Consider the following 72,089-nt stretch of genomic DNA (forward strand, 5'->3'; position numbering starts at 1 on the left):
ATACTCCGAGCTATGGTGGCTAAAACGGGGACCACCCTGCCTCCTGAGTGGCAAAGAGAGCCTCAGCTCTGTCGTCTTTGTCTCTTTTCTACCCTGTTCCCAATACTCCCGCCTAGTCTCTTAAAGCAAGTGTTCGCCCCTTGGCAACAGTGGAACAGCACAAAGCGAAACACCCAATCTGGGTCTGTCAGTATTAACAGTGCACTTGCAGAAAATGCCAATAAACCCAATCTAGAGCATTTCTCAGTTAATTCTGTGGGACTCAGGCAATAAATATATGTTTTTATGGGTGTTCCTTCTATTCTACACATTATCCCTCATTCAGTAAATTAAATATGGTAAAAGAGTGTGAAAGAATCATCCTGAAAGGAAGACATCTCCCAGCTCCCCACTCACTCTGATGGAGGGTTTTTTTTGCCCTATCCAACCAAATCATACCAAAAAGCAGTGTGTTTCTGGAGGATCAATGCTAACAAAACCAAAATGCTTGTAAGAAAGATCCAAGGGCAGGCCAGGAAGGTACTCGGCAATTAATAAACATTGCCTTCCCTTTATCCTCTCCTGCTCCTTTGTCCTTCTTTTCTTTTGCACAGGGAAAAAAATCCTGCTGAAAACACAAATGGTACATACATTTTTGCAGAGAAACCAGTGTGACATACCATCAGGCCAAATTAAAGCCATACTATCTGGTAATAAGACTGAGTGGTTTCTTGTAGAAACATCCCAGGATACTCATGACATAGCTGGAGACTGCTATGGAGGCAAGGCCAAGAGTCACATGGAGATGAGTCCATGCAAAGAGCAATCTCTAATATAATCAAAGTCAAAGTACAATGCAAAGTGAGATTGCTGTAAATAAAGGGAATTTTTATGAGTTCCAGATGGCATCAAACACGATAATTCAAAGAAATCAAAGCCAAAATGCTCAAGAAAAGAAAACATTCCTTTTGGCCCATCTTGCAGAATGAGCTGTTGCCATAATACAGCCTCCCTGGATATGGAGATGGACCTTCACACACACGCTCCTTGCAAAAAAAAAAAAAAAAAAAAAAAAAAAAAAGAAGAAGAGAGAGAGAGAGAAGAAGAAGAAGAAGAAAAGGATGGACTTCTCCTCATTTCTGCTACAGCCTTGTCTCTGCAAATTTCACTGCATGAGATCATGTGATTGTTTCAAATCTGCGTAAGTCACAAATCTCAGCCTGAAAGTGAGCGGTACTGAGCACTGCTCCTGGCAGAGAACATAAGTCGGGGTTATCTGTGCCCTGATTATCTTTGAAGCAAGAGTGGCAAGTTGATGAGAAAATCAAGGGTGGCTCCACGGAGCCCAGTGGCATAACTTCTGTCAGCTCCAGCGGGGTCAAGACTTCACCCCAAGCATTCCCAAGCATTTCCCTTGCAGTCTATAATCTAAACCTGAATCTAAAAGCCAGGTTTGGCTCTTTCTCGCTTTCCCGTCACCAATAATCTGTGTTTAGAGTTTAGTAAACAATTGTATTTAGAGTCCATAAACCAGAAATCTACTTTAATGCTGTGAGCTGTGTTGTCTCGGCAGTGCTCACAAGGCGAAAAAGCACTGCAAGGCTTTTTTAGGCAATCAAGTCCTGTGTATACAAAGGAATTCACTTCGCTGCATAAGCAAGGGCCAGACATGTTTACATGTTTCCATAGTCACCTAGTAGCCCCCAAATACAAACCCCCAAAGTTTTGCATGCTTCTGGTAATTCAGAATTTCACCATTGGACTGCTCCTGCGAAGACTTTCCTGGCCTTGGCTGACATTTCAACAGAACAGTGGGTACACTTAATTTGCCCAGATTTGCTCAATTCTGGCTGAAAAGTTTCTATTTTAACCCCTAGTTCTCCTAGTAAGATAGTCCATTCATATTTCCAAAGAAGTGGTGGGTTGCTGTTTGCCTTGCCTTGATCTGTATGTGGCAAATTTCTTTTTATGCTCCACCACGTGGTTTTTTTCTGATTTTTTTTTTCTCTCTGTGGCTGAGACTACTCTGCCTCTTCCAGGACCAGAAAAAAAAAATCTTTTAAAACAAACATCTTCAAAAATGTAGTGGTAGATATAGTTTCTAGTATTATGGATTCTTTTGTTATATGTGGCAGTTGTTTACTTCTCCGCAGAGAACACTATTGGTAAAACTAACTGAAAACATGTAGTGCTTCACCAACACTGCAGGAAGCCAATACTCATCTCAGAAGGTCTCTTTCCAGGCTCCACCTCAGCTTCTAATTTCTTAGATCTTAAACCCCTGAAATCGCTAAACTCCGAAATGATGCCAGGTCTCCACAAGCACCTTCGCTGCGCGAGGAGCGCAGGGACACTGCTTTTCACCTCGAGTGTCATTCATGCTCCTTCCCCGTCTCTTTTACATCGGAGTGATTGTAAATCGTTGCTGCCTCCAGCATCACTGCGAGGCACCTCGCGGGCGATGAGGGCTCAGATGACCTCAGACAGGACTGCAGTGATGCTGGGGAGAAAGCAAAAAGCTGTAAAGCACTAGCTCAGGCACTGACCTCCCGTCGCTCCATAGCACGCATCTCCCCGCTATCCACGTGCCAGAGAAGTGCGGAGCCTTTTTCAGACCTCATTAAGTTTGGATTGGCCACAGGACAGCACTGTCTAAAAACATCTTCTTTCATCTCTGTCCAGCTAAGAAATGCCCTTATTTCCTTCTGAATGAGGCCTCTGTGACCCATGCCTTCGTTACCTCCCGTCTGAACTGCTGTGATTCTCCGCTTGAATCTGAGCGTGAAGATGACACGAGTCCAGCTCTTACAAACTGAAGCAGCTTGCTTTCTCCATGCTTTAGGTTTCCATGAATACAGGTCTCTCCACTGGCTCCCAGATGGTACCAGTGGGGAAGCCCATGTTGGTTTAGGAACCATCGCACTGTCTCGGGAATAATGAAAAGCTAAGATGAAACTCAAAGCACAAAAGATTTGTTTTTATCACTTGAGTTTGGCTACTAGAGATCAGACAAATTCAGTCCCTGAGCATCTCTAGGAAACTAGATAAACGCTTCCTGCCAGGATCAGCTCTGTCAAAGTGTGACTCAGCCTCCGTCACTGCAAGCAACTGTTGTTTTTGTCTCAGCTGCAAGGTCGTCTCTGGATTAAAATATTTGCAGTTTACTTTTGATGAATATTCACTGTCTGAAGGCAAATGACAAAGGCATTTTATTTTCCTTCAAAACATTTCATATTTATACAGATCTAGCCAGCCCTTCCTCTGGGACAATGTGACTTACATAAAACTGAACTTCCTAAATAAAGCTAAAAGCAGCTACTAGGAACAAATTGAATTTCCATAACCACTGGGAGACTAGGGAACTGCCATTAAACATGGGCATGAAGGACATTTAAGCTGTTATTTTTTCCAAAGCTTTGTATTGTAATTGTCACTGTTATGATAGCACCTATATAGAGCAGTTCAGGTGCAAACCCCACTGTGATAAGCATTGTGCAAAGTACTTTCAGTACGAGGCAATTGCCATAATAGCGAGGAGATTAGTATTTAAGAAATTGCAGTATTTCATAACTGAATGTCCTGTCTGTAAAGTAGTATAACAGGCCTTCTTTTCATACACCTCTTACCTTCAGCGAAGGAGGATGAATTAATCTGCACTGATGACTTTCAGTATTTCAGCTAGATCATCAGATGGGAGACGACAGGCAGACGTGAACTCACCTCCTGGCGTTCAGAGCAGGTGGATGTGCTGGGAGCAGCCAGCTTTGACCCAAAGGCTGTGTGACCATGTTCGCACGGTGCTGAGGTTGCCTCCCTCTACCTTCTAGTGTAATCAAGGGAAGAAAGCAGAGAGTAAGGGGGAAAGGATTTTTCTATAGGTTGACCGAATTGAAAATGAGAGTGTTTAAGAGACTTTCGTAAGGTCACCTGAGACTGTGAGGCAGTAGCTAGGATTACAACAGAGCAAACTACTGCACAGCAATGAGGCAAACCTCTCTGAACCATGAGCAATATGGCATTGTCCTACCTGGGTTTGGAAAATATTTTGTGCAAAGTATTAATCTCCTTACCTTAACTTTATCAGGCTCATATTTTTCTCTGTGAATTTCTTTATGCTTTTCTGTATTTTAACACTGGAGCCTGGTGTGAAGTGTTAGATACCGATGGGGAAGTTGAGTGCACATAGAAGGAATGCAAGTGTTGGAGGAAGCAGGGCTGCCAAACAGAGCCTGTGACTGCTTCTGAAGCCTGTGTTGGTTGACACACTCAGTTATTTCTGCTGTGATATTACCCGGGTGTCTAATTAAAGACAAGGTTAAAGGACACAGCCTGAGATTTAAAGACAGGAATACTCATGAGTGGAGATTTCAGATTTTGCTCTAGAGGGTAAAGGCTCAGTAGCTTTCTTGCTCCTGTTAATCTCCACTGAGATGCATCGCAAACCACCCCCTCAGGTAGCAAACAAAGCTAGCTTAAGGACTCTGGGATAGCAGTATTCCTCTGCCGAGGCTAATGCAAGGCCCTTCAAAATCAGAAAAGGTTGCGCTAAAGAGAAAGTTGCTCTGATATGTTTGACACAAAAATGTGGCTAAATCATTGTTGGTTTTTTAGTATAGGGAGGTAAGTTTTTATCATAACAGTCAGTGTAATACATAGAGCTAGTAGATAAATAATATTTTTCCATTGGACTTTATTTGGAAATCAAAAGAAGTACAAAACCATATTTTAAATCTAGCTACTAATCCATGCCAAGGAGCATGAGTCATGTGTGATGCAGGGAGAAGCCAGTAGAGCTTGGAGAAATAGTTTGGTGTTAGATTTCTGTTCCATATCCAAAACGAGACAAACTGAAATGTCTAGAGGGTGAAATCTGAGAATAACAACAGTGGTCAAAATTTTCAAGCTCAGGTGCCTAAATGTAACTTAATAAAGCCATTTTTGGCAGTTTAATAAAACATCATTTAATTGCTTGAGATTCCTCCTGCCTCCATTATCCAAAAAGTTAACAGGAACTAAAGGTGTATACCCCAAAGGTGCAGTGGGATTCAGGTGCCTACTTGTAGGCATCTGCATACAAACGAGGGTCTAAGCTCCTATTACAGTAAATAGGATATAGCCTCCAATAAAATTTTGGTCATGGGATTCTGGAAACAACTCATTGACTAACTACCAGGAGACTCCTTCAGGGTGAGCCAAATTATGCGAAAGGCTCCATGGTCTATATCGGCTAGATCTCCATTGACTGTAAAGGGAGCATTGGCACTTAGTCCACATGTAGACACCAGCACTAATGTGTTTTAATGTCTAACTGAGTCTCATACCAGATGTCTTAGTAGATGTTAAAATAAGGGTATTTGTGAAATTGTAGTCAGGCTGTCTCAAGCTATGTTTAAACTGGCTGCATGTCCCAGATGTATCCATATAGAGTCCTCTAGTCCTTCGCATGCATAATTCTCTTACTGATGTACATCTTGTTTTTCATGGCAAGGAAACTGAGGTTCATAGGTTAAAGGACAGCTCGGGAATATAAAGTATCATAAGCCAAACCCTACAGGTGAACATTATAGTTCACCTAGTATAGCAAAATGCTAGAATACTTTCTAGCTGTCTCCTCATGGACAGCACAACCCACTCTCAGACTCAAAGAATTAACTTATCATGCCTTGCATCTACAGATACAAAGTCTCTCCTTGCTTAAAACCTAAGACTGAAGTTTGGGTCCTGGACATGGGGAAGAAGAGTCAGCACTAACACTGGAAACCCTGGCTATCTACTTTGCATTGCATCAGTACAAATGATGTTGAGGTTCCTGACCAAAACCATATTCTATCACGCTGTTTCTATGAAAACTAATCTTGCAAACCAAACATACACAAACCCACTTTGCTACTAGCCCTTGTAACCTACTTGAGAAAATCTTAGAACTGTCACAAGCTTCCAAACATTTTTAAGAGTTCTTCAGGTTTGTTTAGGCTTTTTTTTTTTTTTTTTTTTTTTTTTTTTGGTTTATCCATTTTTAAACCTTCTTTCCATAGACAAATTATAAAAGAAGCCTGATTACAGGCTCTTGTTATACTGAGCAACAAAACTCTGGGAAGTGACACTAGAAATCAAGGGTTTGTCACCTTCATAAAGCTCCCTGCAGCATCTAATCTATATAACCAAGGGAGGGGAAATCAGCCTCAAATTCCTGAGAGTTAAATGCCCAAAAGGATGAGGAATGCTGATGGTGGGGAAGGTGTGTGTACACAGTCCAATGGGCAGAGATGCGGTGGCTGCGTAGAGCCAAGTTGTTCTGCCCACCAAGAACATCCAAGCACAGGACCTTACTCTCACTGTAAAAAAAAATCAAAGAGAAGTGTGTAAAAATGACAAGTGGGTTCAACAGAGCAAGTGATCAAAAGGGACAGAAAGAAGATGCTGGGTAGACAACTGGCAGTCAGAGCCTCTTGGCTCTCTTTTTGGCTCTGCCATTGCTAGGAGCCTGTTGAAGAGCCAGAGCTGGAGAAGTGTTGAGCACCAGCGAAAGGGGACTCGTGGTACAAACTCAGCTCATGCCCAGCGAGCCCCTGCTGCAGCGATAGTAAATCTGTGTTGTTCTACTGGCTTCATGGGATTAAGTGCATTTCCTACATGATATGTGCCCCATTATACAGCCACACAATGCTTATATGATCCCCCAGAGATGACACGCGAATGCACCGATTGAAGCTTGCCAATGTTTCCTCGGGAAGGATAGGCTTCCACAAACGTACCATCCATTTTTATAACTCTGCCCCCAGACTGAGATTAAGAAAACAAACAAACCAGTCACCAAGGGTCACATTGCCAAGTAAGGCAATTGAAGCTAATGATATAAATACATTTTGAACAAGCCATCTTTATCAAGAGAGGAAGTATTAAGAGCTACAGTGACCAAGCAACACAGGAGCAAGGAGGATAAAGAGGGACTGAGATAAGGCTAATGAAGAATGACAAATAGAGCCAAGTGGCTTTTTCCTGTTAAAAAAATTCCTCCTGTTCTTATCTAACTTGAGGACAGAGAGGGGAGTTTCCTCAGTCAAAGAAACTGCACTAAAAGTGGGCTCCAGCAACGAGAAAGGATAGCATGGAGGAAGAAAGTAAACTGGTGACGCAGAAACCCAAACCTGCTCTCATGGAAAGGTCTGGCCTGGCCGTGGAGCCGCACGCTTTGCACACACTGCAGAGGACAACCCCATCCTGGTCACTTTGAGACGGGCGCTGCCCTTGCTGCATGCTCGGCCCAGGGTGCAGTCAGTGCACCGAGGGTGCTGCTCCTTTGGCTCTCTTGAGGCCAGTAAAAACCAGACACCATCAGATGTAGGTTCAGCCCCAAGAAAACACATTTCATGGGCCAGAGTTGTTATTTTGTTGTTCTGGGGAAGTTCCAAGGAGGATAATAAACCGAAAAGATTAATCAAAGAGCAAGAATTAATCAAAACCAGGACGGTACCTTCCGGCTAACATCCCCTATTACACTTGCAGCAAGAACTGTATTTTTACTTCTCCATGGTGTGTTTGAAATTTCTAATAATTAAACTCACTACAGCCATTTGCTAGCAATATATCCCTGGCTGTCACCCAACTTGAACCTCTTCACAGATGACTGCCTTTCTCATGGCTAGAAAACACCGAACACTTAGCAGTGGTGCTGGGATACCTGGAAGAGCTTGGCCTCCTAACTAGCTTGCTCAAACAGAGCTGAAGCCAATGGAAAGAATCCAAATTGCTGAAATTGCTTTTGAGGACACTGGCTTAGGACTGTTGGGATTTCAGGCCATGAGGACAGGGCTAGAAGGCATAAGGATAGAGCAGGTGAGGGTAAGTGAAGGATTTGTGTGACTGCACCCACTGCCTATTGTAAATTCATCCTGCACACTGGCACCTGCTTACCTCCCCGCTGGCTTCAAAACAAGTGAGCTTTTGCAAAGTGACATCACTAATAGTCCACATTTTCCCTCGTCAGTCTCACCACCCTGGACCCATGTTGGAAGTGGCTTTGTCTCCAGTCCTGTCCCAGCCCCATCTCCTGTTTGGGCTCCCTGGATGGACCTTGCTTTGTGTGGTGGCCAGTTACTACCTGGGTGCTGTGGGACTGCACCTTGCCAGGATGGCACTGCCTCCTGCCTCATCCTCCCTCATGGAGCTCCTGATGCTCCTGGACAGGGAGTTAAATATCATATTTTCCACCACATTTTCCATTAGTCCACATGCAGGGACCTCTGAGTGGCTATGGACACTCTCGCAAGCCTCCCAAGCGCCTTCCACGTGTCACTGCACCGAGCTGCCCAGTTCCAGAGAGTGCTTCAGTCCTATGAGCAAAGAGGCCAGGGCACAGCTCCTCCTGCTGTCACTCGAATCAAGACACTTGGCCTTCATGGGGACATCAAAAGTACACAATGTTCTCTAGATGAAGAGAGATTAAGTTCCTAGGCCAGCCAACTCAATATTTTGTGCAATGTGAAATTTAAAAAAAAGGGGTTAAGTGAAAGTTTGACTTTGCATTTAGATAAGATTAGTTTAAAGATTTAGTGTTATGTCAGGGAAACATATGTAGTAGGCAAATTTAAAAAAGACCCAAACAGCTACAAAAGCACACATCTGTACACTTTCACAACTTCCTCTAGCTCAGCTCTGAGGCAAAAGGACCTGAGCATTCTTATCATTCAGCCTTAAAATCAAATTTGGGAACTTTGGATATGCCAATTTTAGCCTAATTTATCCAGCAATAAGTTAGAGTGTATAAACCCTTACTATTTCTCAGAATTGCTGTCAATCTTAACAAATTAACATTTATAAAGTATGTGAACAGCACAGATTGATGTTCTCCTCATATGACACATAGGAAGATCACCATCTGGAAAGCAGAGCAAAGCATTAATAATGATAACTACTGTGTTTTGATAAGGCTGAAAATGTTGTGAGAAAGAGCTAGCGGCAATAAAAAATAGGTGAGAAACTCCTAGTAGCTGTTCTTCATAACTGAAAGATTTATAACCCTTCATAGAAAATGGAGAGGAGTTTCCTAGCTCTTACCTTCAGGCAATGAAATATATTGCACTGAAAAGTGATACTTGCTGAGAACTTCATCACTGGGGATAACTGCTGATATTTTGTTCCAACAACTTCTTAAGTATTATTTTTAACAGTAATTTAATTTTGTGTTTTAATAAAAAAGGTAGATGTAGGCTGCTGTGGAACAATTCCCTGCATGAAATGCACTCTGAACTCCAGACAAACATGTTTTAATAGACTTCTCTCACTTATTTAAGAAGAAGATTTTCAGATGCACAGATGCTATCCAGCTACCACCACTCTGGCAGCTGTTTCACAGACCCTTTCTGCACTGAAAATAACCTATAAAAAATGACAGCACAAGAAAAATATGGCCACAGTGATAGCATTTGGTAAAAGTACCATCTGCTTATTTAAAAGCCACGACCCGTTAATAACCTGTAGTAACTCGTTTTTCAAGCTTTTTACTATTCTGAAAAGTTTACAGGACAAAGGTCCCAGAAGTCCCAGGCAAGATAAGCAAGCCAGTGCTGCCAAGGAGACCAAGAACTAAACGATGGACATGATCAGCAAAGAAACGCCCCTCAGTCCATCATGTCACCTCATTCGGAGCTGCCCTCTTGCTCAGGACAGCCTTCCTACCACCCTCCATGGAGAGAAGAAGGGGAAGTAGCTTTAGTCATAGACTTTAGTCCATGCAAAGAATTTGGAAAATACTAACTTGCCTCACTCCACGCTATGCGAAGGCTTCAACATAAAGACAGTGTAGGGACCCAACAGATCTGAACATGTGGAAGTGCTTCTTTGTACATGTGAAGGTTTTATGGAAGCTAAACCAAGCTTATTATTGAATTTCTTTTTCTATGCTGTAAATTACTAAAGAGAGGTCCCAGATTTCAAATTCTGGCCCGGATTTCAGCCTCCCAGAGTGCTAGGCTGATTGATTTCATGGTTACAGTTCAACTGCTGTCAAGGAGCCAGTTGCAAAACTGGCATGTGGTTCCAGCTTCAGATTTTGATTATTTTTGGACCAAGATCTGGGTGTGCCTGGAGCTGGGATTTTACATTATGTCTCTGTTTAAGTAACAGTTTGCAAAAACTCAGCCCAGAAGGAGTGAGCACATTCCAAGGGACACAGACTATTTTCAAATAAAATTGTTTTTTTACATCTCAGGTTCCCATCTCCTGCATTGCCAGGTCCTGTGCAATGCCGAGAGCTGCTTGCAGCAGGGCAGGAGGTGATGTTGCACACAGCAGTGTGTTTACAGGCCTGTTTACAACCTGAAAACCAAACCCAACTCTTGCACGGGCAGTACAGCAAAGGATAGTACCGTCTGGATCCAGTACGAGAGCCCTGGAGCCTGGGTATGGATGCTTGAGTCTGACTTGTAGCGGAGCAGTCACTGTGTTTGTAAGGAGGTGATGGTTCCTGTTCCCATCTTTCCCAGTCTCCCTCCTGCCAGCAGCAAACCCAAACTGCATCCTATTCCCAATCCTTTCCTTACACACCCCAAATGGAAAGAAACATCCGCAGCGTGGAGGAGAATTACCGTGTGCTGGGTGACAGGAGCAGGGTGAGCAGGGATGTGCAGTGTCTGCAGAGAAACTAGAGGACAGGAGACAGCCAATGAACACAGATCCCCCCACAAGCTTTCCCAGCCCCTTAAAGCCCCATTGGTTTTTCCCAGTCCCTTGAGACTCTCTGAGCTCTCTTCTTCCCTGGCTATCTGCAAAACCTGAGCCATCACCAGCAGTTTCACCCTGGGCACCCCATGAATGGGCTTCCCATCTGGCCACTTCACACATCTCTATTGGCAAAAGGGACTGTGGGATCATGACCCTCTCCATATCATTCTGCATAGCCTGGCAGGGGATGCGAAAGAAGACTCATTACCTAATTATTCCTGTCTTGGTACGAATGTCCAAACACTAAAGTGCAAATGCTATCCCAGAGCCGGTAGGGATATCTGCCCAGATGCCCCAAGATGGCAGCGATGCTCAGAGATCCACAGCAGCACCAGAGTAGCAGCTCAAACAGAGAGGGAGAATTCAGAAAGGAAAGCAAAGCCCCCTTTCCACTGTGTTGGAGAAGTCACCCTCCAACCTGCCTCTGAAAGCCGCTGCCCCTTGCCTGAGCACAGGACTTCCCACCTTAACACCTTCTCAGCCAAACAGATCCCATAGCTACAAGCTCTGAGTGTAAGTGATGGAAATTGGAACAGGGGACGTGGGAAAACTGGTGGCCTTCCAGACTCGGTGCCTCTTCAGCTGAGTGGCAGGCGGATGAGGGGAATAACAGACCCATGGGCCTCAGCTGAGCAAGAAAGCTGTTCTGTGATCAAAGCGATGAGAAATCGCTTGATGCCTCCACATGGCATTTATTTATCTCTAGGTTTATCTGTCTTAAGGTTCTGCTAAAAGTGTTGTGTCTGTGACCATTCTTCTTGACTGGCCATGTGAGTCTCTGCCACTTCACATGTCCAGAGTTCTTGAAACTACATTCGCTAAATGTGGACTAAACCTCACGCTAGCCCAGTGAGTGAGTGTGGATGAGTATACCATAAAATGGCTCATGATCATTTTGAGGGTAACTGATAGACACTACTCCAAGCACAGCACAAGTGGCTGTTTTGTGCGTTCCCTAAAAATTTGATAAAATGAATATTTGGTGTTTGTCTATGTCCCTGCGGCTTCTTCATATCATATGTGCCATTTAAAGAGAAAAGACACCAATCAGTACATGGAGTTCCCCAGAGAAGGATCACAGAGGCACAGACTAGACAGCAACTTCTCCCATCTTAACTGAAGAGAAGAAATCTGAAACTCCTGGCTTACAAATCTCTGTGTTAATCACCTGTCCCTGCACCCTCTTAGCATTAATGCAGTCAGTGTGTCTACTCAAGCTCGATTTGAAAGAATCATGATGCATTTCTTTCCCCAAGTGACTGTCAGAACTAAGTAGCCTTTTAAAAATGGAGTTCCGTGAAATACTAATATCAAATTTTACTCAATAAAGAGCACTCTTTTAAAATCATTAACTCTACTAATTACAATATGATTTTCTTATCTTCTCCTCCTGGGTCCCAACAGAACTATAGGAAAATGAATTGCTTTTTAAGTCTGGATTGCAAACCATCAACACAGCTGCAAATTCATTTCCAGTTGCAGATTCTTTCTGGTTAATGAAGTTAGAGCCAGGAGAAATCTAGTTTGGCTTTAATGTTTTAAACAGTTTACACGCTTCACTGTTGGAAGGGGAAAAAATGATCTTTTATTTGTACTTTGGGCAAATTAATTTTTGAAATGGCTGAAAGGCAAACAATGAGCCTTGCACTATCATGCTTGCAGAGCTGCTTTTGAGATTGAAGCTAAACATAAAAACTTCTTGGATGGAAGCCTGAAGTGCTCCCCAGGGAATAATTGTGCAACAGCAGAGGGATGAACTAGATGATGAAATAAATCTTTTTCGCCAGTACTATCTGTGATTCTAAAGTTATTAGAGTGCTACTAAGGGCATGATAGCAGAAGAGACTCATAAGAAAAGAAAAGCAAAAAGCAGCCTAAATACCCAAATGAACTTCCAGGCCTGCTGATAAACTGTGCAATTCAAGCAATATAATAATTCTATGAATTTTTAGAATTCCCCCAAACCACAGGAAAAAGGATAGAACAGCCAAAGGACAGACCACAAAGAGAGAAAGGCCTTATGCACTGCCAAGTGAATGTCAAGGTAGGAGCAACAGTGATGATGGAAACCAAATCTTCTGCCTAGAGGACAAAATCACGTTTGTGAAGGACAGGACGTGTCTAGTTTGCTTGTTCCAGTTCATGTGGTATTTCAGTGACTACACCAGATGGACCCCTGCTCCAAGGGATGGAAGTTACCCAGTCCCAGGAAGGAACTGAGTATTTCCAAATAGCAAGAGAGAGTGTCACAACTTAGCGCTGGAGTCCTGCAGCTCCCACTGAGAAAGTTGAGATAACTGAGAGGAGCAGGAGTAAAGTGCCAGGCCTCAGAAAGGAGGAAAGGAAAACACCGACCACAGGAGTCTGTGAAGTTTCTGACAGCTCAGAAAGTCCTTGGGTTAGTCAAAACCTTTCTTCCAGACCTGCCATTGGGACTCAGCGGAGATGAAATGGCTTTTTTTAACTGATGTTCATGCTCTAATAAAACTTGTATTCAAAGGACCTTTTGGCCCTTTTGGTGAACTTATTATAGGGAAACTGTTTTGGCTGACTCTGAAGCCCAACACACTGGCTCTGGCTGCTTCAAGATCTGCCCTTGCCTCAGCATTCTACAGTTGCTGGTGATCATCTTCCTTCTTTATAATAGGCAAGGTAATCAGCAAGACTGGTGATGTCTCAGGGGTTCAGAGGTAAGAAGAGGTGAATTCCAGGCGATAGTGGAGAATGAATGAGAAGGAAATTCTCAGGGATGAAAGTTGTGGCAAAGGCAGATGTGGAGACTAGTGGAGAAAACTGGTGCAAGAGAGGGAGTGACCAAGAGAACATGTGGAAGCTGTGCTCAGAACTCAAGAGGAGAAAACCCATAGAAAGTAATGAAAAATAGGTAAGTGACCTTTGAGGGTCTTGAATGGGGAGGTGGCAACTGTGGAATTGAGTAGTCATACTGCACCAGTTCCTGGAAGAAGAGTTATCCAGATCTTGTAGGCTTTCTCATGCTGAGAGCTGAAAAAAATTTGTTCCGTATTTTCCCCAACCCTATGGAGAACAACCATGAGCAACCTTGCACATGATTTGGACTTTTTTGAAGCTGTGTGGGGAAATTCTCCACTCACAATGCCGTATCAAATCTTGCTTAGCTGCTGTTCTACCCTGCAACACGTCCTCAATGTGGGATCTTCAGAGTATTTTAAAACAGTATAGTTAGCATAGTTTCAGGTCTGGAGGATCTGTATGGCAGTCTGACTTACGCACAAACTTTGTAAGGAGGAGAAAATGAGACAAAACAGAGGGAAAATAGATGCTATGAGGTCCCCAGTCAAAGCAGAATACACTATAGCTTTGAGATTTGTGTTATGATGTTTTACATGGGTTTGGAAAGATCACATATAAAGGAAGAAAATAGTTAGCAGCTAAACGCTGAAAAATGCAGCTGAGAGGAAGCAATCAGACAGAGTGACGGAGGTCTTTACTGCAAAGTTCCTGGGTATCTGGGATAGAGGCACGCACCTAAAAATCACGTCAGAAAAACAGGAAATCCTCTTTAAAGGTCATAGCCGTTTTCCTGTTCCTGAACCAATATAAAGAGATTTGCTGGAAGTAGGCATGACTTCTGGTGAATATGGACATTTCTGTTTGATGTGGTCGGAACATCAGAGCAACACAAAATATGGAATTAGATATGAAACAGTTTTCTTAACTCCAACGTGTTTTTCAGAGAGGAGGCAGAGGCACATGCCCTAGCACAAAGCAAACAGTCCTTGCACAGAGAAGAAGGGAAGGTTTTGAAAGGGAATGAAAAGTGAACTTATAAAATATAATGGAAAGACACAAAGCCCTGTAGATATCAGTTAGGGACAATTTCAATTTCAATTTTTTTTCAATGCTGCATTTAGCTATAGCTTTCTTAATATATTGTGCCTGTGGCACATAAGTGGGATAAGAAAGAGGAGTGACTATCCTAGGGCCCATCCAAGGGCTGGCTGGTGATTAGAGGAGTGCCATGAGGGAAAGACTGGTTTGCATTTTCCTTTGAGGACTTCCCAATCAAATGTCAATGGCTTTCATTGGATCTCAGGAACTAAGAATTCACCAAGATGGACAGAATCACTCAAGATGTGCTACAGAGCACATATCTGGCTCAAATCCCTTTGAATTTTGAAAGGAAAGGACGTACATTTCAGGCTGACCTTGTTAATCTTGCTATAGTACTTTGACGTCACTGTAACAATGTCTGAGTATTTTCCAGATTTAACAGTTTTAGCTGTTGGCTACATTTTCAAAACAGGAAAGTTCTGTTCTCCTTTATTTCCACAGTGTGACTGGGCTCAGCTCCTTTTAGATGCAGTAGAGAGAAACAAATATTATTGAGTGATTCATCTGACCTGTTTTAAACATCAGCTAGCTTGAATCATGACCTACAACATGGCTTCTTCTCTCCCTTGACTGTAAAGAAGTGTTTATCACATCCTAGACATCTGCATTTACTCACTCAGAGAAACTAAAGCCCAGAGTCAAAAGGCCTTCATTTTGTTAGGGTCTGACATTTAAACATCTTTGAAATCTGTGCATGGTTACATGGACTGGGGAAGTAAACCCAGGCATGGCTTCCAGGCTAACCTCTGGCTGCTAGATAACTCTTCCTTATGGATCTAGTACAAAATCAGTAATGGTTTATTTTCAGCTTCTCCTTCAGTTACAACAAAATTCTTGGAAGAAGCTGATATTGTTTGAGTTCTCCTATTCAGTAGAGCATAAATATCACCAGAAATTCAAATCTCAGTATTTTTTCCATGTTAAAATTCTTGCTCAGCATCAAATTGCTTCTTTCATCTTTCGTAACTTAACCCTAACTCTAATTTGTCTCCAATTTACACACCACACCAAGTTTATCTAAACTGACGTCTTCCTGGATAAATTTTCTTCATAGTATTTACATCTGAATTGTGGCAGCTCTTCTCATCATTGCTTTCACTTTGAGCTGTTCTAGGGCTGTTGCTCTCTTCTGTTTGAGGTCCTCTGTTCCCTAATTCCCATCAGCCCTCAACTACTAGTCTTATAACTCACTGATTTTTCCAATTATTGAGTTTACTTGAGACTTTGTTTTATTAAATTCTGCCTGAAGGTCCTGAGCCTTTGCAAATTCAAGTTGCACAGCCTGACATTCAGATGTCAGCTGATTTGCTAGGAGAAACTTCACTCACAATTGCCTAACTGCAATGAACCAAGGAGAGGAAAGAAATTATTTCTCTCCCTCTCGCTCTTCTTCTTTTTCTTCTTTTTCTTTTTTTAAAGAAAAAGAAGGGGTGAAAAGTTGCTGCTCTAGTCCTGTCATATTTGGAAGAGAAGCTTATCTTTTATCTTTTATCAGGACAGGTGTTTTTTCAGCAGCTGTATTTCTGTTCTTGTTTTCTGCCCATATTTGACCAATCTCTAAGATCTCCAAAAAATGCACAAATACTCTACAGAGACTTCTTCAGTGCAAACAGCTGCAGTCTTTGAAGAGTCCATCCTTACTGCACATGCTCAAATCTTTCACTTTTTTCTTATCTGTGCTCAAACCATTCACACTCACGAGAGTGTGGCACTAACTAGGGCCTGGTGTTAACCAGACTGCAAAGACATTGAACCCACCAGACAGCTACAGCTGCTCCAGTTGAAGATAACAGGACAAACATGAACTTTCCCATGAGGAGTTGTGGCTAGTGCTGGGACCAAGGGTTGATACTCTGTATCTTCTCTGCTCTGGGTGACTGCTTCTTGCAGGTGCTCCCAGGAGCACCAAGAAAGAAGAATTTTGATTTCAACATGGAAATGATTAAATAGGAGTAGGCAGAGAGGAAAGGTTAGGGGGCAACTAGAAATCTGGAATTAGGAAAGAGTAGAAGAAAAGACAGGGAAGTTGAGGAAGATGTAAAATTTTCTGTGACTTTGTAACTCGTGGGGTTTGGTTTGGGACAGGTAGTCAAAAATATTGACCTCGAATCAGTGTGGTGGTGGCATAGGCTGAAGACAGGAATCCATAGCTAGAATAAAGCCTCTTCTCCTCTTCTTCCAACTTTGTGAGATGAGAAGCTAGCTCAGACTCTTGGTGATAGGAACCAGCCAGGGGTGGTGGGGTGAGGTTGAAAGGTGAGGAGAAAGCCAGAAAGAGATGATTAGCTGTAGAAGGAGTTGGGGACTGGTTCGAGAAGCCTGGTGGCTGAAACTGTGAGCAAAAAGGTTTTGTATTCATTGTGCTTTCAAAGGAACTTGGAGCTTGAATTAATTGCTTCACAATGGCAGGGGAGGAATATCTACCACTGAAATAGAGCAGGCGTAGAAAAGGGTTCCAGGGTAGCTTGGCTCATTCACAGAAACTCTGTGTACCGTGACCTCATGATTTGCAGCTTTAATGCTGTCTTTTTCTCTCTGAATAGGCTTTTCACTAACTTACAGGTCAGCCACCACTATGGAAGCCAAGTTGTATCCAGACAGAGGTCCACTCTTCCCAGTCTCCTGGTCCAGGACTTTTATAGACACCTCTCGATTTTGACCTTCCTGGAAAAAACTCTTGACAGTTGGGCAGTCATCAGTCAAGGGAAAGGGCTGAATCTCACACATCACTCTGCGGGTAGACATGGTCTTGCAGCTGGACCTCACAAGACATAAATCCCATACAGTTTAAGACATGATTCGTGTTTTCAGCCTTCTGGTACCCAGTAATATCACAGCAGCTGATGGATATTGCCATTTTTGGTATAAAAGACAGTCATTGGGCTTGACACTGTGTTTGACACAAAATTATGATTTTGTTTATGAAAAGATGGCTTCCTCATCATTTCCTTCTTCATGAGAATGGATTGAATCCAAACATATTTTTATCTTCTTTCCCTTCTTAGGCTGGGCTGGCTCACGCCCATCAGTATTTGAAGAGTTGTTCAACACTCCAAAAGAAGTGGAGTCAGCCTTGTTTCCAAGCTCCCATTACTTATCTTCTTTATCGCTTAGCTAAAAGCTTTAACAAATCTGTTTTGTTAGACCGGTTGAGGTTGGAGGCTATGAAGAACTTCAAAGGTTTTTAATAGCAGCTTTGTCACTGATCTTTTAAAGGACCATCTAGTTTGATTGAAAGTAAACCTCACTCACAACACTTCATGAAACTTTACTGATCTATTTTTACTGCATTGTAATTAGACCTGTGGAGAGGGGGGAAATTCCGCTGACTAAACAGGACATGAAGGAAGGATGGAGCATGTCTCTATCCCATATTACCTAGGTACTCATTAACTCTCTGATAGCTGGTTTAGACAACACAAGGTGAAATGTCTCCAGCACCAGGTGGTACTGATGAGGAAGAAAGAGGAGTGGAGCAGACAAAAAACTTGGCAGGAAAATATACAGAGGAATTTCTGCTTACTAGGGCAGAGATCGGAATCTGAGAGCCCTAAGTTTAACCACTCCTTCGTTGTCAGAAATGTCTGAGAAACATAAGGACAAAGATAACTTATCCCTGGTTAGAGTGCTGGCCTGCCCTAAAAAACCCAGCTAACTATTGATAACAATTGCTGATGTAGCTTAAATGATGGAGTATGTTGTGTAAAGCCATAATCCAGCGTGCCGCTGACTTACGCGGGTACCAGCTGGATCACTGTAGAAGAATTTAGAGTTGCAAAATCTCAACCATTCTGAAGTTCAGAAATGTAGGTATTCTCTTTGCTCATACAGTTTTGTTTCAAGATTGACGTATGGAGTATAAAACTTCTTAATCACACAGTTACATATGTTTTCTTGAATGTGTCCCAGAGCATTACAATATGGTCTCATCCTTTGGCAAAATGAATATTCTTCTTACAATATTTCTAACAAAGAAGAGGCAAAATAAGGCAGTGGTAGTGTGAAAGGTTTTCTTTAGAAATATTCAGTTATCTTCAGTGATATCTTTCCAACTGCATAAAAGGTGCCATCATAATGAAGACAGTATTTTTGCAAACTTAATGAAAAGTCTCTCTACGAATAATAGGGAAGAATTTAATTGATGAAGATCCTATATAGACTTTCATATACTCATTGTGTAGACAGATAGATTATGTATCTGATAGACAGATATTTTTGGAATGTATCTTTGATGAGATATGAAGGCTTTTATTAATCCTATCTGTCATTTTTATTGAAAGCCAAAGAAATTGCATATAGTATAAAAACATCTCCAGTGACAAGTAGCACAAGAATCCCAAAGATCAAAGCAAGTCATACTTTCCCTTTAAAATGCACTTTAATTTAATGTGTTCTGCCTTGGTAGGAACACTTAGCAGACACATATGCAGTATCCAGACTGGCATCAAAAATACTTGTGGTGCCTGGGTTTGGTAGCCCTTCTCAGTGGCAGTTTGCCATTGCATTGCATAGGGATTGTTAATTATGCATGTGCAGGGGACATGCTCGACCCTGCATGGGACACAGAACTTGCAGTCAGAGAAGGAAAGTGTATGGACTGCAGTATGGGGAACTTGCTGAACCCCTTGAGGGCACAACAGGATGAGCTGTGAAGGGGACGTTTCCTATCTGATCACTGGCAACAGAGAGATGTTGCTCTCTCTACTACCAAGCAGCTTAGCTAGAATTTTGTACTGCTAAAATGTTGCTCATCTCTAGGGAACCTGCTTATAACCACTCCAAAAAAAAAAAAAAAAAAAAATATTGTTATGTCAACCACATTTGGTTGGCACCAGGCAGTGCCACAGCGTCTCCCCTTCTCTCTGCAGACAATGTCAGTCTGTCTGTCCCATGCCCACCACATCATCCTCTCAGAGTACTTCTGGATCTTCATCTTCACTGCAGCTACAGCAAGGTAATGTTAATGGTATATTTTCCTTAGGATAGCATTAATAGGACGTGATAGCTTAAAAATGCCCAGACAGCACAAGCACACATAAATTAAATGAACAGCACTAGGTTGAAGAAATACAGAAGTTTCAGGCTTTAATTTAAAGGATAGAGTGGCAGTGGTACTTGTCTCCTGTGAAGTGCTGAGAGACCTGCAGCCCTCACATGTATTAAATTCAGAGAGATGGTAAGAGCTTTTTATAAGAGTTCATTAATTTTGCAGCCTGTTCCCATTGCACCATCAGCCTACAGATCTGTCACAAAAACAAGTCCACATTGCTGGGCATGCAGGTCCCTGTGGCTGCTTCCTTCAGAGCCAGCATCAGCCTTTTGGGGAAAACAACACAGCAGCAAATCACTACAGTGGTTTAGTGGCAGCAAACCACTACAGTGGTGCTGTAGTGGCAGCAAACCACTACAGTGACAGGACCAGTGTTTGGTACAAAGATGAAGTCTCGCTGTGCCTTGCTGTGTGCATTTGCAGCAGCCAAACAGGTCCCAGGCGCTAAGGTGGTTGTGCCGTGGCCCCAGCAACACCAAGGCCACAGCAGAGAAAGCAATTTGGAGAGCGGCACAGGTCACATCAGTGGCACATCAGAAAAATCTGGGGAAGTGGGATGGTGTGACTCAGTGCTGGCATTTGCCACTTTGATGAGTGATTTCATTCTTGCGTTCAAATATGTGAAATATTTCATATCCCAAACAGAGGATTTCTACTAAAGCCCTCCATAAACTGACTTCATGAACTGTTACTGTAATCTTTCTAGACTGCAAGAGACAAAGCTGGGAGGAAAGAGAGGGCAACACTACTTTATATGGGGAAAAAGAAGAGATTCTTATATTCCCAGATGTCTCACAGCCCTTTTCAGTGTAGGGGAAGATGCTGTGACAGCAGATTTTATAACCCTTAGCTTCAGAATCACATCAAAATTGTGTTTTATCTGAGATCAAAAGAATAAGCTATTTTATCATCATGATGATGCCAATCTTTTATCTGCTCAGATTAATAACAATGCAAATCAGAGAGTTACAGAGCACAAAAAAATCACTGTTCTGTCTTTAGGTTTTATCTGTGGTTTATCAGTTTCTAAACTATCAACCATATGAAGGAAGAGAACCTATACTGTGTTTATGTTCTGGATTACAGCTTAATAAAAATGAATGTATATAACTTTTTGTTAAATTTGAACTCAAGATTATTTTGAGGTTTTGTCTCATACGACTCAAAATTATGTTGGTAATATTACTCTAAAAACTCTGCTGAGAAACTGAAATCTTAATTGATGTATTTATTTCTCATGAATGTTAAAATGAAGAAGGAAGTGAGAGTGAAAAAAAATCCATTTTGCACATAATTGCAAGCTGCAGATTCTTAGCATTGCTGAAGCAATGATTTCACTATTAATTGTTTTTGGTGAACCTCAACTAACTGGATTTCAGCAAAGCAATTGAGATGGTGTCATATAGGGAATTACGAGTAAAAGGGTCTGCTGAAGCAGAGACAAAAGATGCTAAAAGAGGAAGCATCAGGGTAGAAGGAATTTGTAACTACAGTCCCTCAAGCATCATTCTTAGTCTTAACCAAACACATTTACCAGTAACATTTGCACAAGAAGGAGGAGCACATTAATAAAATTTGCTGATGACACAAAGCTAGGAGGCATCTTGGCTATGAAGAGGGAACAGGAAGAATAAAGGGAGTCAACTACTGAAGAAAAACCCTAAAGACATTTCATTATACAAACCATAAGATTATGCACTTAAAAGGGGAGTGTGTTTCCTAAATGGGCTCTAGTGCAAAGGAGAGCCAGGAGATCTGTTGTTACGATGAGGATCAGTAAGAGTGAATTCCTTATGTGGGTGTCTACCCAGGCCCTCCACTGTCTCCGCAATACCTGCAAAGCTGGGTCCAACAAAGGCATTTAAGCTCATTTGGCACAACTTTTATTTCAGGTGAAAGATGTTTCAAAGCTATCCTCATATCCAACATGTTCCTGCTGGCACAAACCTTTTTTTCCCCCCCACCCACATGTTCTGGGAAAGTCTTCTCTGCCCTTTCACTGCCCACAGCGCTCCCTCCGAAGGGCTGGCTGCAGAAGTGCTCCCACGCGGCTGGTGACATTTCAGCTGCGCAGCAGAGCCCTTTGCACACCCCAAAAACAATAGTGGACTTGGTTGGGTTTAGGATTATGCCCAGCATGACATTTTCTTCCACCCCACGCCTTCTTTGCTGACTGAAGGTTTTATAACACCATTCAAGGCAGAAAGCCCCATCATTCCACCTTTCCCAAGGAGGCATGACTCTGCTGGATTTTGGTAACAGCTTTTAACAGAGAAGTCAGTATCCAGCATTTACAGAAAAACTGCAGCTAAACTTGTAAAGCCATCCTCAGGACATAAACCTCATGCCCGTGTGCCTCTCTGGAACACATGAAAAATAAAAGCATGTTGCTCACTTGCAGGAGCCATTGCAAAGGCAACCTGCACGCTCCGCTCAGAAAGAGTAAGGTCACAGTAAAGTCATTTTCCCAGCAGGTCTCTGTAACTCAGGTAAAATATGAGTTTACAAGCAAGAGAATTCTGTTCAACAGCATTCATGAGGCATGCTATCGACTTCCAGGCAGGACAAACATCGTGCTTACTATGGAGACCAGAGCAACAGTGCAATCAGTGCCACAGGAAAGTTAACTGAAGCAGGGGCTGATCACTAAGGAACAGCCTTTTATAGCAATTCCTAGAAACTGAAACATTGTCGAAACAGCCTGATTTCAAACAAGTTTTTTCAGAAAAGTTTCTTTCACCCGGGAGGAAATTTTTAGTCAAAACCAGAGCAAGTGCCACTTGCCTGCCCCAGAGGGATCAGAAGAGCCGGTCACTATTTCATGAACACACTCCTTGTATCGGAGTTGGCCAGACTTGTCAGAAGAATATTGCCTTCCCATCAAATCAGCATGAACAATGATTCCCAAAACTAAAATGAGGGAAAATAAGCGAAAATGAGCAAATGTCAGTTATCATGTATCAGATATTTTCATTGTAGGGGCTATTTAAATGGAATACCTTATATCATGGTCGTTTCCTTGGTAAAGCAATAAAAGCATCTAATTTCTTGTATATCTCTACTGATCTATATTCATCTTTTAAATAGAATTTATTGTCAAAAAACCCACTGTCCATAAAATGTTTATATTGATTGTCTCCCTTTGAGCCACAATCACTCGATTACTGTTAGAGACCAAGGTAAAGAACATTAAGACCCTGCTTCATGTCTCAGCCAGTTCCCACTTAGTTCAACAGCAAGCTACGTGGATACACAAAGCATCACCGACGATTTTATCCTGGGAATAATCAGTGTAAATAACGTTGGGGTAGGCTGTTTCTATTCTAATTCAATCATTTACCTAAACGAGCCCACACTACCTTTAAGAGCAAACTCAGAACACATGCAACCTAATAGTCACAGTGTGAGACAGCAAAAGATCATCTTCTGGATAAAACAAGCAATTCAGATGGAGTCACAGAATCAGTAAGGTTGGAGAGAAGATCAGGTCCCTAATTCTCTTCTATCGCACACATACAATTTTCCTATGTAGCTATAGATAAATCACAATCTGAACGTTTCATATGTGGGTGCCTAAAACAGGCCTTAGATTTGGCATTTAAGCCCTCACTTTAAGAGGCCTAATCTACTTCAGTTCATAACTTGTTCTTTTGTTCTCAATGGAACAGAGAATGGAAATGAGCAGTAGTATTCATTATAACACCACACATGCATATCCATAGACATGCGTACGTACAGAGAGACCAATTAGCTACTTAAAATCTTCCTGTGGCAATATATCATATTGCTCTTCCTTGTTGCTCTGCTCTGTCCACCCTTCCTTTTCACTCCAGGAAAGCAGAAAAGTTTTTACCCACCCATCATACTTTAGCCATTCTTTGAAAGCTTCTCGGCTCAAGGACTTTGCATATTGCGTTGGCACTCTACCAAAACCGGCTAACAAATGGCAGATTAAGTGGCAACATGGAAAAGAATTTCAAGCATGTATTATACTTGCTTGGAGTTCAGCGTGCAACCTTAAGATGAGAGCTGCTCTCTGAACAGCCAGGCCTGGGAATTCAGTTGCAAAGCAATTACAGATGCAAGGAAAATACCTTTCCTCTGAGAAAGAGGCTTGCTGATATTCTGCAGCCTTCAGTGAATTAAGTTCACTGTGTGTTCTGGAAGAGCTCACGATGTCCTGTGCTTTCTCGATACTTCAGCTTCCATTTCCAGTGCTGTACTCTGTAGTTATATCAGATTAGCCAGGATTTATCTTATATCAGCCTTTTAAAGATGCAGTAACAGAAGATGGTAATTATCCATTTATAACCAAAACAGCCTCTCTATACCCATTCTCTGCTCTGCAATAAGATACAAGAATAACAGTGCACTTGATCAAATTCTGCAGGTTAGTGGGAGCCTCGATCAGTTGGACAATAAAATTTCCAGCCTGTAGATAATTTAGTTACTCATGTTTTCTTGAGGAATTTGTTTTGCTGTGTGGCTCTGCCTCTCATGTTTTAGAGGCCTGCTTTTAAAAGAATCATGTTTACAGTATCAAAACAAGCGCACTCAGGAGAGTATAATTTCCAGAACTGCTCAGCAATGGCCTAACCCCATGAATACACTGGCACTATTCCCACCAACTTAGATGGACCAGGTAGAACAATGCTGAGCTTCAGCAAAAATTCTACCTAGGTTGTTTGAGATTTTCTTTTTTTTTTCTAATAATAGTCTGGGATGTTTGCATATTATAGATATATATCAATATATATATATAAATATGTAATATAAAGGAATATAGACACAATATACTATATATACTATAGTAATAAAATACTGTATATAACAGACTCTCTGAATCCATATTACTGTAAGCTTTTTGCATAATTTTTTTAACCAGCTCTCATTATGCTAGCTCATTTGCCTTCTGCTCAGCTCCACTCTGCCAGTCTTGATGGTCTGTCTCAATGTCATCTTGAGAGAAGGACAGAGCTTAGCCTACAGTCCAACTAAGTACTTAAATTTATATGTCAGCAGGTGGGAAATACATTCAGCAAACCAGGACTGATGTTCTTAAGCCCACATGAATTGTGGTGCACATCCTGAGATGAAGGAAAGTTTATGGGTAGCAATCCCCAAACAAAATGAGTGTAACATCTCTGCCCTCCAGTGTCCCTCTGAAAACTGTAGGTTTCAATGTTGGCTTCAGAGGAACTGCCTCAATTGAAAGAAAAGGAAGATGGACTGGACATATATCCTTATATTGACTGATTCAAATTCCTCCATAGTTTAGTCATCTTAAAGTTAACAAAAAAAAAAAAAAGGTTACTGAAGTCTAACAGGCTATTTTCAGCTTTAATTAATCTGAGCTCATGACTTATTTTGGAATGGCAAAAACCATACCAAAGCTAAGAGTGATACCTACTGACCAAAGATACATAGTACAGAAAAAAGACTACCTATGTAATCGATGAGGACACAAGAAAAGATGGGAAAAATAGAGAAATAGCATTGAGAATGTTGATACATCTGTGCTGTATTTGAATGTCTTTACAAATTGTGAAATGCAACTGAAAGTACAACCCAAGTATAGTAAAAATACAAGAATGTCTGCACTGGAATTCCATAATGTTTCTTTATTCACTGTGATACATTCAAACAAAAGTGCTCCAGATAACAGCCATAAGAGTAAAGGAAATCTAAAATAAAAAGGCAGAAGACAACCATCAGATACATATGGTGATTATTCATATTTCAAAGCATTAGTATCTGCTTGTATCTGAGTGCACCAAAAATCCACATGGAAACCCACATGGAATATGGAAACATGGACCCACACAGGGTCCATGTTTTTGTACGCTGCACCTATAAAAATAATAACCATAGGCAGCTCTAGCAAAAGTGGCCTTCAGAACTAGAGCCAAAGCCATCACAAAGATAAAGCACCATGAGGCATACGTTTACAAATGCCACAGTAATTAGTAGAGTGAAAGAAAGGCTTAACTGAACTAACATTTTCCTCATATAGTACAGGGCAACTCTGCCTAGCCTCATTCCTTCCCAGCTCTGCTATTTCACATGAGGGGCTTGTGTTTGCCGCATAACACCAGTGCCAGGTGGAACTTGGTGAACTTCAGGAGACAGTGAGAGATGGGGTGGAGAAGAGAATTGGAACTGGAGCCAGTGTCTATCCTATTTAAAAAAGTGCTGTCATAGCAGCATGTCCTTAACCATGTTACTGCAATACAGTGGCACAATCTATCCGAGAAGCACTGTACAGACCACACTGACTTCCCAATGCTGTTTGCTAAACTACAAATATTTGCACGGGTTGATTTTTTTACTGTGGCTCTTGTTTTAAATTACACTTCTGCTATAGTAAAATAAGTCACTCAGGTTGATAAGGGACAGCAGGGCACCACTTCAGTGCTAACTGGGATTGCATCCTATAATCTGGCTCTATTCCAGCTGCAGAATTCCTGAACTGCGTGTATGACAAGAACTACTGGTCACTCAAAAATCTGACTGAGGTGAGGGGGTGGGGGGGAAACCTGCCCCAAACAACACAAGAAACAGAAGTGAAGATTATGTAAAAATTGCCTTTGAAAGGGATATGATGGAAAGACACTCACAAATCCAGGGTTACTCTGCTGTATCTATGGGTTGAGCAGCACAGATCTTCAACAAAAAGGGAAACAATTCAATAAAACCTTTGTCCTCCCCTCCCCGTTACCTGCTTCACAAGCAGCAACTCAGATGGGCAGCAAGACCAGACAGGCCTCCCCTCCAAAGGGTCTGAGTTGCTGACAAGAGATTTTTCCTTAAAAGATCACAGGTCACTAGAGGAGACAAGCCTCTGTTCCCACATGCTTTCTATAATATATTTGTAGGGATTCTGCTAGGTGTAAGGCTATGCCTCAGCTGCTGTAAAGGATTTAGGTCAATGTATGATTTGTTTTTAGCAAAGCAGGATGCAATGGCACTGTTTGTTTATGGCCAACATCATCTTCACAGTTAAGTTCTTGCAAGATCAAGGTTTGTTTGCTCAAAAAGCATTTCTCTTAACTATGTTACTAACAAAGTCTCAAATCACACAGGTTGAAAGAAGTTTATAAATCTTATGTAGTTATTTACCCTTCACGCTATTTGTGTGGCATTTATCTCCCACGGTGCATGCTTTGCCCTTTTCACACTCCCTTTCTCATGCAGGAACACAAAGCTGTAATGTTTGGGTTGCAAACATCATTAAATGTCCCTCTGCAGCCCCCAACAGCACAGAAATATTTTCTTTTAACAGTTCAGATCAAAGCATTTCTACTAATCCTAGGATTTATTAAAACAAACATTGTAGGCATGAGATAATCAACAGCGTCCCTTTTATAAGATTCTTTGGAGACGGTTCTGATTTTGTACTGTTTACTGATCCGCCCCTAATTAATCTTCAGTTGCTCAGCTGCAAAGTCAGCAAGCCCACCTGCTCCTTCCCCACCCTGAAGACGTTCCTCTCTCCCCAGACAGTTTCTAGCTGTAATGACTGCACTACACTACCACTGTCCTGAGAACAAGGTGGCTTGCTCGCAAAGCTACAGATCACATCCTGGTGTTGCAAAAATCATATTACACACATTTGCAGCAGAAGTCTAGCCTTTCCTTAGAGGAGTAATTAAACCAGTCATTAAGTGCTTCCAAGGAGTTTCATCGTCTTTATCCTTCCCTACAGTCAAGGTAGTTGCCTTTGATCCAGTAACATATCTGTGCATATTTGAGGGGTGTGATGCGAACAGCTACATTGAAGTCCTGTGGGGTGCCATTCATGTCCACCCACTGATGGCCTGAAAATATTCCAATAATTTTACGCTCCCATTTGTGATTCTGCCTCTTCCACATCCTCACATATACCCCAGATCCACTTGCACCTGGCTGGGCATCACACTGCTGGTACAACAGGTCATACGTTTCGTCTTTGACGTCACAGAAACGGTAAACCAGGTTTCCTGGTCGATCATTGTCATAGCCAGAGAAGTGAATCCTCCCTCCAGGTAAGTGCCTCGCTGGCGGGCTCACACCTATCTTCATAAACTTTCTTTTATGAGGCTTCTTGAGCTCCAGCAGGGCATAGTCATAATCCATGCCAATATCATTGGCATTTCCTTTGATCCATCCTTTGGGAACATGTGTTCTTTTCACTCTGATCCACTGGAATTTCATTTTCTCAGGCATTGCTGAGCTGGTAATATTGGCCCCTTTGCTGCCATCTTTCAGTTTGGGCCTCAGGAACCCCACCCGCAGTTTCTGAGCTCCTTTTACATAACTCTTGCCATCGTGGATACAATGAGCAGCAGTAAGAACATGCTTTTCAGCCACTAGCGTCCCTGTGCAACCAGTAGATAGCTTCACTGACGTGGAGAATGGGTAATTCAACAAGAAGTCCTTCCCAAAGATGCTAAACCTGCTGTCATATCCATAGATCTGCCTCTTAGTTCGAGATTTGCCTTGAGATCCCTCACCACTGTTGCTCAGAATATATATGCCCACTTCAGTTTCAGTGAGGCTACCATTAGCATACAAGGTTTCATAGGACAGGTAGTTCTTTACTTCTTCATAAGTTGGCAGTGGGGAACTTTTGTGGCATGCTGGGCCACAAGGAGATACCACTTCCAATTTGGTCTCCGCATCAAATCGCGGTTTGTCCAAGTTAAGGGTAGACTGTGGTAAGATAACTGGAACCCTGTAAGATGGCCAAGTTGGCTTCCAGTGAGAACTGGAGGGCATCACATCTTTAGCAGCACACAGAAGGAGGATTAAAGTAGACAAGCCTGCCATTCTGAATGCCAGTCTGTAGAAAGCAAAAGAAAGTCCAGTTACTCATCCAAATATTTTGCAAGATTACTCTAAAATATACGCAATAGTTTGCAAACCAAGCATAGTTCTTATTACTGCTTCTAAGTTTCATACTGAAATCAGAGACCGCAAAGTTTGGTGTCCATGGAAGGAGGAAACCTGTATAATGCATCATAAATATATAAAAATATGCTGGCCCTTGGAGATACTTATGCTATAGGCCTGTTAGTAGATTACATCAAAGGGTTGGTTTATTGTTTTTAGAAGATTTTACTCTATGAACTTAAGTTGTATATTCAAGAGCTCCCATGTTATTTGGCACGTTGCGTTACAAAACCGGTCCTGCTCTGCAAATCCCATAATAAGGGTCAAGCAATTTAAACGGACCCAGATATTGTAAGTTCCTCAGGCTCCTCGATATTACACTACTGCCTTAATCTGTATTTTGAAACAAGTGTCCCAGATGCAGACTTGAAACACAGGGACTTTTAACCCTTAGTGTGTGAAGCACCAACTCTCTATTAACATAATGGGAGGTTACAGCATTTTCTTCATATAATGTAAAGAAAATCTATTCTATGTGTAAATTCCTGCATTCAAAAGCCATAATTCCTTCAAAGAATTTGTGCCTTTCATTTCAGCTAGGTTAGAGCATTCCCCAGAAAGCTCCCACTTACTCAATGGAGTCAGAGAGTAAGATCTTCAAAAAAGGTCCTTAAATTGCTGTCTTAGCCAGAGACATCAAGCTGATGATAGGCATAGGCAGGTGGGAAAAGAAGGTAACTTAAACATGAACAAGTTTCTAAAACATTACTGCATGGGAGATTTGCTTCCCCTTGCAACTCATACCAGATAAAAATTTCTGTTCCATGTAACATTCTCCCCTAGGCTTACAAGGGAAAGAGTGATATGATTACACAATAGCAGCTATGAAGTAAGCTACAGATCTTGAGGGAATTTTCAGTTAACATACTGATTTATTCCTTCATAAACTCAATTAATTAGAAATGCAAACCAACCCCCTCTGAGCGTGAGGAGGCAAACGGGACTGTAAATGTGTTTATGAACCGCAGGCAGGGTACTTCAGTCTGCAAAGAACAGCGTGCACTAGTACTGTACCAAGAAAGTGTGTAACTTTAGTTTACTTGAAAATTAGCCATACAGCTGAATCGCTGCAGGAGGCATTGTGCTGTGGGCAAGAAGGCAGGCAGGATCTCCCTCATACAAAGATTATTCAAACAAAACTTCACAATTATGTTGAGCTTACACATATTTAAAGCCTGCTGAGATTACATTGATCCCAACTGCAGGATCATTCCTGAAATACCTCAAAAGAGTAAACCAAAGCAAATCATGCAGGAGATGACCACAGCTCTCTAAGAATAAAAAGAAAAATCCATTTTGTAGGAATGCTTCATACCTAAGATGCACTGAAAAAGACTTCAGAAGCCATAGCCTGCTAAAGCCTGAAGATGTCCAATGCAAATATTAGGCCTGGATTCTTTCATAGTTGGTAGCATCATCTTTGGGAATGGATGCTATAACTAAAGCACACACAGCTCAATGTTCAAGATATCAACTGACTCACACAGGAAATCAAAACATTTTGATTCCAAAAAAACAGATGTAGATGAGAGTTGATGCTACTTATGCCCACAGAGGCAGGTACTAACTCTTCCAGAAGTCACCGTATCAGTTGATATTTTTTTCATTATCAAATAGGATATTACCCTTTAAAGGGCTGCATTTTTTTCTAGAAGGGTTTAACTCTATAGAATGTGTTATTTTATACCTAAACAGGCAAGCCATGCTGAAAACTACAGGCCGTTCTAAACACGTATCAGAACTGCATAATCTTGGATGTCACAAAACTGGAAAATAGTTGCTTATTCATTCAAGGAGAACTATCAGCTTCTCTGGCTCCTTCCTAAATAAAGGTATACTCAGAGAACTATGGCACAGATTAATCCTGGATGCTGGCTAGGTTTTGCAAGCAATCAAATTAGATATCAGTTGGTATAAGGATGGTCCAAGAAACATCTGCCGTATAAACAGTGATTAGGAAAATATAGAAAAAGAAGGTAACAGGGATAAATGTTACCATTCCAACTCCACAAAGAAAATACTAGCGTAAGTCCACTGATAACTGTCCTAATTTGTGACAGCAAGGACGGTTCATGGGAATGTTTACTGGTCTCATGGTTTGGAGCTGAGAAAAGACCAAAACAGTTATGCCATGCGTCAAATAACACATCCCATTATTAAGAGCATGCATTTACATGCACAATCTGCTCCCCTCCAGGTCACACCAAAGTTATTCCAAAAATGACATCTGAAGCTTTTTCAATAGCTGGAATCTCAGCTGAAATTGTACCACTTGTGCCACTACTCGGATGTAAAAATCATTCATGTTAACTGAGTCAATGCTGACCTTTGGCTGGTTAACTCAGCTGTCAGGGAAAAACTGAGAGCATCTTGTCAGTTGTTATTTGCATGAACAGCCAAATTGCCCTGTGCCCGTCAGCTCAACAACCTGAGGAAGGGACTGTATGCCCAACAGCTTCTCTGCTTCCTCCAAGAGCATCAGAGAGATTACCTGTCCCTGCAACCTTCCTCCCCTTTACTCCTTACCATTACTGCTACAGCAGCACCAGTGCAGGAAAAGCAGTTTTAGTCAGCAGAGGGCAGCCGCCCAATGGGGAGAACAAGACAAGAGCAAATGAAAGCTGGTCCCAAAAAAGGGCTTCAGAGAAGCAGATCACATCTCTGTTCTGTGCTCTTTTAAAGTAGTATTTACTCTGCTTCATATCTCCAAGCACCCACACCCCCTGCGTCTTCTGTGCTATCATCACATTGCAGATACAAGGGATAAAAAAGCCTTTTCATCAGCTGCAGAACTTTTCTGTTATCTCAATTGTTATTAAAACCTAACCACCATAAAATACAATTGTGAGTTTGTATCTGACCATAGATGCTAAACAGTGCTCACAGATAAGAGCATTTACTGAAGTCATCATAATTATGTCTCCAGATTATACATTATTATTATTATCTCATTTGTAATAAATTAGCTCTGGGCTGCAGTAAACAGAATAAAGATATCCTATTTATAACAGTATACCAAATTATTTCATGATATCTCTTTCCTCTTTAAAAAACATGGCTATGCAGAAAAATGAATTATTAAAATTCCATCTAAATTTGAAGAGCCCTACCAGTTAACGTCTCCTTTCCGCTTTTCTTTAAAAGAAAGAAAAAAAAGGTGAAAAATCTATGTTAAAACACTCACTATGTTCAACCACTTACATGTGGGTGACCATGAAAGCTGTCCTCCAGCAAAAGCAACTGCTAAGAAGCGAAGTGCCTTCCTGACGGGCTGCCACAAAACGCGAGCGAACGCATTACGACGCGTTGTTCCACTGCAGTACGGTTCTCCTGCTCCTATTTAAACTGTGTCATAAACTCAATCCACCCTTTGACTCAGTACAAAGCCCTGCTCTGATATCCAGCATAGGAACCCCCTAGAAAGCGGTTTGTACATAATCACACTTGCTAATGGAATTAAAATTGTTTTGAGAATGGAAACAGTGACAGCTACCCTGGGGCTCACCACACTACTAAAACACTTTGCAGACACGTTTCCCTGCCGGCTACGGGCATTCACGCCTCCGGAGAGATGCTGGCGCGAGAGAATTGCCTTGTTCAGAGCAGACATGGATCATTTTCTAATAAGCAAGTAATTTTTCTGGAAGAGTTCACCACTTCGAGGGTGGTTCTTGTAATAAGATGGTTAAACGACACTAAATCTTGGAGCGCACCGTATGAAAACCTGCGAGCGGAACGGCCTCCGTCGCGTTAGAAATGGAGAAAGTTTTTCCACAGCGCTAGAAGCCAGAATGATTAACACGGAGGGGAAAAAAAAAAAAAAAAAAAAAAAAAAAAGTGAGAGAAAGAGAGCAAGAACAGGGGGAGAGAGAGAAAAACCTGCCTCAACCCCAGCCGTAGAGGCGAACCGGGCTACCCTTACTGCCGTGCCAAAATACCTCAGCCGCTTTCCTTACTCGCGGAACTCGTTAAAAGGCAGCAGGAAGCGCGGAGCGGCGCCCGGAGAAGCGCGCAGCCCTGCCGCCACCGCCGCCAGCAACACGGGCACCCGCGCACCCCGGCCAGGCTCTGAGGCGGGCAGGCGGCACGGGGATGGAGGGGGGAACCCAACCTGAATAGGTAAATTAAAAAAAAAAAAAAAAAAAAAAAAACGGAACAAGAAAGCAGGCTGCAAGCGGCGACGGGCACGGCGGGCGCGACGCGGGGTGACGGGCGCCGCGGGCGAGGGGCGCCTCGGCGTCGGGGAGGGCGGCGGGCGGTTGCCGGGCGGTTCCCGGCCTCAGCGGCTGCTCCTAACTTCTCCCGCGCATCCTCCAGGGCGACAAGTGGCAAATGCGAACACTGCTATTATTATTATTATTATTATTATTATTATTGCTATTATCCGTTAAACCAGCTGGGACGCGGCCGCTCCGCGCCCCCCTCCTGCCCCCGAGCCCGGCCGGCGGCCGCCGCGGCGCAGCGGGTTGAACGTTAATTTCCAGCCCGCGAGAGCGCAGCCGGCCGCGGCCGCCGGCAGGTGAGGCTGCCCCGCGCCCGCCCAGTACCTACCCGCTGCCCGCGGCGGCGGCGTCTCCGCGAGCGGCTCGGGCAGGTGGCGGGGCCGGTGCCGCCGCCTGCGCGGGGCTGGGGGCGCCTCCCCCTCCCGCAGGGCGCCTTCCCCCTCGGCGGGGCGGAGCGCCGGGCCGGGCCGGGCCGGGCCGGGGCGGCGCCTCCCCGCAGGTGCCTCCCCGCCGCCGCCCGCCGGCGCAGGCGCGCTGCCCGCTTCCCCCGCCGCGCGGGCCGCTGCGGCGCTGCGCGCCCCCGGGGGCGTCAGCCCGTTTTGGGCGCTTTCTCTCTCATTTCCGTTGTTTTGCTGAGGAAAACATGCTTTTTTTCCCTCTCTTTTCCCAACTTCCCGCGCCTGTTTCCTTCGTGCCGCGGCCCCCACGTCGCGCCGGGGGCCGCGAGGCGCCTCCCCCCCCCCCCCGGGGTGACCTGGCGGCTGTGGGGGCCCTGCCTGGGAGCAGATGCCGGGGGAGCTCCGCGGCCCCCCACGTCTCTTACCGCATCAGGCAGATATTTGACTTTAACATCAGGGACGTTCTTTGTACGCGCTTTAATTACCCATCCTCTTGAACCCTCGTAATGGTATCTGGCCAGGAAAAGAGGGGACTGGAGCCAAGAAGGCAAAAATCCTTCAACATGTTTTAACTCCGAGAGAAAAACCCACAAAGGTTTTTGCCAAAATTCCCAGCTGATCACTATTACCCCAGAAGGCAAATACAAATTTTGCAGGAATCGATTCGTGTGCTGCTTTCCCCTGGCCCCTCAGCTGCTGCGAAGGACAAGCAAAGCTAGGGGCGCGCAGGGTCCGCCCTGCCCCAGGCCCTGCGCGAGGAGCTGAGGCGCTACAGGAACTTCGGTTCGTAACATGATTTTTAAACTTGCATTTATTTGGATCTAGCACCAACCCCATTTCAGTTTGCAAGAGGAGTTTCGCAGGAGGCTGGAAAAAGTGATGGGTACAAAAAAATGAGAAACACTCTGAAAAGTGTATTCAGGCAGACGACGCTTTCTCAGCTCACGTGGGCGATCAGAGAAGAGTTACAACATCAGGAGGCATTCCCCAGGGATAGGGGCCAAACATTTCAGCAGAGACCCAGCTAGAGAAGGCGACTGGTGTTAGAAGGAAGCAGGGGCTGGTAATACCAGTTCTGCTGCTGCGAAGTCACCAGAAATGGATTGTGAAGCAGTGAGGAAGATAGCTGGAAAATCAGTAATCGGCTAAGAACTGGCCCTGAGCTAACAAGTAGCACTGCATCAGAGTGATGTTAATGATATACTAAACCTTAATGATTATAATATTACTATGCTAAATGATACACTAATAATATCCCTCCCTCGTGGGGCATCTGGCCTCTGCATCTACGTCCTACTCAGAGATATGCAGCCCTGCTGCTCCGGTTGCTTGGCCCTATATGTTTTGGAAGTTTTGCATGGACAGAGGACTTGGTCTGCATCTTGGAAGGAGGGAGCTTGTTGAGATTTGATCACGTCATGTAGTGGGAGTTGGAGCTACAGCAACGGTCCAGACGGGCTCTTGGTTTCCATATGCATACAGCCTTCTGTCAATTGCCAGTTTTGCTTCTGGACCTTCCTGACTTTCCTATCATCAGTCTTCCTGGCTGTCATAGGCCGCCACACTGAATCAGACCTCTTGATCACTCTTCTGAAAATCTACAGATTGCCCAGTAGTCACTTCCAGTGACCCAAGACCTTCCCGTGAAAGCTGTCTTTATATCCCTTCTCAGTTCTAGCTCAGATGTATCCACTTTTCTTTATCACACAGTTTTTCAAGAGTCTCAGCAAGAAGAAGGAATAAATATTAGCATAACTATTTTGTATATTTTACCCCAATTCTTATTTACAGTGACTGTGAATAATTTCTGACTACAGAAGGACTTTAATCTCAAGACACAAATTCAAAGAGGCACCATGCTAGAAGATACAACAGTGATAGAAATATTCACAGTGGGCAGAGAGACAGGGAAAGAAAATACTGCTAACATGTATAGTGGGGTTCAACTCATAACTGCAAGGGACTGTGATTTCCTTGGCTATCCATGATACAGTATAAGACTACAGACCTTTCCCTTCTGGAGCAGCCGTTGAAAGTCAGGCAGGATGGCCCCTAGGCATCTTAAATGAGACTAGAGACCTGTGTTTAGGCAAGTCGCTCAAACCATACAGTTACATGTAGAGGTCTACATCAGAGGTGTTCCCTTTGTACTTACTTTGTACTGAGTGCTGTCTCCTTACTTCTGATTAGGCGGAACGGGCCATCTTCTTCTTATATTGTGTTTGTACAGTACCTACCACCATAGGGAGCTGGTCCATGACTAACACACCACAGTATTTCAGTTAACATAGATTATGAGACACGTACATCTATGTACAAAGCAGACAGATGAGTAAGAACGACAAGACTTGATTTCTGCAGGACTTCTGAGAATGAAACCTTAAAAAAGGTGTTGGGCTAAACTTCTTTCATGCTGAAAGCAGGAGGAAAAAAAAGCTGTAGTTTTAAACAAAGTTATGAGTCAATTGGTTACCATAAAAACACCTAGATTTTTAACTAGGTCTAAAACATACACTGACTCATAAGCTTAGAAAGGACAGTTCACCTGGCCTATCTTAGTGCTTTCCATAAGAAAGAGTAAACCACTGCCCAGTTCTCTCCACTAGCTATAAGGAGAATCTAATATGTCTGATAAAAAGAAGGGGGAAAAGCAATTACAAATCTTTTTAATGTATGTAATTCCTAAGAAACAAGAGACCTGGTGAAATTGGACTGTACAAGCTTTTTTAAAAAAAGAGTAAATTCCAAGATCTGTGTGTTACTGTGAGCCATTGTTAAGGCAAAGAGGAATAAGTGACAACATACGTAAGGGTGAAGAGGTATTAGCTGTATTATATTGTCAAGTGATAACACACATGCTGACTTTTCACCACCTTGCAAGTAAGCTGAAAATGAAACAGTCTACAGGTGGGAGCCCTAATGAATGGCACTGTCAGAAGACAATTTCTCATGGTTGAAGAAATCTTTTATTCTGCAGGGAAGTGAAGTAACCTGGCATTATGGGCCAGAGCCAGATTCCGCCACAGACAATGGAGTGATTTCAGAGGCCACTGAGTCTGGAAGGAAGAATGACAACCCACAGTTGGCTCAAATGAGTCCTCCCATTGCTCACTGCTGATGTAATGCAACAGAAAAGATCTGGAGCTTCCCAATGCAATGGCACCTATTCAGCAGGCTCTTTTTTCATTGCATGGCTTGGAGACCCCTGTGCACAGATACCCTGTTTCCTAAAACTCTTTCTAACTGCAAGAGGAAGAAGTTCAAGGAGAAGACACTCTCTTTATTCTTTTGAGGACAGCATATTTTGAAAGGAAGGCTGATCATTAACTAGGGCACAAGGCTGGGACGTTAGAGAAGCCAGTCCTCTTCCCATCTCTGCCCCTAATTCTTGGCATGACTTCAGCAAGGCTCTTTGCTACCTCAGTTCCTGATCTGTGCAATGAATGTGAGATTACGTTTTATCTCACTGGATTGTTATGAGGACAAATACGGTGGCAACTGTTCCATCATCAAGTGCTGCGGTGATGGGAAGAGCACAGATTTGCCTCAAGTATGTTGCAGCATTTTTCTTTTTTTTTTTTTCCATTTTTCCAAGACTCTGGAGGCAGTGTGGTGGGAGAGGCACTTACTCTTCATTCATAGAACCAGGATGCTTTTTCTGTGTTAACTCTTAAGGAAAATATACGAAAAATGAAATTCTTAGTTGTTTGGTTTATGAAAAAGGTTGTCAAATGGGAGAATTCACAGGCTGAGTGTGTACATTACATATATATATACACACACACAGAGCAGATATGTATATGTCCTTCCTTTCTTAATAAAAATCTTGTCATCAGCAAGTGTGATGCAGCGGAGCAGGGTAGAAGACTCCATAGCCACGGACAGGATTACTTTGCCCAAAGGCAACGAAAAGCGAGGCATGATCACCCTAGGCTTCCTTTGCAGACCTTCATGGGCTTCCTCACAGAAGGGTTCATTATCTCCTAAAATGACATTAAGGATATGCCAGACAATCATCCTTTAAGGTGCCTATTTCCTTCTGTTGTCTAGAAGGAGAGCTTAAATCAACTTTGCAATGCTTACAGTTAGGTAAGGTGCATCTCACCCAATCTTTCTATCTTCTTCCTAGGTGAATGAGAAAATCTGAGCATCTAAGCAGCAGTTTACACTAATAGGGTAAGGCTTAGATTGCATAATTTCATCTGCAAATGTAACTATACAAACTGTGCCAGTCAGGGCACTTAGGAATAATTTCACAGATTTTTTCCACAGCCATCAGTTGAAATTATCATGATTACTAAACCTGTCAAATAGGAAGTGTGATTCTCTAAATACTTGTTTGAAAGTTTGATCAAACTATGAGATACATAAAATAAACTAACTGAAAAAAAGGAGGAACAGTATATTAATTCAGCTTGGTTCAAAAGTCACAGCAATATATATTTTATACATGCTCTAAACCACACAGATCTTCGGATTTACTGGTAATAACAGTAAGCATTTCTTACAACTGATATTTAAACTAAGAGTGCCCCTTTAATTTCGTGATAGTGAAAATATGTTGAAATAAAACAGACACCTGGATTTGTTCCAGCAAGACTGAGATTCTTGCAAGACACTGCATCTTCACCGTTTGGATAAACAGCATATCAATACAGTGAAGTAATCTTAAAATAACACCTTAAAAAATAATGCATTTACTTCAGCTGCACTAACGGAGAAGTTCAGGACTTCCCAGAAAAAGGGAACCTTACGCAGAGCTGGTTTACTTTCATCACTACCATTTTTGTTTTCATGCTAGTGTGTGTCTGTCTGCTTTGTCTAGGTTCTGCTGTGGGTTTTAGCACTGTCTGATAGTTACGAATCCTTGATGCACTCATCTAACAATAGTGAACCATAACATTTTATAAGTGCTGTTTGTGACAATGAAGTTACTGTATACTGAGAAACTAAAGGCCATTGAGGGGGTTACTAGACTGCCTTTAAGCTCTAGTTTGAGACTAAACTCACCTTCTGCCCAGTTTGTTTAAAGAGCAGCCTGTGTTTAGTGACCACAGGAAAGGAGAAGATTAGACCTTGTGTTACCCCACCCATGCCTGTGGTGCAGATGAGCTGGGCACAGCGTTTGGACCAAAACTTTCACCATGTGCCCATCAGCCTTTGCAGTGATGTCACATAGCTAATGCTGAGTAGGATCTCTCCTAGTCCTGTTTTGCAGCAAAAGTTGGTGGGGTTCATAAGATGCTTGAGCTGAGACTTCATTCGATGTCTGGTCACATTGCACCCAACACAAAGGCATGCCGAAGCTGGCAGGGTGGATTATAAGTGAGAGAGCGCATCATGTTTCAGACTACCTTCTAACTACAGTCTGTCAGGCAGCACAGACAGAGCCTATGTAGTTAAAACTTCCCTCAGGAAGAGGAAGAGTTGCAGTTTTGTTCTTAGCAAGAACATCTTGTGGGGGATGTAGGCCTGATAAGGATGCCTAAAGCAGGTATCATATCCCTGACTTCCACAATGACAAGCAAAAAGAGAAAAAAAGAAAAAAAAAGAAAAAAAAAGGCAGAGACTGGGACTATTCTAATGAGTTGTTTTGTCTTAATTTCTCTGTCAAATAAGCCTTTGCTGATAGAAGTGCAGTGGGCACATACTATGAATTGGTGCTCCCAAAGGGAATAGACCTATAGGCCCAGAGTTCAAAGGAGACAAGTTCAACCATCACAGCCAGCATATGAGACTATGTGGTTGGGGACTCTGCTCTGAAAGTTGGAAAGGAGTTGTATCAGCATAAGGAGAGATCAGTTATGATTAGCTTGGGAAGAAGTAAACAAGATTAACCTCAGCTAATTTTAGCCACCTAAAAATTAGGCTGATAGCCTCAGTGAGGCTATCTTTAAATCAGTGGAGAAGAGGAATCTCTGGAGGTTAATCCATCCCACCCATGTTAGATACTGCATTTATTACTGAGTGAACCATACCCTGGAATGATTTTCTCTTGGCTGTGCACAGAGGCAAACTTGAAAGCTCATGTGGAGAGTACCTTTGGTTTTTAAAGTTAGATGGCAATATACTATTCATTCTCTCCTCACCAGAGAATTGCTCTTGGGCAGCTCTTCTTCACATCTTGTCAAAATGAGCTTGGCTTGTTTTCCAAATCACATATATTCAGCTATGAAAACAGTGAAGAAGATTTTTCTCCCAAATAGGCAACCTGTTTCACTAACCTATGGTCCTTTTCCTTCCCAGTGGCAGATGACATCTTGCATTTGCAATGTAACAATTGCTACTTTATGCATCTCAGCTGTGATTTCAGCTGCAAATTCCATGTGAGACATAGACACACTGGAGGCAGTTAAGGAAAAAACAAAAGTGAATAAAGGTAAATACTTGTGTAGTTTAGCAAAGAAGGAATGTAACATTCTATGCTTGCAGCGTACAGTATACAGGACCCTAAGGAGGAATTGTTTTACATAGCACAAAAGAGTATAATGACAAGAGTGTAATGAGATAAGAAAAGACATACTTGGACTAAATGTCACCAGAAAAGTTTCTGACTGTGCAAGCTAGTTGTGAAATAGTTTCCCAGGGGAAATTTTTTTCCCAAGGATATATAAATTAGATGAGGCAAAACATTAGGAAGAGGAACAGTCCTGAATTCCATGTAGCAGTTTAGATGATCCAACAGGTCTTTCCCAGCACTAATTACTACAGTCTACAGTTCAAAGCCTAGAAGATAAGAAAATCATTTGGTGATATGCCTTACAGGGACATCCCTCAAGCACTATTTATAGCTAGTCTGAATTTCTTAAAACTTACTTCTGTCACAGAGTGTCTTGTAATGCATTTCAAAACTCAGAGATGAGTATCTAAAAATAGATCTGTTCTGTGGTGCTCCATACTATCTACCATATACTTACCAGTGCCTGTAAATATTTTCTCTCTCAAATGTACCCTGCAAAAAAGACTATTTTCCAAATGCTAAATCTATACTCAATCTACACTCAGTCTAGCTCCCTTCTGTATTGAGGAGGGAGGTTTAAATGGCCAAATTCAGTTTTTAATGGTATGTATGCAGCCTCACAGAAGCTGAATCAGATAAAGACATGGACATTATGGGCCTCAGCAGCAGCAGTTGGGTGATATAGCAAACCTGTAGATATCTTTTAAATTTTAACATAACTTTCTCATCCTCATTGAAAAAACGAACAAAGGACAAGCAGGGTATAGGTATCTGCCTACTTTTAGCAACAGTAATTCCGAGAGTCATCCCATACAACTTATGCCACTGTTACACTGCCACCTTTGCAGAGGATTTCAGGGGCAGGAAGGAACCCAATGCAGACATCTATGCAGATACTCCCTGAATGGTGGTTCAGCCACATTGGTAGAAGTAAAGGTCCTGACACTGCCTTCCTCCTACTGTGTGAGTAAGAGAATCCCTTGTAATTTCTGTTTGGAGTAGCAGACCTGGGCCATGGGGAAGGAACCCCTGAGGAACATTTGCTGTCCTGAGGTGCCACAAAACATTATGGTCTATCTTCATTTTGCACTAGGAAGATTTTGTAGCTAGAGGGAACTACTGTGATCTAGCCTGACTTCCCACACAGCCTGTTGGACTTCTCTGCCCCATGTCACTAACCCCACTTGAGCTAGAAAAACATTTTAAAGAACAGTCAGTCTTGAGCTAAAAAAATATAGGATATTGATATATTACAGCCTTTGGTTCATTATTGTCTGATGATGAATTATCTCTATTTGTATCTCAGCTGTTTATCAAGGTGTGTTCCGATCCGAGGTGTTCAAAGACCAAGTATAATATATCAGGACAATTACTGTTACTCTAAAACTCAAAATTTCATGAGAAGTAGTACTGTTCTTTGACAAAATCTATTTCCATAAATCTTAACTATATTGTTTTAATCTTTTATTAAATATATCATCAATTTCATTATTTAATCTAAGACTACTATCAAGTAGGCAAGCCCGCAGTCATCTGGGTAATTCCATCTAGCCTATTCAAATATACATCTCACTTTAGTTTCTTCCAGACCTTTAAAATTTTCCTTTTGATTTAGGAATAATTTCAAGTTGACAGCTGTGATCCAGAGAGCTTTGTGACTAGCTCTTTAAAATACTTGATTTTAAAATGACTAATTTTAGTAACTGCTATAAGCACTAATATTTAACTCTTTGAATAACATCTCTATTAGCTGGCAAGTCTAATATATATTTTCAGTGTTGGTTTTCAATATAAGAAACTGTCGTACGTAAGCTTTAGAAAGTCTCTTGTCACCATGGGATGTCCAGAATACATTGTTCAGACTAAGTCACCCAATAATAATTCAACATTTTCTCCATACACTGTAGAGAATGTTTGAAGAGATATTTATCTTGTGGTTCATAAACTTTTGAGATAAGGTTTCCCTTATTGGAGACAGAAAGAGGCAATACTATTTGTGACACACAGTACCATTCTGCTATTTCATGGTAACTCTTTCCTGGCTTAGCTATAAAAAGTGATTTCAACTGTCTGATCACAGAAATCCTCCCACTAAATTAATTAATACCAGCTAGGTCAAATTTATTAATGAAAAAGGCAAATTCTTCTTGCTTATATCCAGACTCTCAGTATTTGCCCAAAGAAAATGACATATTCTCTTCTTTGTAAGTCTTCCTTTATTCATTTCTCTGCTAATATTTTATTTTTGTGCTAATGAGTGTGCTTTTAGTCTACCATTTCACGCTGCTCTTGCTATCAGCTTAATGCCAGAGCCTGATCCCAGAGAAAACTATATATCCCTTTCTTGTGACTTGCAGGCTCTCTAAACTCTCCCCTTTTCCTTGGAAATGTGGGCCAACGTTTCTCAAAGTTTGTAATTTGAACTATTTAGACTGCTCCTAGCTAGCTTCTGCCTAGCACTTACCCAGTCTTCCAGATTATTTGAATATTTTGCTTAGCTGCTCCCTGCTGAGAGCTGTGCTCTCAGTAGTACATGAGATATCCTGTCATTAGTATTCATGTGGATCATCATTAATCATGAAGTCTGTTTAGAGAATCATGGACTAATTTAGGCTGGCTCTGCAGGTCCTATAGTCCAACCTCCTACTCAAAGCAGGGCCAACTCAAAAGTTCACCATAGAGTTACTTTGTAGTGCCTGGTAAAGTCCATCTCTCTTGCAGATTATCCAGCAAAGATCACCTGTTCCCTTTGAACTGGCTGGCAGTTCTCTGTGAGGACATGTACAGCCCTGCAGATTGAGACGTCCCTGGCTAGCTACCCACTGCAGCCCCCTGTTCTGAAGTTCCTGGGCATATGTGGCTGAAGAAAATAACAAATAGCAAGCTTGGTGATTATGTACAAGGGTGGCTTTGATTCTGTTCTCAAGGCAAATGAGAAACAATAAAAGCAAGCAAACATTTTTCTCATTTTCTTCAAGTGTCTTATAACAAAATTATTTTCCTGTGAATTTTCATCTGTTATTTACCATGCAGATTGTTCCTTGTGTTGAAGCTGGGTTGGCAGAACTGTGGCATACAACAGATTCATTCCTTGAGAACTCAAGTCATTCAATCAAGCTAAAGAGCTGGGTTTGATAAAGTGAAATAGGTTGAAACTTATAGGTTTGTGATATACAAGAGATCAACTTGGATAATCCTGTGCATCTTCTACTGTATCAGTCTGAAATCAGGAAATGAATAGATTAAAACGAACATGTTGTCCTGACTCAAAAGGTACAAGATGTGTGCGTAACTCAAAGTATACTAACTTTACCAGTTTGGAGACTTACATTATTAACATATTTTAAAATAAATACAAGCAGTTGTTAAGCATTTCCTGCATTGCCAGCATGAAGGAATAAGGATACAATTCTCCATTGTACTGTAACAAGGCATAATTATAAATGGAAAGACAGTTCTAAAATAACAAATTCTCTATTATGTTTCATTAAAAGCCAGCTGTTTTCAACTAGTAATGAACACAGAATGATCAGTGACAGCAATGCTCCAAGTTATACCTCGTCTAAGTGTACATTGCTTATCAGTATTATGCTGGTAGCTGCTGACCTATTTCATTATATGACTTTCAAACACTTTTTTACCCTTGCTGTAAAGCTAAGTACATTCTTTCAAAGTTCTTAGTAAATAATAGCCATATCTCCATTTACAAAAATAGAATCCAGCAGAAATTCCTAAATGAGCTTGTGTAGCTGAACAAACTATTATAAATGTTTAAATATTTGATTGGAAAAAAGCCAAATTTTGAATGTCACAGGGAACAGCCAGTGCCAAGCATCCGATTCTTCCTCGGGATCTGCATATTTGAGCTGGGGCTAATTGTTTACCCAGTCTGTCAGCCCAGGCAAACAAGCTCCTCAAAGCTCGCTGCTCTGTGTCTGCCTGGATTCCCATTCCTTGGCCTTTATGTACTTATTAGGCTTACAATAAAGAACAGCACCAAAGCAAGCACAGATGTTAACAAAGCCAGGGGAATGCCAGGCCTGGTCAGGATTAAATCACTGCATCGTGAATGCTCTTGTTTTGAATGTGAATTTAGAGCTTCTGTTGTGAGGGTAGGCAAGTAGCAGGAGGTGAGGTAAAGTTGAGTCCCCTGTACTGAACTCAGCAGGAAAAGCTGACAGCTGACTGAATCTTAATTAAGGCCTGACAACCTGATCCTGTGGACAATATTCTCAATGAAAAAAGTGGGAGCTCTGCCTGATTAAGGACAGTATTGTATTATTTTACTGCATATGCTGTTTGGATTGCTCCAGAGTCCACAAGTTCTGCCTTGGTTTGGGACTGCACTGTGGCAAGCATTCCGAAAAAGAAGTATAAAAGATGGTTTCTTTCCCTACAGAGTTTGCAATCAAAGTAAAAAAGCCCAGAGTTTATCTGCCTATGCTTGCCTACGATGTTACTGGCACAACTTGGAATAAAGCCAAGGTCCCCTGAACCACAGTCCAACACTACTGTAATTTGATTAAGTTTCCCAACTACCTCAGTTGGATATAGGTGTAGGTATCAGTTAGATACTTTAGTATGTAGTTCCTCTTTGAGTTTTGTGTTCCTTTTCTCTCTATATCAGCTTAAAGAGATGGCTGAAGGTCTCATAATAAAAAATAAAAAACATAAATGAAGAGCTAGCTGATTTCCTTTCCCCCAGGAAATGTTTCAGGACAAAAAGCAAAAGAAATATGGAATGGGAAAACAGTAGCTTTTGAGGATAGGTTGATTCTCTTTTCAAAAGGTATCTGAGAAGGTGTTTATATTCTCATAGTGGTTAATTCATTTTATAACTTGACCAGACACCATCCCAGGTGAGAAACTTTACAGAAATTGAAAGAGATTCTTAGTTTAGGTAACAAACACTGATTTCCCTCTAGGATCAGTGGTGTGCCTTAGGATCAGAGGTACCTCACGTGCACCAGCAGCCATTCCCTCAGTGTGCTGAATCTCTGCACTAGGGTAGGGGGACCATCTGATCTTCATTGCTCACTCAGTCTCTGCCCTTTCTGCTGAGACTGCTGATAAATATGTCAAAAAGTGATGCTGTTGGAAAACTGGATTTAGATTACAAACCCATGTTTCCAAATTGCCACCTGACAATGACTTTGGTTGCTGCTGCCTTGGACCAGATTTGAATGCCTGGCAAAAAGGAGAAGCTCCTTGTGTCACTATCTGTCCCCTTCTCAAAACACTTCCCTAGCCATCTTTTCTAACCCACTGAGAAAGGTGGTACACTAGGTTCATCTGTGGATGGAGTCCAAAGCCCACAACCTGGGGAAAATGGGGGGTACACGGTCAGCGCCCAGGAGACAGAGCAATGGGAGAGGTGCTTATACTCACCCTGAGGCAGAGGGGGCTATGTGGAGTTGCACGCTAATACTCACTGCATGTGAAAGAGGCAGGAGGTTCCAGAGGTCGTGCACAGCTGCAGAGCTAAGCTCTGGAAGTACTTCTGGAAGTACTGAGAAGTGGTGAGATGTTTGTATGGCTGGAGTGCTGCAATAGATGCATACTAGCTTTTTAGGAAAGGTAGCAAAAATGGGGAGAAGGTTGTACTCACTGCAGAGAGAAAGCTCCAATGTGTAAAGGTTGAGACTACATGATCTCAGAGGTCCCTTCCAAACTGAATTTCTCTAGGATTCTCTACAGCACATTTCCCATGGAGGACTGTTGTTCAGTCTCACAGATCTCTCACCAGGAAGTCAGCCTACATTCTCAGTTCTGACTCTTTATTTGTGCCATTTTGGGGCTTCTTACCATATAATCCAGACCTTCTTATGGAGAAAACAGGCCATGAAAAGTCAGAAGCATGCAAAACAGTGCCGTAAGGAATTACAAGCAAGACATCTGCAGCTGAGAGTTGCAGTTTCACTGAGTTCATAGGGGTGCGGTACAGTGCAGGGAGCAGCCAGCACACTGGGAGGCAAAAAGATGTTGCTGGGATAGAGCAGTCAAATCAAAATCACAGGTGAAGTTGAAGTGTTGTCTCAAGGACGAGGGCCTACTGGCCAGGCCTGGGCTTGTGCCAGCTGTTTGAGCATGTCAGCATTTATCTTGCTCCGTGGCTCAGGAGTACGTTATTTTTTCCTAGGTCAGGCAGACTGAAAATATCCCTCTGGTGAAGCAGGTGGTTCAAAACCTGGCAAGTCAAGCTGTTTGTGTGCCCTATATATACATACACCCCTGCAAACCTGCTACAACATAAGGCAAGGGCAGTGGTAGCTGCAATGCTAGCAGCAAGTAAAGAAGCAGACACACAGCTTGCCTCATCCAGAGACGAAGGCAAGCTCTGGACAGTGCTGATGAGGAAGGCAACTGCCTCTGTGGTCACCTCTAGGTAAATCCTTACTGCCAAAAGACAGTTTATTCCTCCATCTGTAGATATGCTGATATCTTCTCCAAAGCTGGAGACTTTCCTACAGAAAGTCTTAGCACACTGTTCCTGAAAATGTATCACTGTAGAAAGTTTTTATCCACCAATTTGCTGGACTGCACAAAGCACCTCTGGTATAAGTAGCTACATCCCTTGCCAAACTTTGTCAACCCTCTATAAGAACAAACTATAGGTCATTTTGGCTCCATAGCTGGATTTCACCAGAGACAGAGCGCCACACACTTATTTGATCTTTGTCAACCTATATGATGATGCAACTATAATTAAAGCCTCACTAACATCTACTACTGCCTGAAAATATTTGAACTGTGTATTTTCCTTTCTGCTTCATCTCTATTGAAAAGTCTCCCTATGACAGTGCTCACTTAGATGATATTTTGGTTTGACTCTTAATTAATTCTTCATTTCACAATGGCTTGTTGTCTCCAAACATATTTTGTTCTATATTACATTATATTAATACTCCAAAAAACTAAAGTCAGAATAGCATTCTTTGTTTTTACCATAATAGAACTGGAATTAAAATGTTGGCATTTCTTGTGGAATGGAAACTTGAGGTTTCAGCTAGATCTAACAGCATCTGTTTCACAGAAAGGGAGAAAAGTTTCCTTTATATTGATTCCTTTATTATTTTAATATAGACTAAAACTTTAAAAGCACAAACACACCTGTTTTTTAGACTCCAGCTGTATTCTCATAAAAGCTGGGAGACATGGATGTTTCATAAAATGATCTTAAACTCCATGAAAAATTTGGTTGGAAATCAGAAAATGTACTTCTAGCCAAAATAACTCAATAGAGATTCTGTCTCTCTGTTGCCACTATGATTAATTTAAACTTCACACGTCATGGGAGGAAAATGGAATACATTACCATTGATGAGAGAGGTTGCCAAGCTATCTCAGTAAGTTGGATGGAGTAGGAACAATGTGCACAGCTCTGCTTACCACCCTTTTGCTTCACTGAGTAAACTTCCTCCTCATCTTATTTTCTGACTGTGTTGGAGGAATGATTCTACCTATTCATTTTATTTATAGGCATCATAAAGCCAAAGTTTTTGAGTTTTTCTGTCTAATGAGATACAAATCTCAATAAGGAACACAGGCCTTCAGCACCATTTTGTAGATAATCACTTAACACAGACTTTGCCAGTCGCGAGCTGGAAAGAGGAGACAGTTTTTCCATGCCAAATAAAGGTGAGAGGCCAGGAGTTTAGCTTGCATCACATATCAATTTTCCACAGTCCCAAGCCAAACCACTGCTATAGATTTCCCCTCTCCCACCCACTGAACTTTCTAACATGAGAAATATCTTCCCATGAAAAGCAGTGGTTACACAGTCACAGGGGATCCTGCCTTACTCATACCACTGGCTTTTGGCTCTGCTTTGTGAAACCAAGAAGAGATGCCACTTAGCCTCAGGCTGTGTCTTCTCCACTAAGCAGCAACAGAATAAGTCAGGAGGGAGAAGACAGGCCTCAAACAAAACCCTCAGTCATTGTAGAAAGTGCCTTTTGTTTGACTAATCAGCAGGCAAATAACTAGTTGTATATTAGGGCACATGTACTGCCGGGAAAAGCAGGGGATATAAATCTGAAGACCACACCATCTATGGTTCCCGAAGACCTTGTCATCTTTTTGCAAATGTAGCTGCTAACTTCTGAGTCTCAGACAAATTCCAGTTTAAAGACAATATTCTTATCTGCACTGCCTGGAGAACAGTAGTTGGATACATACCCTTCACTCTGTCCTTAACAGCTCCAGTGCTGTTCCCATAGTTAGACCTTTGTCATGCAGCAGCCTGGATAAGAGTACTCCAGTGCAAAGCAGAGTATGATTTAAGCATTAGATTTTATAAAATGCCTTGGGAATATTACACATAAGTAGGTCCACCCATAACCTGAATAGTAAGGAAGAGGGCTTGGTGCATGTACATAGTCCCAGTTGAATCATGTTACTAGCATGTTGCATGCTTACTGCACTGGAAAGCACAAGGAGGGGAAGCACTGCTCTGGGCCTTTTGACCTCCCTCTGTATCAACTGAACAAGGTGGACATTAGGCACCTGCACTGTGGTTCTGCTCCAGAAGGTGGTCAGCAGCCTCAATTGCCTATGACTTAAAATGCTTGATCTGCTCTGTGTGCAATATCTAAAACTGCTAGGGATGTGCACAGGCAGCTTGAGCAAGCTCAGCTGGGCCAGCTAGAAAGGTTTGGAGAGCTCCATGCTACCAAAGCTTTCTGCTAGGGCTGTAATGGGAGAGGCAGAAATGCAAGATAATACCTTCAGACTAACAGCAGAGCAGGCAGGAGAGGTAGGAGCCCAGAGCCTGGTGACATAGCCATGTCCCAGTCCTGTAATGTGTGGAGCTCCTCTCCTCACTGGCTGCTTTGCTTTCCTGTCCCTTGCTCAGCACAATGACATTTCCTTCACAAAGTATCATACCGTGGACACAGCAGGAGAATGAGTTGAAGCAATGTGAGTTGATGGCACTCTCACCTGCAGGAACAAAGGCAGGGGACAGTCAAGCTCAGTAATTTGTCCCATGCTCTTAGTCATCTTCTTCTGCTGGGACTTTACACACAGCATGAGTAGGAGAGTTTTAACATGGGACCTAGCACTACCAGACAGAAAGAAGACTGTTGTCGTTAGATTTTATTTGTCCCAAGCTAGAGGCTGGTTGCTGACAGGTGTGTTTATAGATAAAGATTAAATCAGAATAATTCCTTCTCTAGAAGTTTACTCCATAAAAAGTATGGATGGGATCATGTCTGTAGCCATTTGGAGAGGCCTTACTCCCTAGTTCTGCTGTCCTGCCATGGCGCTAGACCTGCCTGAGGAGTAGGAAATAGGGAGAAGGGCAAAGCCGTGTAGTAGGGCTACTAGACCTGTGCATGATGGAAGGTGAGAGTTGAGAGCCAGCATGCTCTGTAAGGTGTCCACAGACAACTTCTACAAACAGAGACTAGAGAGACCATGGAGAGCTTGTACAAGGTGGAGAATGGCAGTCTGAACCTTCTGCAGGTACAGAGAGGGCAGTCACAATTCAATGTGGGTCTAAACTCTGTTACCATGGAGGCTGGCAGAATTTTTAATCAATGTCTGTTGTCTGATAACAGTGATTAGAGAGAGCCACCAGGGCCTTGAAAAGATGCCTTTTGATAGGGCAAAATATAAGCCTCTGCTATATATTAATATTCTCCATAGCATGATACAAACACCATATAGGGAAGAATAGGGAGCAAAGTAGCAACAGAAAAGGAAAGTGGTGGACCCATGTTATTCAGTATATTAAGCCTTTAGAAGCCCCCCTTTGAGATCTCAGCTGCAAATTAGGGCAGGAAGAACAGCAGCAACTCTATCAGCATGCCCCCTGGAAAGTTTGCACAAAGTAGGTACCACCATGGAAAGTGAAGTTACTCTGTGTAGTACTAATTGTCCTGATAAATCTATATGTGTTTTGGTCTCCTATTCCTAATGACAATATCAGCATTTAATGCCCAGACCAACTGGTGAGTTGTAAAGCTGTATATGACAACTGTAAGAGACATTTTCTTTCCTCATAGATTCTCCAGATCCATCAATGAAATGGAGACACCCTAAAACACTCTCTGTGGAGACAGGATAGATCAGATATTCTGTGAAATGAATGAGTTTCAGGCTTCTGCCTCCACCCTTGGGCCACTCTGACTCACAGGAGGCCACAATATTGCCTACAATACCACAGTGGTTTTGTTTTCCACTGCCTTAAAGCAACAGTAATATCAGTGTCATGAGACCAGCCCCAAACAGGAGAAAAAATCCTGGCAAATGAAGCTGTACTCATGTACAGCTCAAAACAAGGAAAGGAACTGTCCAGAGACTAAAAGATTTCCCTGACAGACTTATGATTTAAAACTTGTTTAAGTTAAATATTAATATGGCTAAGCAACTTTCAAAACAGAGCCAGTGCAGGGTTGATCCAAAAGTCAATGGAATAAAAGAGTCTGTAGCAAAAATCTGAGCCAAACTACTGAAGCTGATAATGTCTGGCAAGAAAATTCACCCCAGAGAAGAGCTTGAGGACAACAAAAATCCAGTAAAAAACATAAAGTAAAAAAAACAGACCTCACCCTTCACTGACTGTCCCTCTGACCAGATGTAAAAGACTTGGAGGTCTTGGAGGCCGGAGATCTCTTTTATAACCAAGCTGCAGGATCAGGATTGCTTCTGCACCTGCAGATCCAACTTTCAGGCTCAGCTGCAGCTGACCCTGCCGGCTGGAGATACAAGGACAGAAACTTTTAAGTGACTTTGCTTGGCCCAAAGTGTATTTACTATGGACAGAGAGCTGATCTTGAGCTTGCCAGCTACTAATTGTATTTCAGCAAATTACAAAGACTTCCTGTCATCAGTTCAGGTCTCGACTTTCTATTATTCTGGACTAACAGTCTGGAAAATGAAATTGCAAACAGAACTTCATTAAAATAAAGTCAGACACTTTCTCAGCTGGCAGGTTTGGAGAGTCGGAATTGAGCCCCGGGGGTTGTACGTCCAGCTTTTTCTTTGACTATATGAGCAAAAAGGCAAAAAAGAGTCCTTTGAGCTCTCTGTACCTCAGTTTACACATTCATCAAGCAGGGACTCTAATTCTCAGTTGCCTCTTGAGAACATTTGAGAAATGATTTACACTTTGTAAAGCACAGACGAATGCAAGGTGCTAGATCCTTACTCTAAAAACATCCAGATTAGCTGTCAAAACTAATTCAATTTTCTTTTTAATTTTCTTACAGTGGCTGAATCTAGGATACAAGTATTAAAACCAATAACAATTATTAATTATTTTCTCATCCTGTGGAGTATAAGGAAAATACATTCCTCCAATCTAATCCTATACACTTTGGGATTAGACCTACACCCATGTATGTTTACTGGAACAGGCCCAGATTCATCTGATCTGACTTTAGGCCTGCAACTGAGGCAGCTGTGTTGGAAGATAACACTCCAGTCTCGCTATAGAGTCAGTGGAGACAGACAGACATCTCCAGGAATGATTCAGATCCTGGGTGGGCTGACTCAGTCTCTTGAAGTATCCTTATCTTTCTAGATCTTAGACTTTGTATATTAGTGAATTAAGTATGTCCAAGCTCTGGCCCTGAGGCCAGATGGCACAATGCAGCCCCATCCAGGTGAGTAAACTTTGCTGCCCTCCAAAACAAGGTGGCTCTGTGCTCATAGCACCTGGGAGCAGTCTCAGCCTGTGTGGACTCCCAGGTCATGACCAAGAATTGTATGGGATGCGGCTAGTACCCTTAGCTAAACTGATATCTGGGACCATTCTGGCAATAGAGCAGCTCAAGACCCTGTACCCAATAACATTCCTTGGGCTGTTTAATTTCCTAGTAGAGGCGTAGCCTTAGATGCCTGAGATAAGTGCTCAAAGTTAGTTGAGATGTGCTATGTGAGAGAGAAGGTTAACTCTTTCCATCCTGTAGCTATGTGACAATACTCCTCATCAGAAAGGAGGGACAGACCAAAATCTAAGCTGGTAAGGTTAATCTGTAACTGCTTTAAAGGAACTCAGGAGAACCTCCTTTTAGTTCTCAGTGCTCTTGGAAAGCAGCTGTTTATTTATGGATTTAAGCCCAGCAATTAAGCCCATTTTGTGCTTGCAACCCCATTCTTAGGACCATATTCTCAGAAGTCACCAGTCACCTGGGTTGGAGTTCCTCATTGTGCTCTCCTGCAATATTTGGCTAGTTACTGACTGTTGTTTCCACCCAGCCTGCCCGATCACGGTATCTATAGAACTGCTCGGCAAAATGCTTCCCCCTCATCACCCATATACCAATCTCTTTGCATTTAGAGTACTTCTCACTGAAGCATCTCACAGCCTTTGTGTACAACTGGAAAGCACTGTGTGTATCAAGAATACACACAGGTAATAGGAATCTGGGCACAATAATAGAAATAATAGAAATCTAGCCTGCCAGTGAGTCAGCGTGACAAACGCAGGAATGCAAGTCAGGAGGTCCAACTCCCAGCCCCCAGTCTGAATCAGGAGACCACAGTGCCTCACAACTATAATCTGGATTCTTCTGGTCCCACTGCCACAATCACCCCCTAATCAGTACCAGATACAACCACCTCCACAAGGAGATGTGGTAAATGAGGAAGGATTACTCCTCCTAATGCTGCAGGGAAGAGTAGTTCTTGGAATATTTACTGAGCCACTGAACCAAAGCTTTGTTTCTAGATTCCAGCTGACAGTTTTCCAATGCTTTTCAGCTCCTTTTTTTTTTACATGACAGCCATTTTACAGCCCAGATACTTGAGTCTGTCACGGTGTCATGTTGCCACCGTGCAAAGGCAACATGGCGAGCACATGTTGACCTAGTATCCAAATTGCTGTCCATCACAGCAGAATAGAAGCAAAAGGAAACCTCTTCATGCAGTCCAAAGTGAAGGCACATTTAGCATTGTAAGCAGACATATATTGACATAATACAATACTTCTGTCATGAACCATACTTGATACAGCTATTACAGCTTCCAAGGATTAGGTGCTTTCATCAGGGACTTGTGGTTACAATTAATCAGAGCTCAGGTAGATCATATAAAGTAGGAAGTGTGGGAGTATTTGCACATCTGAGTCTACCATGCTTAATTGTCAGCATTTAAAATACTGCTTTTAACTTGCTTTAAAGTATTAACTAAAGGAATAAAACTTTATATGCCAATTAAGACAACTGCTCTTGATTTGGCTCTTGAAGTGCTTTGATTTGATTTGAATGTAACTATTTGGGTAGCACAGATAGCAAAAGACACATGAATCAGAGTGGCGGCTTTTATTCCTTTAGGACTAGTAGCATCTCCTCAATGCAAAAGATTAAATCAAAAAGAAATTAAGAGATATATTTCAGAGAAGGCTGGCTGGGTACTTCTGAATATAGACAAAGCAACCCTTCTCCCTACTGGTAAAAATTCACACTAGTGCAGAGGCCCAGTACAAAGCTAAATGCCACTTAAACATCCTGCTGAGGGGCTTAAGTGTTGGCTAGGCTTTGTGCTAAGCTTCGGTGATAGATTAAATATCATCCACAGAAAAGAACAAACTGCATTTGGATTTTGTCTGGGTCTGATTCTCTATTTCCACATCTCATTACAGTATTTGATGAGAACTTGGAGTTAGCATGAAGTATAGGATATGGCTTCACATTTCACTTTGTACATGCAACCTGCCTGTGTAATGAAAGGAATATATGTATATATTATGCATGATATTACTTCTTTGATGTAAATGCACACTGCGCATAAAGTATTGCTGGACCAATTACCACTCATCAAAGGTAGTGCCACTCATCTGAAGGAAGTGGTGTGACATGAGTCATTTTGGCTTAAGGTCTCCCATAGAGATTTCACAATCTGTGTCTTCATTCCCACACTAAGATGCATTGTGTCTGTACCACACTGCAAGCTGGGGGCCTAGCCATCCAAACAGACCTGCAGTCTGCCAGGATCCTGCTACAGACATCACGGGAACTCCATGTGAGAATAAGATTTCCTGTGTAGATTGTTTTCTAAGACTGGTCCTCATTCAAGCATCACTGTATTTTTTCATATAATTGCTACATTTGTTTCCCAGGTTTTGCCCTCAGGAAAGAAGGTGCAAACATTGCCCATGTGTATTCTAAACTTACCATAATCTATTGCCAGTTCCAGGGGAGTGGTCTGGGCTGGTGCTACTAAGAATCAGTGCATTTGCTAGCTGGGTCTACACACAGTGACATTTCCACACAGCTGTTGCATGTACTTTCTTCTGCTGCTGCTCCTTTTTACAGACTTTCACAAAAGGAGGCTCAAATAGCAGTTGTTAAAACTCACCAACTCACCACACCACAGGCATGCTTGGAATAAGATCCGGAGTTTTGTCCTGGTGGTACAAGAAAAAGGACCCAGGAGACAAGCCATGTTGTGTATGCATGTGAGAGACAAAATGTCTTTGTTTATTTGGTTTTAAATATGAAAATATAGGAAAAGGCCTAAGCTGTATCTTGGCTAGCTCTGAAGAATTCAGTTCAAAAATCATGACAGACACAACTTAGCAGTAGAGTCCCCACAAGTGTAAAAAATGCCAAGAACTAAAATTACATTACAAAACTAATCAATGTTTTTTCCTGTCCCTCAGATTCTCCAAAGGATCCTCACTTCCAGCCACATCAGCCCTTTCCAAAGGAATATGTAAAAAGCATAGCTCTGCTGCACATTTGGGACAGTTCAGACCAAGGAAGGGAGTAGATTCTCAAGCTTTTCTTGATATTTGAACATATCATAAGTTGTCATGAAGGAAATTCCAACTAGATATTAGAAAAAACTTTTTCACTGTGACAGTAATCACACTGGAACTGGTTACCCAGAGAGGATGTGGAACCTCCATCCATGGAGGAACTCAAAAATTGACACGTTGCTGGACATGTTAGCCCTGCTTTGAGCAAGGGATAGAATAGATGACCTCCAAAGGACCCTTCCAACCTAAATTAGTCCATATTTCTATGATTCTTCAGCATTGTTTCAATAGCCATGTGGCACACTGAAGGAGAAAGTCACTCACATAAAAAAAGGCCTCTTCCCGAGAGTAATTTCCACCTTGCCAAACCCAAACCCATTCTTGGCAGCAGCCAGTTTTGTTTTCCAGACCTCTGACTTGTGAGCCAGCAGTCTGTTACTCCAGATATCTGTGCCAGTCTGGAGCAGATGCTTGCCTACATTTTTCAGGCTGAACAAGATAGATAGAATTACAAAGCCACTAACGGTGAGAATACTTCAGCCCACACCTTTAATGCATCTCCTACCTGCCTTGCTTCCATGGCATTCTGGCACGATGCTCTGAGGAAAAAGAGCTATGAGGTAGAACTCCCTCGGAGGGTTGTCTCTAAGTAATAAATTAATCTAAGGAGAAAACTTTCTCTAGGAAATTTAGCGTGTCAGCTTCATCTTATCGTCCAAGGGGGGCAAGGGGGTGTCAGAGAGGATGATAGCTTATGCGCAGTTGGGGAGGTGCACACCACAGACTGGAGCATGAGGTGGACTCCCCAAAGACTAGTCTGGATGAAACAGTAAGTCTTCAGTGTGCAGTGCAGCACCATGCAATGGTGTTAGCCCAGGTGTGGAAGCAGGATAGCTTCACTGAGCAGCTCTGTGTCCAGTGCACTCAGGCCAGCTAATCTGCAGCTCTAGGCAAAAAACAGCTGTCAGCTTCCAGCTCCAAGCTTTGCTCTCCTTAGGCGACAAGTCAAGGAAATCTGAGGTCCTGAAAGGTGTCTTCACAATCTCTCCATACCTTTTGTCCAACTGTAACATTGCGTGGCAGTTAACACCAGGATAGCCATCCTGGAACAGGCAGAGGGCCATCAAGTCTGGCATCCTCTTCCTGTGAACCCTTGGTGCTGCTGGGGAGCATACCAGAAACCCTGCAGGAAGCATTTCTGTATAATCTGTTCCCAGAGGAACCAGACACTTATACCACTTCCAGAACTCCTAATCTGGTTTGGTTTTTCACTTTTAAAATATTTTTTCCCTTACTCTAGATATTCCTATTGTTCATATAAATTCATTGTCCCTTTCAGAGTCCTGCTAAACTCTCAATACTAATCAAAATACTAATGGTTATATCTAGATTAGTAAATTAAATAGGACCATAGCACTAGCTCTCACATTGGTGCGTGATCGTCTATATTAACAGTCCCTTTCATGGTTTAGTATCAACTAGCAGACAGTAGCTGGCATGATTTGGAGAACAGCTTGTTCCTGGGACCATGCCCAAAAGGCAGCATGGGTGTGGCCACCCTGTTTTTAGTGGGGAAGAGAGTTTAGTATCGTGGATATGAGCCATAGCATGCCCCTTGGCTTTTTGCCAGGCCATAGTCACCGGTCCATCACATTTAGTATTATCAGGTAGCCAGTGGAACTTTCTGGAACAAGCTCCATGGACCAGTTAAGCAATCTGTGAAAAGCGTCACCTTTGGAGGTACCTTTGGAGGAATGCTCATACTCATGCAGATCCTGACCCCCTTCAGCAGAAGAACTGAACACTTTCACAAAGGACTTAGTGCTGTGTCAAAGCGTAAACTGTCATGAAGTTTTCCCCCCACTTCCCAAACTTTATCATCAACCTGAACTGAAATTAAATATGTGCAAATAAGATTTAGCACTGTCCCTCCCAAATACCTTTCCATGCCTGTGGGCATGTTCAAAGCTTGTTCAAGACAGATTGGCTTGAACCTGATCGGTTGTTATCTTCAAGGTAAACACAAATATCTTCTTACCTGAGGCGCTCTTACATGAATAACCAAATGGAAGGATTTGGATTGTCTAAGTCAGCCACCACTCTAAATGGCTCTTTAGATTGACAGTTTATAGTTACTTCCAGAGAGGTAATGAATACCTCTCTGCTCCTTCGTGAGCTTGTGTGAAGAGTTTGGATGTTAGAAAGAATCACTCTGAAGACCCTCTTTCCTCCAGTGCTCTTTATTCCCTCTTGTTTCCCCTGTTGAAGGCCATTGAACTAGGAAATCTGTGGTGCAAACTGGGCATATGGGCACCCCGGGTGGACAGAGCATTCATAGTAAAAGTCAGACCAACATCATTATCTTAAAAAAAAAAAAAAAAAAAAAAAAAAAAAAAAAAGTTGAGATAAAAACCTGGCTAGTTTTAGTAGAAAAGTCTTAGTACACAAGAGTTCATAAACAGACAATTCTGTAATATTTCTGTTTTGTTTCAATATTGTATATTGGCCTTGTAAGTGACAGTTATAAACAAGGAACAGGTAGAAGTAGTATATACTGCATTTCAGAAAGCATGGGCGTTACCTGCGTTACCTTTCACAATGAGGAATTCTTGTCATGCTAAGTCATTTGGGAGGTGATGACTGGCAGATCGCTGATCGAGCCATCAATTCCTATTCCAGCCCATGCAGAGATTCTTAGTCTCTAGTTAAAGATGAGTGGAGAAGGGGATCTTTGTTGGGGAAGGGATAAAAAACACAGAAAAAGCATCTCTGGTCAGCTTCATATACAAGCTAGGAATATACAAAAAAATGTTTTCTGGACCACAGACGTTAAAGTCTAGGTTAATAATGGAATTTAAGCACCAAAATCCTTATTTAAGTATGTGAGTTCAATACTGAAGTGCCACTGGCAGTCTTGGAGCCTTGTCAGCTGCTGGCTAACACCACAGCAAAAGTACTCATTAATGCTTAAAAAAATATTTTGGTGGATGAATAAGACCTCTTACATCCTGTTGCTGCTTTATCACTAAGAGTCTTTAGTAAAGATGCAGTTCTGGTGGGATCCTCAAGATGAGCTGTTCTTCCCAGTATCTCAGTACTTCATCTGGTACAAAACCAGCGAGGACAGGACACCTGGGAAGTGTCTCTCTTTCACGCATGTCCCCCTTACATCTAACACCTCAATGGACATATCCAGGGCAGGAAGAAAGACTCTATTTAAACTCTTGCTTTGCCTGAATTCGTCCAAATTCCAAATGAATGGTGTCCTCACCAGGAGCCACTTTCAGTCACTCTGGCCCTGTTTAGCTACTCTGTTTTGTACAAACTTTTATACATATGCCAGAGTGGACACTCAAAGCTGGTACACATTTCTGTCTAAACTAAAAAAATATTTCTTTCTTTAATACAGCATAGGAAGTAAGAGAGCTCAAGAAAGACCATTTTCATAATATCAAATAAGATGAGGCATGGAGCAATCATCAAAGGTGGTAGTGGCTGGGGAGCAAGTCCCTGCCCAGTAGGCCTTTGAGTACAGGCATCCTATGTGTCAAAGGCATCCCCTAACCACAAGACTGTGGAAATTCCCCATTCAGTATACTACTTTCTTCCTTTTTGTTGTCTCCAGATGCTCCTCATTCAGCAAACAGGAAGTCTAGATACCTAACTTTTGGCTACAGAGAGTATGAAGGGTACGTTCTTCAATGCAAAACCACATCTATATACAGGTTTGAATCTAATCTGATATTCACCTATCTGAGGGCCATGGTTCTCCCCTATTTTCTCCCCTTCATTCTCTGCCCCTTCCTTATATGCAAGGCCAAGAGGTTTTAAGGTACCTCAGCACTGGTCTTCCTTTTACTGATACTCAGTAAACGTGTTTTAGTGAGGGTGGGGTGACCTTGGCCATTCATTCAGTAACTTCTTATGGACATATTTCTGTGTTCAGTCAGTCTAGGTTATAGGTTAATACTCATGACCTGATCCTGCAGTCCAATCTCAGCTCAGTTTGAAAAGTCTGAATCCTAAGCACTCTTGCATGTACTTTTCTAAGAACAGGAGGAAATTGTTCACAAGGTCTCTGTTGGCCTTTGTAACATAAATATGAAAATATTTGCAGTCAAGTTAAGTAGGAGAAAATGAGTCCAAACAGTATTGAGTAACTCTGCTTGAGCAGAAAAGCATCTATAGAGTCAGTGGGAGTTGATACTGATGTCCCAAAGGACACAGGAATAAATCACCAAGGCAAGCCAAAAAGGGCCTAAGTAAATATTTAACTGAAGACTGAAAGTACTTTCCCTTTTAGGTAAATCACTCTTCATATGTGAGTTCATCCCAAGGTGAAAAGGACAAAAGGCAGTTAAGTGGGCATCACCTGAGTAATTACAGAAGCAAATAGTGTTGTTCATGGGAAAATCATTAATGAAGAGTGAAATATAAACAATTAGAAAAATAGATAACTGATGACACTGTCTTATATATAGATGAGAGGTCGATGTTGTGTTACCACCTCAGACCTGAAACAATCTGCTCCCTCTGGCAGATCTCTCTGCAAGCACTCTCCACAAGGAGGCAGAGATAGGTGCGTTTGGGGCCATAGGAGATGCATCCAAATCCCCTTCCTAGTGAGATCAAAGTGAATTTTGCCTCCTGAAATTAGAAGGTCTTAAATACAGGCATACATTTCCATACATGCATGCAATTCCACTGGATTTCTCTGTTGTCCACATCCAGGCTCTCACAAAGTAGCTGGATGCTCACAGGAGAAGAAATACAAAGTTGGATGTGTAGGTCCACATTTTTTCTTGATCTAGCAACAGCCAGAGACAGGTGTGCTGTGTGTTGTGTGATTCTCATGAAAAATCAGTGCTTAGTTTCATATATCTATTAGGATGATATAGGAAAAATCATGCCCAATTGTCTTATTAATTCACCTTTCCAGGAGATTTTGATTGATGTATGGTACATAGTCCTCCCTAAAATAGATACTGGTAGGATGCTAGTAATTGAAGACTCCAGAGAGTCAAAAGGTGAAAAAGCTAAAAGTCAAATCTCTTTGTAAAATCCAAGCACTGCTGAAATAACCTGAAAGAATCCTGTTGCCTTTGATGGGACAGGAGTTCACCTTCTAGAGACCTAGTTCCTTTTAAAGCACTGCAGATGGCAAAAATCTTAGTTCACTACTGCTCATTTTAAAGTGTCACAAATGACAGTTTTACAAAGAGTCGTCTTCACTATAGTGAAAAACTGTTTGACTTCACTTTAATATTAAACATTGTGTAAACTCTTTTGGTTAAAAGGTTGGTTATTTTTATGGTGGGTAATTCTTATGACAAACAGCTAAAATATGCACCTCAAGGTCTCAGGCTTATGAGACTTAAATCATTAAAAGTATTTTTATGAGAAAAAATTATGAGCACAAATTAAAAAAATGAAGTTTGCTTTGAGGGAAAGTTCATTCTAGGGTACAGTATTCAGGGCACATAAAAACACTCTTTAAATGTACATATGCCTCAGATGCACTATTTAAACATACATATGGCACACATTCTCTGTGTGTGAGTGTGTATATAAAATTTACATGTATTCTTTTGTAAAATTTACTTGTATTCATTTGACTACATTTACTTGTGAATCCAACAGCCCAGTTTGAATTGGCACCCACTGTTTTTTTGCATAGACATGGGTCAAAGCTTCTTAAACCATAGGATCTCAGAAAGAATGACAGAGCCTCTTCCACCCCAGATGATGCTGTACAAACATAAGGCTCAGTTCAGCCATGAGAAGGATGAGGAGTGGGGCAATGGGTATCATGTTGCTTTCATGCTTTCCTAAATTCAGGGATAAGGTTCATTTTAAAAATTATTTCTGCAAAATAATCCAAACAAACATCTTAAAACAGGCAATTTCAACTGTTGTCAAAAACAGCTGAACTGCAGACGTACCGGGCTCTGCAAGATACTGTGGATACCGGGCCATGGCCAAAGTGCTTATCAGTGAAACGTCCTCTGACTGCAGAGCATGCCAAGAGGTATCTCTGTCTTTCCAGGACTGATAGTTAGGTGCTACCTAAGCCCTGTTTGAATTCAGTATTGCTCTTTTCAGAAAGGCCCAATAGTTAAGGCATTAACATGTGCCTCCTGCTCCATCACATTTCTTTTCGACCAGCAGCTGTGCCTCATTTTCCCACCTGTAATGTAGAAACAATAGCACCTGCCTGTCTCAAAGACATGCTGTGAAATGCGACTTAAAAACACCATGATGCTCTCAGATGCTACAGTAATGGGGGATTGTGGAGGGAGTTGTAGGCACTTTGGTAAAACTAGGGTGGAACATCTAGTCTGAGTTTAATAAACTTTCCAGATGTTTGTTGAAAAGGGTTTGACACCCTTTATGTTCATAGTCAAAATGTCTCTCATTAGCTAAAGGTATGCATTTTGACCAAAACCTTATCCAGACACAGGTAATGTAGAGACAATGGCTTAGCTGAACTCAAGTCTGCCTGAAGTGCAAAAGAGTAGAGGGAGATGTTTCTAAGCTGCTGGGAGTACAAACCATAAAGAGAAAGGTTAATAATCTCTAACTCCTCCTTCATTTGAAGGGCTTATGATTTATGTACATGGCATGTTTTATAATATGCAAGGGATTCCTTGCGATCTGGGCTTGGTTTGAACAAAAAAGTGTAGCCGTAGGTATGAAACTTAGTCCTTTCTCCTGTTCTCAAGGCAGTTTTATAATATTCATATTTCTTACTAATACAGGGTCTAAAGAAGAAGGAATGAAAAATGACTTTGGGGAGTTACTGAACTTGCTCACTGTATGTTATGAGGAAAGTGCTCAGATCATGGAGTGTATGGGCAAATAGCTGACAATAGACTATGGGTGCCAATACCTGGACCTGCAATGGTTTGCCTGGGTAAATGAAAAAGCACCATGGTTACTGTGACTTTGCCATCTGTCAGCCAAGATGCAGTGACCTTCCTGGGTTTGCTGGAAGCCTGTTTGAATAGCTGAGTAAAATGCATTTGCTAACATTCCCCTCACAGTGCCTTGGAAAGGATCCACCTTCATGTTATGTTAGATTAACACATTCTGACTTGCAGGTGTGACAGGTTCAGCAGTCATACATGGGCAGTTACGAAGTTCAGTTGATGGGCAGGGATTCATTAAGCTGTAGTAACTCAGTCCATATTTTGCATTCCTACCTCAGTAAGACGCCTGAAATGGCAGCCCCCCTGCCAACCCCCAAAGCACAAAGCCGCAGTTCTGCTCTACAACACGAAACCACGTACTTTGGCATCCAAGTAGAGATGCCCACATGAGGCCTTAGTAATACTATTAATCTTCGTTTATCCTTCCCTTTTCCTGCCTTGGCCCTAGCATTAGGATGAGGCTACTCGATTTATCTCAACCGACTGGTCTTTTTTGCAGTCACATTTCTGTATTCGCTCTCTCCATACCCTAGTCTTCTCCCCCTTTTAGGTGTTTCTATTGTATTTATCAGGGCAACATATAGAAACTTATTTTCTGTTTCCTTATCCCTCTCTCTTTTCTCTCCATGACTTCTTCCTGGCATCCTTTGCCTTTCTCTTGTTGTTGTATCCTTTCTCAATAGGAATCACGGGCATTTCTCTAGGAAACAGGCTCAGACTCAGTGTGCTTGTTGTTTCACAGTGTACTCGGATAGGCATGTGGGAGCCAGGAAACAGTGGGAAGGGGCAAGGCGCAGAGAAAAGTAGAGGCAAGCAAAACAACCCATGACTTTCAATGGTTCTGCCAAAAGGTAGTCTTCACCCTTAAAGACAAAAAAGGCGCTTAAAAGACAGTCTCTGCACTTAACTGTTTGCATAAATCACATCTCAGGGTTTAGACTGTGTAACATATAACTAAACCTTGCTATGTGTAACTAAGTGGCATGCTAGCCCAGGAAACCAGCTGTTAAAATGCAATCTTAACACTTGCTGGTCTCTTAACTCTGAAATTTCTTAGAAGTTCACATCCTAGAACAGATGTTATTTTCAAGTTATAGTAACTTAAAATTTCACACAGGAACAAGCATATGACTCAGAGCTCTTTTACAGAAAAAGAAGACATTTGAACTAAAGGAAATCTCTGATAGCTGTTAGCAGCATGCGATTTTATGAGTCAGAGTTCAGAATCCATCTGCTAGAAATCAATGACCTGGATATATGAACATAGATACAAGAGATTAATTATGGGCCTATTTTTACAGTGAGTTCTAGTATTTGAAAGCAGTGGAATAAGCACTACTAGATTAGAGGGTTTTTTTCTTCAGTAATATAAAAAAGATCTTTCCTTAATTCCACTTATCTAAATAAGAAAAGCCTCAGGGAAATAAAAAAGGAAGTCCGCTTTTGACAAGTTATCTTACCAAGTTAAAACCTAGGCCATTTGTATGTGTATTTCATGTATTACAGCAGACTCTTCTACAGTCTCGTATTCACCTAGAGATGTAAAACTGCTCCAGATACTGTGATTCATCAGCACTGTTCCTGATGGGTATGTCAAGAGCTGGATGGCTTTGTCCAGTCTAGTTTCAACTCTGGCAAGCGATGGATTTTCCTGTGGTTCCTGTAGGTAACAATTTCATAGTCTAGTAGTGCTTCTTACAAAAATGTTGTTTGCTCTATTCTGTATTCATATATTATGGAATTATTATTAATACTATTCTTTATTCCTCTATTCATTCATCCCTGTACTGTTTTTGATCTTCCAGTAATACATTATGCAATGTATATAGCACCTGGCATTTGGTATTTTTTCTTTCATCCTTCCCCTATTGGTATAGGTGATCACACTGCAGTTTTCCTAAGGGGTGTTAGTGCTCTTTAGAAGTTTTGTCTGGTTTTGTGATTTGGGGGGAGCTGGGACTCAATATACTCAGGATTTTGGGTTAGTTTTATTTTCTTTTAAATGATGATATTGTGGATTTATATAAGAGAAGTTTGTACTTCCTTTTATTTCATTACATGAGATAATGCCAGTTTAGCATCCTTCTCCTGCCTACTGCCCATCTCTCTATACCACACCAGCTTTCAGAGCTTACAGCTCCTTACTGTATACTTTTATAGGACCAAGCCTAAGTGCCAGTATGAGGTCAGGTATTTGAGTTAGATTATCCTTAAAACAAACAGTTGCAAGACTTTTTGGCAGGTGGGACTCACATTGACTCTTTCAAGCTGCTTGGTACCATCTGCCCTCCTCCTGTCTGCAGACACAGCCTTCAGTTATTGTTCCTGATCCACAGCACTTCTTCCTGTATATGCCCTCCCAACCCCCCTTCCCTCCCTATTTAGACCTCTGTTAAGAGGATTTGGTACTGCTGGCACTGAAATATTCCCATGTGAATTTTGTTTCAGAGACTCATAGGAATCTTACAACTCTCCCAAATGACACATGCTGGAGCAAAGTGTGCCGAGTGCAAGCTGAGCTCTCAAATGCAAAAACAAGCTACCTAAACTGCCACCACAGTTTTACCTCCAAACAGCTGAGATCAGAATCTGCCCCAATGACTAAGGTGAATCAGACAAAAGTGTGGTGAGGACAGGACAGGACCCAGCTACTTGTCCAACAGTAGTGTAAGGTGGACAAAAGTGCCTTCCTTCATCTTGATTGTTTCCCACTGTTGGAATTTTTAAATCTGTAAAATGAGGTGTGACCTATCTTGCTGTATGTCTGCCAAGATAGTAGGCAAGGCACAGCCATCATCCACTGTTGTCTTGCTGTATATGATCCATCAAAATGGAAGCAATGAGTCAGTGTCCTTCAGACTAAGAACAACGTGGTTAACACCTATTTCATGTGTGTTCCTGTCTCCTTATTTTGCAGATTTGAATCTGCAAAATTTAGAGATTTTAATCATTGGGTTTTTCAGCACAGAAGCCTCCTAGGCATCCTAAATGCTGTCTTATCAGTATATTAGTACTGATAGGATCAGTACATATACAGTCAGAGGTGCAGACCTGTCCATATTTTAGGGCTATTAGGAAAATTCTCCTTGTTGGCACTTCTTCAGAGGCTTCTTCTTTGAATTAGCTCCAGAAGAATGCTAAAGCTGATCATCAGTCCAGGAGCAAGCCTTTAGCACTGTACTGCTGTGGTTACAAGTTCATTTTCAGCACCCCAAACTGTTGTACTTTGCCAAGGTTGATCACCGGCACTGGGAACGCATGTACGATCATGCCTAAGTGGTGATCATGCGCTACAAACTGCTTCCTATAGGTGGAGTGATTTGTTTAATGCTTTGTGGCTGCTCTTCATATTTGCAGGTTAATTCAGTATGTGCATCTGACATGGCAATCTGACAAATCCATTTAAAACCAGGTTCTTGAGGTAAAAAGAGGGAAAAAGATCAGCTTCAGTATTCAGATGGTGGACAGAAATTTTCCTGTTAAAGGAAATAAGGAAGATGGTGCAAGACACGACTCATCACTAATTAATATTTCAGCTCTTTCTAATCAGTCATCCTCCCCCTGCCTATCCCAGGGACTCAAGATAGCGAGATCCTACGGCCATATCTTTCTTATTTAGAGAAAAAAATACCACCACTTCAGGATTTCTGCACTCCAAGAACACACCCTTCTCTTCCTTCAAAGCTCTCCTGAAAGCCCATTATTTGGTCTCTCCCACCCACCATTAATGTCCAAAATCTTTTGCTAAGGGCTGTTGTGCGGTATTTTCAGTTTCCGCACTGTGTAGTACTAGCAGTCTCTGTCCAGTGCCAAAGGGTCCTTGTTATCCTGTTGCTGCTGTAAGTGCCTCTGTCCTAGGCACATGAATTGTGGAGGGGTTAGCTAAGATACACAGTCACAGAGCATCAGCCATGTCCTGGTAACCATCTGACCACTCTTAATCTGTGGGAAATGTGAATTAATTTCAGGTAGTTTGCTTCTTAGCTGCGGCAGATAAAGCATGCACAATAACTGTTACCACAAAACAGCTCAAGTGTTGCAAGTTTACTGTTGGCAAAATTCAGGTGTTACTAGTTCACCGTCAGTGAAACTCCCGAAAAGCTGTTGATGTGACTATATCCTGTTATTATGCTCTTCAGCATAAATCTCAAATATTCAAACAGGACTTTTACCAGGCAAAGGACAATAACTTCAAAGAATGTATAAAACAAAAAATTCCAAAAGCATTTAATCCTCTAGCATTAACCTTAAAAGGGAATAAGTAGTTCATTGTAACCAAGTCCGGATTTTGAAACTAACTTTTTGCAGAGAAGCAACACTGATGTAATTGTTCTATTCCTAGGTGTGGACATAAAATGCTGAATCTGGCTTTGCCAACCCCTTGAGTGTCCATGCTTCGCACACCGTGTCTTTTGTGAGGTGCGATTCACAACAACCTAAAAAAATGGTTCATGTGCAGGTAACTGCAGATACTTATTGGCATGAGGAAAGAGTAGCTGAAAGGGCTATTAAACCAAATCATAATAAACTATTCCTGCTGGTCAGATCTCATTAATATTTTATTAGTCTTGCTTGTAATTTTCTGTACATAGGCTTTGCAGATGATCTTCAAGCTAAGCCAAAATATGTATCGTGAATCGTTCTGACCTTGCTTAGAACAGTTTTATACGATTGCATGCATGCCTTTAAAAAATACTTCTTCATAACCCATATCTGAACATTGCTGGATGCATTTGCCACATTGTAAAATGCAGAACATCATTCACCTTTGGGACTAAAGGCAATGCTATTTAATGACAAGGACTGAACGCATTGTCCTTGACCACAGTGGGCCATGCCCCAAGAAGTCCGTCTAATTCATACTGCCAACAGGGTATTCGATTAATCCAGAGCAGGCAACAAAAAAAAAGAAGATGCAACACCATAAGCTTTCACCGAAACCAAAGTCTAAACCCTGTACACAGCTGAGGACATGCTTTCTAGCTACAATTCCTAAAGCAGTCTCTCTGCTGTCACCCCTTTATGGGCTGTACATCAGTTAGTCACCTTCCTGATAATGTGTACAGCTTCCCCAGCTTTTTGTACAGTACCATGGTGATTTTTTCTGCTCAGATATACTACACTTGCCATCAGAAGTCCTATTATACCCAGTGTTGTAACAGTCCATAACAAAAAAGATGATTTTTACCCAAGAACCTACCAGAAATCTGAATGGTAAAGATGGTCCTGGGCTTAGGACACCAGGTTGGACAGGTGTAACTCCTCTGTTTTGACACTGACTTCCCACATGATCCTAAAAAAGTCTTTCCTTAGTTGTAATGCAAGCCCCTATTGGAAAATGGAGAGCACAAGGGACTGCAGCAAGAATTACTGGGTTGAAAACTGGGAAGTGTTTTGACACCAGAATAATGGCAGGCTCCTCGGAAGGAATACGCAACTATTGCAAATAGGATCATTTTGTGCCCTGCTGGGAAGAAATACTATGAAAAAGAGCCAACTTCAATGCATATTTATTATTTCACTGCTGTTTTTTGGGCAGCTGCTTTGGTGATCAATACACTGCAGACAGGACTGTCACTCCCCCTCAAAGTCATTAGAGTAACGCATGACTCTGCAATCTTTCCAATATATTGTGTGCTACTTAGTTTATAAGCAGTTTATAAGCATATATTCCTTACTGTTGCTGCTCCAGAGTTAGAGTTGAAATATTTTTCTGTTTGAAGGTCAGGGAGCTGGCTTATACGCAAGCTTAGACATTGCAGTCTGTGGGGGACTTCAACAGTATGTAGGGAGAAGTTTGGATTTGTTTGTTTAGAGGCCAACAGATTGAAATGCACTCTTTGGTCTTAGTTTTGTCATAAAGTGGAAAACACTGGTGGTTTATACCTGCACTGGAAATCAGACCATGAGAGCAGCAGATGTGGTTGTGTATGAGATTGTCCTTGATCACTGAAATGTGATCATTGAACTTACTGGAGAAAACATCCAGACAGAGAATGGGAGATGGACAGGGCTAGTGGCATCTTAACCCCTCCTTCCACGTTTCTCTCCCCACTACCACAATGGTAGCCTAACATATTCTTGTTTCCAGGGCTCATGTTCCTCACCTAATGTATTGGACAGTCTTGTTGCAAAATAGCTTGTGACAACATTATAATTTTGCCTGTCATAGGCTGACAGTTCCCAGCAGGAATGGTCAGTTCCGAAAACTTTCAAGCTGGATCCAGTTCCTTGAAATAAGGCAAAGAGAGTGCACCTGGGACTGATTTGATCACATATCATGTATGATATGGTAGTGACAAACTGCTCACATCTGCCAACTTGAGCAGACATATTGATGGCAAGCTGAATATCACAACTTAGGTAGGATATCAGTGCACCACTATAAACAAGACCACATTTAAAATCAGCTAAAATGTTGTGATAGGATGCATAGCTGGATTAGGCAAAGAAACTAAGTCTGTGGACAGTTTCAGCTGGGGCTTCCAAAATAATCAGTTTATATCTTCACTCTGTTGGATGCGGGCGTAATCAGTGCTGGCAAGGCATTTCATTTCAGAAGCTTCAAGCATCAAGTGGTTGGTACACATGCATGTGTGAAACAAACACCTTTGCTCTCCTGAAGTACTTCACAAAGCCAAGTGAAGTGGCATGTCAAGGTTTTACATAAACACTTTGTCTTTCATTTCATCCTCAAGTCAAGTTAGAATACAGCTAACAACAAAAGTCCTTCCTCAATAGAAATTCTTATCGACTTCAGTGGAGTAACCACTTCATTTTCACCAGAGACTCACATTCCCAGCCCAGGTTACTGACACTTGGCAACAAGGGTGTTTAGCCCTGGCAGTAGAGTTTGAAAACCTAGTTAAAAAACAAGGTGGGTTTACCTGGTGGCTGACCACACCAAGTGATGTTTGGTGGTGAAGGGCTGGTAGATTATGATCTGTGTAACCTGTATAACTGTGCACCAACCCACCCTCCATGACCACTTACATGGCCCATTTTCCTCCAGTGACCATTTGAGGGTCACTCAATGTACAAAAATGTTTTCTGTCCAAATTGGTTTATTTTTGTGAATTCAAGGACTCAGGACATCATTAGGATCTTAATTCTCCAGCTTCAGCTCCTCCACTGTGTCTGTTAGCTTTTCCCATACCTGCTGCTACCTTTTATGCCATGCCATTCCATAATGCTTACAAAGAAATGCTAACTGCTCATAACTAAGCAGATGGTCAGGAGAGGCACCTCGTTTCTCTTTCTTTGCTTTTATGACTACTTCATATCATTTAGTTTTTCTAATTATGTGTCTTGAAATGACTTGCTTGTGCATTCGTTAGAGCTATGTAATTTTGTATTTTCCTATAAGACATTCTTTCCTTCCCTTAGTTCCTTCCAATTGTTTGTTATACCCACCTTTGCATTTTTCCATATATCAGATGGCAAGTTCAAAAGGGGGGAAGGATCAGTTCTAACCTGGCCCTTTATAGATCAGTCAGTGCATGCACAGGCTTAAGAAAAATTTGCTACCATGCAGAGTGGGGTTGGGTAAACCTCCTTGCCATGCTGCAAAGCACATTAGCAGCTGCGCTACCAGGGCAAAATGAACAAGCACAAAAAATATTGAGACTCTTATACTCAGTTCTTTGTTCCCTGAAATAAGACTTTCACCTGTGGTTTGTCTGCATGTCATGAAACTACAAGTTTTCATGGAGAAGGCTGCCTCTGAACAGTGGTGTAGGGAGATCGATGAGCAAGACCTAAATGCTGCAAAGGGTGCTGAAATGATGTCAGGGACAGGGTTGAAGGGGTGATATTTAGACATTGAAGATTCCATCAGAACTTTTGCAAAACATCAGAAAGAGATATGCATCCAGGCTGTCTAATGAAAACACGCAAGCTGAACCCTGAATTTTGCCCATTTATGAAGCAATCTTTCAGAAGTCAGAACCCACATGGCCTGCATGGTCAACGGAAGAGGTAAGTGCCTTTGGAAACCTCCAGAGGGAGATCCTGTCCACCTAAATTAGGTGTCTATAAACAGTCAGACAGACTTTCCTGCAGGAGGCCTTCAACAGCACCTAGCTCTCTCCATTGACTCTGCAGGAAACTCAATCTATAACTGGGAAGGTCTGTGTTCCTAGATACCTAAACTTTAGGATGCAAGTTAGGTGCCTAAATTAATCAGACTAAATCCCATCCAGACTCTCAATAATCACAATATGGAAGGCAAATTCTGCCACAGCAAGTACAATTTACCGTTCCTCTTCCAATCTGCATTTTCTGTTTTAAACTCTGCTGCAGTGCAGGTGTAGTGCACCGTTAATATTTGGTGCTTGCCAGCCTTAAGACGGCTGCAAATCAGCAGCGAGTGACTCTCACTGTATCATTAATGAGGTTTGTTACATTCATTCAGGATGATTTTATATATCAGGACAATTATTATTTCATATTATAAAGCTGCATTTAGCTACACAGTTAATTTCTAAGTTATATAATTTGTTTCAATTTTTTTCACCCTATGAAAAATAAAAAAGCCATCCTTAAAGAAGACATGGAAATAAGGATGGATTCAAATGATTAACAGAACTAATGAGCAGAACTCTGGGTTTCTGATAGTCTCTCTGCCATATCTGTAGGCAAAATGTGGTAATGATATTTGATCCTGAATCCAGCTACTCTTTGAAAAAATGCTTGCATCTCTCATGATGTTGTGAATCTTAACTAATTTTTTCAAAGCACTTTGAGCTGCTCAGATGAAAGACTCTGCCTAAATGCAAAGTATTATTACGTGTTAAGTTCATGTCTGGAGCAATTTTTTAAAATAAACCATACGAAAAGTAAAATTAAGAGTGGAAATGCTGATCCAGTCATTAATTGCTTCACATCAGAGGCTGGGCAGAGGGTCTCCTTTTATGTTGTTTATTTCAAACAAACAACTCTGGGAATCTCCTGTGGAAATGAGATGCAAAAACCAAAGCCCTTTCATGGGTATTTTTGGTTTATCTCCACATGAATCTCAAATTCATCATGCGGAGAGAATGTGGAACACATTTTTTTCCCCGTATAATGCTCACTTTCCCACAATGAATAAAATCCATTTTCTTACACAGTTTGTTCATTCACCCTAGGGTAACAAAATAACCCAGAAAGCAGGAACACCCTGTCCCTGAACACTGTCAAAATAAATAAAGAAATAAATAAAAAAAAAAAGAATGAGGGTTCCCAGGAAAACCTGCCATATTTAACTTAGTGTATACAGTGACCACCTACACATGAGCCCCAGAGCTCCTAATTCCTTAGCTATTGCTCAGCGGTGAGTAATAAACCCTAACACCATGACTCACACAGGCTCCAAAATGTAGCTGAGCTAATGTCAATAAGTGTCCAGGTTTTAGAAAATCTGCGTGGGAGGAGGAAGTCAATCTTCGTATCTGAGTGTCTGCATTTGAACAGAGGAGACCTTTGGCCAAATGTAAGAGAACTTGTGCACTTTAGTTAGAGCTGTTGATATGCAGACCATCATACCAGAGTTTACCAGCACATTCAGTACTCCAAAGGAATTTCTCTCATATATTTTGTCTTCTCTTCCATCCTCCTGCCAGCACATGCATGTATACCTCACCTCTTTTCAAGTTTAATCCTTAGCTAAAAGATTTCACTACTAGAATTGTAACATCTAAATAGGAATTAGCTATCAACTGAAGCCTGAAACACTTCTCTTGCTGCATGAAAAACTTAACTTTTTACAATGAATACTGATTTGAATATGCAGTGAAGGAAGCAGGCAGCTTTAAGAAGAGGTAACTAATTTTTGCTGTAACTCAGTTTCTAAACTATTATGAACGAGGCACTCACACCAAACTTGTCACAAGTGGTCTTAGAGGGCAGTATTAATCCTAATCAATTTTGCCTGCTGGAATATCAGACATTGGCTCTAAGTCATGCCTTCAAGCATTAGGATCAGAGGACTCAGGCCCCTCCAGCTGCTGATTCATGGCCCTTTAAACTCCTAGTTTAGGTTGGGAGAAAATGTCCTCTGGAGACATCTTCCTTCGTCAGCTCAAGAGGTTCTCTAGGTAAGTAGTTCAGACTAATCATCCAGTATTTAGTGGTTTAGCAACAGCTAATGTCTTAGGAACATTTTATGTGGTTCTGGGTCTCAGATATCACTCATTCATTTTCTGCAGTTATATGAGTATCATTGCAATATTCTGGCCATTTGACATTTGAACGAGTGATAGTTTGACTTGTGCTAAAGAGATGATACCACTTTCTTCTTTTTTGTGCTGGTGATTTGGTTTTAAGAATTTGTTCTGAGAATTTGTCCCAATAAATGGCACATTTTGTTCCAAGGTGGTTTGCTCACTAGCCTGAGCCCCTTATATATTCTGCTGATGAAATGTCAAAGGAGAGGATGGTATTTAATAGTCATTCATAGCTATGTTTATATTCAGACCTCAGTTTCAGTGAAATACATACTACCAAGTGAAATATCCACCATGAGCAAATATTCCACCTACATCTTGCATTCAGATGCATGATTCATCCTGTGGAAACTTGATCTTAGCAGATCCCTAGACTTCAGAGGTGATCATTAGTTTGTGTATATACTTTGAACTTTGCATGTTTTTCTACCTTTTTTTTTCTCAGCCATTCCTTACATTGGTGGTTGTAGTGATGCTGAGATACAGATAGACAGTTTTGTATCTACTTTGACATGAATTTTTGACATGCAGATATTTTGATATGAGGTTGCCTTTTAAGATTCTAAGGGAGTGTTTCCTCACCAAAGCATGGCTTACCTCAATCTTTGTTTT

General features: G+C 41.8%; 1 protein-coding gene across 1 annotated transcript; it reads right to left on the bottom strand.

The window, feature by feature from the left end:
- Positions 1 to 25,230: 25,230 nt before the first annotated feature.
- PRSS23 (serine protease 23) lies at positions 25,231 to 33,213 on the bottom strand. The gene is made up of 2 exons (XM_062567355.1): positions 33,107 to 33,213; positions 25,231 to 28,445 (listed from the first exon to the last, which is right to left on the bottom strand). The coding sequence occupies exon 2, from the start codon at positions 28,430 to 28,432 to the stop codon at positions 27,314 to 27,316; it is 1,119 nt and encodes a 372-aa protein (XP_062423339.1). The 5' UTR covers positions 28,433 to 28,445; positions 33,107 to 33,213; the 3' UTR covers positions 25,231 to 27,313.
- Between the last annotated feature and the right edge of the window lie 38,876 nt (positions 33,214 to 72,089).

Source organism: Rhea pennata, chromosome 1, assembly GCF_028389875.1.
Source record: "Rhea pennata isolate bPtePen1 chromosome 1, bPtePen1.pri, whole genome shotgun sequence".
Classification (NCBI taxonomy): domain Eukaryota; kingdom Metazoa; phylum Chordata; class Aves; order Rheiformes; family Rheidae; genus Rhea; species Rhea pennata.

Coding starts and splice junctions, on each gene's coding strand:
- PRSS23 (XM_062567355.1), bottom strand. CDS start 28,432: ATGGCAGGCTTGTCTACTTTAATCCTCCTTCTGTGTGCTGCTAAAGAT.